Below are 67202 nucleotides of genomic sequence, written 5' to 3'. Positions count from 1 at the left end.
GCAAGAGCTCCGTAGGTAGCCAGCCCTCCGCGCCCCGCCCTGGCATTGCCACTGGGGTGGCTCGCTCCTGACGTGGTTTTTCTCCTCCCCCGCAGGGCCGGCCGCCTGGGGAGAGCCCGGGGCGGGGGGCCCCTTCGCAGGCCCCCCCCGTTCCAGCCCGGACACAAGAGGACCCCGTCGGAGGCCGAGCGCTGGCTGGAGGAGGTGGCCCAGACGGCCAAGGCGCAGCAGGTGGCCGTGCCCACGGCCCTGCCTGCCACGCTGCCCCCCTACCCCGTGAGCTACGACGCCGCGCCCGCCCCCGTGGGCATGTTCCTGCCGCCCCACATGCAGCCAGCCTACGTGCCCGTGGGGGCCTACCCGCCGGCCGGGCCCTTCGCGGCCCCCAGCGTCCCTGTGGTGGGCATCACCCCCTCCCAGATGGTGGCCAACGTCTTCTGCTCCGCCGCCCAGCTGCCGCCCTCGAACTTGGGGGGCAAGGCCAGCCCCTTCCCCCCTGCTCTGCTGGGCCCCACGCTGCCCCCTCCCCCCCAGGCCCGACACAAGTCCGGCAGCGCTGCCCCCTGGCCCCCGGAGTCGGGCCAGCCGGGGGCCATGGCCCCCCCGCTCGCCACCGCCCGCCCCGGGCCCAAGCCGGACCCCTTTGAGGCTCAGTGGGCGGCGCTGGGGGCCAAGCCCCCCGGGGGGGCCGACCCGGTGAACCCCTTCGCCGGAGACCTGCAGAAAACCTTTGAGATCGAGCTCTGAGCTGGGGGGGAGTGACCGGGGGTCCCTGAGCCCCCCACTATGGAACGGACTGTGGGGCCAGGTAGAGGTGGGGGATGTACGGAGACCCCCCAACCCCAGCGGGACGTGGGTCACCACCTCCTTGTCAAACAGGGGACAGGCTGGGGAGGGGCCCCCAGGGCTGCTGCCCCCCCCAGCATCAGCTTTGGGGGCTTTGCCTGGGGGCCGATGGGGGGCTGAGCATGGGTCCCGGTCACTGGAGGTGGGGCTGGGGAATGTGGGGGTGAGGAACCTCCCCCGGTGATGAAATGGTTGACGGGTCCCTGGCTGGCTGCAAACGGGGAGGGACCCTGGGCTGGACGTGTGGGGGGGCTGGATGGGGGCACCCCCCAGATCCAGGGGTGATCAGGGCTAACCCCCCCCAGTCTAATGGTCAGGCCTGCGTGCCTGGGGGAGGGTTGGGGGCAGGTTCTGGGGGGCTGAGCAGAGAGAAAATGGGGGGGCTGGACCTGGATTGCTCCCCTGCAGGGAGCTGCTGGGGCGGGGGGGGGGGACTGGTTCTGGCCTTTTCACCCTATAGCGGGGGGGGGGGTGTCACGGGGCACTGGCGCCACCTGCTGGGGGGTGCTGTGCCCCCCCGGGTCCCACAGCGTGGCCCAGATGGGGAGTCTGGGGGGAGGGGCGATGCTAACCCATGGGAAAAAACACCCCGACCTGGAGCTTTTCCTGCCCAGCCCTCTGGCTGGGCCTGGCCTGGAGGGGTCTCAGGGGCCCTTGGCCAAGCGGGGTGGGGTGGGGGGTGAGGTTGTCCCTGGCTCTAATTTATTGTCTCTGATTTTTGGTTTGGGGACGGGGATGGCCGGGAAGGGTCCCGGTGAAGAGGGGAGAGGACGGACGGACGGGCTCGCCTTGCCTCAGTTTCCCCCCCTTCCCCGTCTGATCCTGGCACAAATCAAAGCTTGTCTCCCCCCCCCCCCCCACTGGGCTGATGTAGGGGGGATGCTGTGGGAACTGGGGGGGGGCCTGGAGTGGGGGGACCAGACACCCCTCCCCTGGGCTGTGTGGGGCCAGGGGCAGGGCCTGACCCCCCCCTGGGGGGGGGCACCTGAGGCCTCTGATCTGCCCCACGGGGCCTGAGCAGCGCGGCCTGGATTCGCCCCCCACGTGGGCACCACCCGGAGGCCCCAGGGGGGGCAGGGGCTGCGTGTGGGCCTCCGGGGGCGATGCCACAGGGCCCGGCTCAGTGGATGCCACCCGGTGGGTGCAGGGCAGGAGGGGGGTGCCCGGGGGCAGGGGGGCTGTGCCACGTTGTAGGTGCACAGAGCCCTGGGGCAGGTGCTGGGGGGCGGGGAGGGGCTGGTCCGTGCCCTGCGCCGACCAGCAGGAGGCGACGCTGGCCCCGGTGGGGGAGGGGGGAGATTTTCTATCTTTATTTCCAAAAAAATTTTGTATCTAAAATACGCCCCCCCCCCCCGCCCCTTCCCCCGGTTTGTATGCTACAAATAACTGCCAATAAAGCATCCTCGCCTACCGGCTGTGCCCTGTGCCGGGGGGGGCCTGCAGCGGATCGGGGTCGTGTCAGGTGTCACAGCCCCGGGGGGGCGATGGGGGGCTAGGGGGCGCTGCGGCTGGAATTGCCCTGGGTCCAGCTGCAGGATCCCCCCCCCCCAGCCTGGCCCAATTCCAAGGCTGCTCCCCTCCAAGATCCCCCTCCCAGGGGCGGGGGGGCTCCGTCACTTCTTGTCCTAAACTGCGGTAGTGGGGCATTGCCTGGGGATTGTTAAACACCCCCACGCCCCACCCCAGAGGTGGCTGCATCTCAGTGCAAGGCACAGGGGCCCCCTATAACCAGCCCCACCCCAATCCACAGCCTGCGGATACCCCACGAGACCACAGGCAGGGGCAAGCCCTCACTGGCTGCTCCTTTGGGGGGGGCACTGGGGGGAGATGGGGCAGCTCATGAGGAGCACTGCCCCCCCAGCACCTCACATTTACCTGTGGGGGGGGGCTGGACACGGGGCCTGTCCCCTCGAGCGGGCGCCGGCTCCCCTCCGGCCCCAGGGTGGGGACTGGCTGGCTCAGGGGCCCGGGGCCATTGGGTGTGATGGTACTGCTGGGTCTCAGCCCGCAGTGATGAGCCCTATAGATCTCCCCACGGTGCCCTCACCTGGCCGGGCCCTGCAGCCCCACATGGGGCCAGCCCTGCTCGGGCCTGGCAGGCGCCCTCCGGCACCGCCGCTCGCAGCCAAAACGCCTGGGGAAGACGAGGTGGGGACCTGGGCCAAGAGTCCCTCACACCCCGCCCCCTCGCCCCTCTGCATCCCCCAGGTCCCCCTCACCTGGGACCCCCCAGCCACCCCCCTCCTCCCACCCCCTGCCCCCTCGCCCCTCTGCATCCCCCAGGTCCCCCTCACCTGGGACCCCCCAGCCACCCCCCTCCTCCCACCCCCTGCCCCCTCGCCCCTCTGCATCCCCCAGGTCCCCCTCACCTGGGACCCCCCAGCCAGCACCCCTCCTCCCACCGCCTCGCCCCTCTGCATCCCCCAGGTCCCCCTCTCCTGGGACCCCCCCAGCCACCCCCCTCCTCCCACTCCCTGCCCCCTCGCCCCTCTGCATCCCCCAGGTCCCCCTCACCTGGGACCCCCCAGCCACCCCCCTCCTCCCACTCCCTGCCCCCTCTGCATCCCCCAGGTCCCCCTCACCTGGGACCCCCCAGCCAGCACCCCTCCTCCAACCCCCTCGCCCCTCTGCATCCCCCAGGTCCCCCTCTCCTGGGACCCCCCCAGCCACCCCCCTCCTCCCACTCCCTGCCCCCTCTGCATCCCCCAGGTCCCCCTCACCTGGGACCCCCCAGCCAGCACCCCTCCTCCCACCCCCTCACCCCTCTGCATCCCCCAGGTCCCCCTCTCCTGGGACCCCCCAGCCAGCACCCCTCCTCCCACCCCCTCGCCCCTCTGCATCCCCCAGGTCCCCCTCTCCTGGGACCCCCCCAGCCACCCCCCTCCTCCCACTCCCTGCCCCCTCTGCATCCCCCAGGTCCCCCTCTCCTGGGACCCCCCAGCCACCCCCCTCCTCGCACCCCCTCGCCCCTCTGCATCCCCCAGGTCCCCCTCTCCTGGGGCCCCCCAGCCACCCCCCTCCTCCCACTCCCTTCCCCCTCGCCCCTCTGCATCCCCCCAGGTCCCCCTCTCCTGGGACCCCCCAGCCAGCACCCCTCCTCCCACTCCCACCCCCTCGCCCCTCTGCATCCCCCAGGTCCCCCTCTCCTGGGGCCCCCCAGCCACCCCCCTCCTCCCACTCCCTGCCCCCTCGCCCCTCTGCATCCCCCAGGTCCCCCTCTCCTGGGACCCCCCAGCCATCCCCCTCCTCCCACTCCCTGCCCCCTCTGCATCCCCCAGGTCCCCCTCTCCTGGGACCCCCCAGCCAGCACCCCTCCTCCCACCCGCTCGCCCCTCTGCATCCCCCAGGTCCCCCTCTCCTGGGACCCCCCAGCCACCCCTCGTCCTCCCACTCTCTGCCCCCTCTGCATCCCCCAGGTCCCCCTCTCCTGGGACCCCCAGCCAGCACCCCTCCTCCCACCCCCTCACCCCTCTGCATCCCCCAGGTCCCCCTCTCCTGGGACCCCCCCACTCTCTGCCCCCTCACCCCAGGTCAGATGTGCCGAATCTCCGGCTGCCCCACGGAGCCCTGGGGGTCCCGGCTCCTGAACCAGCGTCTGATGCCCGGGGGCAGCAGTGGGGCTGGGGTGCCACGGGGCAGTACCACTGGCCTGGCTGCAGGACCCACGGGGCAGTGCCCACGCAGTGCTGCGGGGGTGGGAGCTGGGCCGTGGGTCCCACGGGGCTCTGGGCGCCCCCACGGGGTTCCCCTACGTGGCATGTGGCAGGGGCTGGACGTACCACGGAGGTGCCACCCCCGGGCAGCCTCGGCGCAGCACACGGCCCCTGTGGGCTCAGGAACTCGGGGCTGGGTTGCCCCCCCCCCCCGGCACGGCCCCCCGAGGCGCTGGGGGGGTGGGACTGTTGCTATAGTAACTGCCCCCCAGCGAGTGCTTTGGGACCCCACGCGGGGGCCTGCCCAGAAGTGTCGGTGGAAGCCACGGCCCAGAGGTTGTGGGCACCTCGCGGGTGGCTTTGGGGAGCTCTGCAGGGCGGGGGGTCCCCCAACACCCTGCACCCCCGAGCCAGCCCCTGCCCTGCGCTCCCTAGGGGGCACGGCCCTGTGCCCCATTCCCACCCCCCTGACCCAGCCACCCCTGCCCTGCCCCCCCAGCAGTCCCTAGGGGGCACGGCCCTGTGCCCCATTCCCTGCCCCCCTGGCCCAGACACCCCCTGCCCTGCCCCCCTGGACTCCCTAGGGGGCATGGCCCTGTGCCCCATTCCCTGCCCCCCTGACCTAGCCAGCCCCTGCCCTGCCCTGCCCCCCTGCACTCCCTAGGGGGCATGGCCCTGTGCCCCATTCCTGCCCCCCTGACCAAGACAGCCCCTGCCCTGCCCCCCTGCACTCCCTAGGGGGCACGGCCCTGTGCCCCATTCCCACCCCCCTGACCTAGCCAGCCCCTGCTCTGCCCCCCTGCACTCCCTAGGGGACACGGCCCTGTGCCCCATTCCCTGCCCCCCTGTCCCAGACACCCCCTGCCCTGCCCCCCTGCACTCCCTAGGGGGCACGGCCCTGTGCCCCATTCCCTGCCCCCTGACCCAGCCAGCCCCTGCCCTGCCCCCCCCAGCAGTCCCTAGGGGGCACGGCCCTGTGCCCGATTCCTGCCCCCCTGACCTAGCCAGCCCCTGCGCTGCCCCCCTGAACTCCCTAGGGGGCATGGCCCTGTGCCCTATTCCCGCCCCCCTTACCTAGCCAGCCCCTGCCCTGCCCTCCTGCACTGTGTCCCATTCCCACCCCCCTGACCTAGCCAGCCCCTGACCTGCCCCCCTGCACTCCCTAGGGGGCATGGCCCTGTGCCCCATTCCTGCCCCCCTGACCAAGACAGCCCCTGCCCTGCCCCCCTGCACTCCCTAGGGGGCACGGCCCTGTGCCCCATTCCCACCCCCTGACCTAGCCAGCCCCTGCTCTGCCCCCCTGCACTCCCTAGGGGACACGGCCCTGTGCCCCATTCCCTGCCCCCCTGGCCCAGACACCCCCTGCCCTGCCCCCCTGCACTCCCTAGGGGGCACGGCCCTGTGCCCCATTCCCTGCCCCCTGACCCAGCCAGCCCCTGCCCTGCCCCCCCCAGCAGTCCCTAGGGGGCACGGCCCTGTGCCCGATTCCTGCCCCCCTGACCTAGCCAGCCCCTGCGCTGCCCCCCTGAACTCCCTAGGGGGCATGGCCCTGTGCCCTATTCCCGCCCCCCTTACCTAGCCAGCCCCTGCCCTGCCCTCCTGCACTGTGTCCCATTCCCACCCCCCTGACCTAGCCAGCCCCTGACCTGCCCCCCTGCACTCCCTAGGGTGCATGGCCCTGTGCCCCATTCCCGCCCCCCTGACCCAGATACCCCTGCTTTGGGGGCCCTGGCACCCCCTAGAGGGGAAAAGTGGGTGGGGGTCAGGGGGTGGAGATGGGGGGCAGAGACAGATGGGGGGAAGGGAAGGGGGCAGGAGGGGGGGCCGGGCTGGGAGAAGGGGGACTCCAGGAAGCTGGGGGCAGGTCCCTGGGGTGCTGGTGGGGGGAGCTGGGGGGGTCGCACCTGCAGCACCTCATTCCCCTCCAGCAACAGGAAACGCCCCACTTGCCCCCCCCCCCCCGCCCCAGCCTGGCCCCGACCTGGACACGACTCCACTTCCACCACTGTCTCCACAATACACCCCCCTCCCCGCAGCCCTGGGCTCCCCAGACTGCCGGTGCCCCTCACTCCCGACCCGCAGCCCCCTGCTAGCCCGGCCCTGCCCCCCCCAGCCCTGCCGGTGCCCCTCACTCCCGACCCGCAGCCCCTGCTAGCCCAGCCCTGCCCCCCCCAGCTCTGCCGGTGCCCCTCACTCCCGACCCACAGCCCCTGCTAGCCCAGCCCTGCCCCCCCCAGCCCTGCCAATGCCCCTCACTCCCGACCTGTAGCCCCTGCCAGCCCAGCCCTGCCGGTGCCCGTCACTCCCGACCCGCAGCCCCTGCTACCCTGGCCCTGAAATCCAGAGGGTCACTGGGTGATAAAAGGAGCCCAACTGGTGTCAAATCCGTCCCCCGCGGGGGTACAGTCCTGGCAGCTACGGAGCAACCCCCCCCCCCAACCAGTGCCAGGGAGTCTTGGCTCTGCCCCCAGAAAGCTCAGCACCCCCCCCCCCCGGCTCATCCAGTTCCAGCTCCTCCCCCTGCCAGACACGGGGAGCGCGTGGGGCAATTCCTGCCGGCTGGGCTGAGGCCGGACTGAACTCATTGCACAGAAGCCAGCGGTTGGGTGCGACCGGCGCCCCCTGGGGGCACGGTCTGTCCCTGCCGTCCAAGGGATTTTTCTCAGCGTACGAGCAAGTTTCGACTCTTGGGGAGACTGCTGCTGGCTGGGATCCCTGGGGGCTTCCTGGACTGGACTGGGCTACAGAGAGGAAACAAACATGTTAACACCCTGCGCTCGCCCAGCCTCCGCCTCGCTGACTCCCCTCCCGCCAGGATCCACCCGCTCCTGCTCAGTAGGGGGTGACATTGGTGTCAGCAGTGGGATATGGGCAGTGCCCCATGAGGGCTCCATCACCCAGCCCCTCCTCCCACTGCAGGGTCATGGGCCAGCTCGCCGGTGGGTGCAAACCAGTGCACGGCCCCCCCCCTCGCTGATTTCCCATCAGCCCCCGGAGCTGCGCCGGCTGCAGCGGGGGAGGGGAGACAGATAGATATATATATATTTGCCTTATCTCGAATAAGGAAATGGATCACTTGTGGTTGCTAAGGTAACCAGCAGCCGGAGATGCTCACCGGCTCTTAAAGGAGACGTGCTTCTTGGGGGGAGGGGGGGCAAGGCAGCTGTTTAACAGCCATGTGCAGCCCCGCCATGTATCACAGGGGTGGCGCTGGGAGGGGAGGCCCTGGACTGGGACCCAGGAGATCAACGTTCAATTCCCACCTGTGCCACTGACTCCCCAAGTGACCGCGGCCAAGTCCGCGCATCTGTCCCTGCTTCAGCTTCCCCACGGGCAAAATGGTGATAAAAATCCCACCTGGGAGCCCTTGGGGGCAGGGTGTGTCTCCCTTTGGGTCTGGGCCCCAATCTTGGCTGGGGTCTGGGCAGCGCCTGGCCTGACGGGGCCCCAATCTCGGTTGGGGTCTGGGCAGCGCCCGGCGCGACGGGGCCCTGATCTCGGCCGGGGTCTGGGCAGCGCCCGGCCTGACGGGGCCCCGATCTTGGTTGGGGTCTGGGCAGCACCCAGCGCGACGGGGCCCTGATCTCGGCTGGGGTCTGGGCAGCGCCCGGTGCGACGGGGCCCTGATCTCGGCTGGGGTCTGGGCAGCGCCTGGCGCGACGGGGCCCTGATCTTGGTTGGGGTCTGGGCAGCGCCCGGCGCGACGGGACCCCAATCTCGGCTGGGGTCTGGGCAGCACCCAGCGCGACGGGGCCCTGGTCTCGGCCGGGGTCTGGGCAGCGCCCGGCCCGACGGGGCCCTGATCTCGGTTGGGGTTTGGGCAGCGCCCGGCGCGACGGGGCCCTGATCTCGGTTGGGGTTTGGGCAGCGCCCGGCGCGACGGGGCCCTGATCTCGGTTGGGGTCTGGGCAGCGCCCGGCGCGACGGGGCCCTGGTCTCGGTTGGGGTCTGGGCAGCGCCTGGCGCGACGGGGCCCTGATCTCGGCTGGGGTCTGGGCAGCGCCCGGCGCGACGGGGCCCTGGTCTCGGCTGGGGTCTGGGCAGCGCCCGGCGCGACGGGGCCCCTAACCCCGGCTGGGCACTGCTGTAATCCCAATGGGGCGCCAGCGAGTCTGGTGCCCTGGCAGAGGCAGGGCTCCCGTTTGCTGGCTGGGCTCCTGTGTCACGCCGGGCGTGGGGGTCTGGCAGCTCGTCTCCGAATGCCCCTGAAGGGCAGCGGGGGGCTTGAGGAAGGCCAGGGCCATGCGGGTGGAGCTGGGGGCGCTCGGGTGGGCTGCCTGCAGACCCTGCCCTCCCCTGGCAGCTGAGCCGCGCCCGCCTGGGGAAAGCAGCTGCAGCAAAGGAGAATTTCCAACTCCTGGGATGCCCCAAGCGAACCCCCCAGCAGGGCCATGGCTGGCAGGAGAAACCCCCACGCACCAGCCTGGGCCCCACCGGGCCGGGACGTTGCTCCAGTCACAACAGCTGGCGCTGGTATAGCACCTGTCAGCTAGAGGCCGGGGCAAGGGACTGGGCGCCAGGACTCCTGGGTTCTCTCCCCGGCTCTGGGACGGGGGTGGGGACTGGTGGTTAGAGATGGGGGGGCTGGGAGCCAGGACTCCTGGGTTTTCTCCCCGGTGCTGCGAGGGGAGTGGGGGCTGGTGGTTAGAGCAGGGGGGGCTGGGAGCCAGGACACCTGGGTTCTGTTTCAAGCTGTGTCTTTGGGCACATGGAAAGGGCCAGCAGGTGACCCCAGCGTGCTGGGCATGTGCCGGTGCTGGGATCCTGTTCAGCTGTGACCGGGGCGTTCCAGCCCTGGCAGAGCCTGCAGCAGGGGAGGTCTTGGGACAAGTCCCTTTCATCCAGCAAGGGAAGGGGGTTTGGTGTCGGGGGGCTGGACATTGGCTGGGACCCAGGTGACGGGGCCCTGATCTCGGCCGGGGTCCGGGCGGCGCCCGGCGCGATGGGGCCCTGATCTCGGTTGGGGTCCGGGCGGCGCCCGGCCCGAAGGGGCCCTGATCTCGGTTGGGGTCCGGGCGGCACCTGGCGCGACAGGGCCCTGATCTTGGTTGGGGTCTGGGCGGCGCCCGGCGCGACGGGGCCCTGATCTTGGCCGGGGTCCGGGCGGCGCCCGGCGCGACGGGGCCCTGATCTCGGTTGGGGTCCGGGCGGCGCCCGGCCCGAAGGGGCCCTGATCTCGGTTGGGGTCCGGGCGGCGCCCGGCCCGAAGGGGCCCTGATCTCAGTTGGGGTCCGGGCGGCACCTGGCGCGACAGGGCCCTGATCTTGGTTGGGGTCTGGGCGGCGCCCGGCGCGACGGGGTCCTGATCCGTGTCTGTGCTTTGGGCTGGAGCATCAGTCTAGATGCTGCCTGTCTGGCATGTGACCCCCCTGAGCTCACCCCCCCAATCTGCCATGACCCCCCACCTGTGCTCCCTGCCCTGTCACGAGTCACCCCCAGCCGGTGCTCTGGGGACCCCCCCCCCCCTCAGTGAAGCCCCCGGGGGGTGTAATTGCCTCCTCCCGGGGCGGGGGGGCGCACGGGCCCTGCCTGCCTCACCTGGGGGTGAGGGGCTGCAGGCTGGACTACATTTCCCAGGATGCACCTGGAGTTTTGGGAGGGCCCCTGATTGGCTGCCCCTGCCCCACATCAGCCCCGGAGAATGAATGAAATTGTACCGAGCTCCGCCGAACCGAGCGGGGAGCCGGGCTGCGGGGATGGCCGCGGCGGTGCACAACCCGCTCAAGTCGTGAGTACCGGGCCGGGCCGGGCCGGGCCGAGCCGAGCCGGGCCAGGCCAGGGGGAGCGGAGCGGGGGGCGCCTCTATTGTGCAGCTGATGCCCCCCAATAACCCCACCCCCAGCCCAGCCCCTCCTGCTGCCCCCCCCCCGTTTGGATCCCGTCCCGGGGGGCGCGCGGAGCCTCGGGGCTCGCTTGCGCCGGGGGGGCGCCGGGGGGGCTGGGTTAGTTCTGGGGGCTGCAAATTCCATTGTGCGGCGGGGGGCGGGGGTGTCACCGCTGGAGCCGGATTCAGGCCGGTGGGCAGGGGGCGGGGCCGAGCCCCCGGCCCAGACAGCGGGGGCGGCTCTCGCGGTGCGAGGGAGACAAAGTTCCTTTGGGGTCAGAGGCCTGGGCCAGAGCCAGTCCCACTCCCCGCCCCCCCGGCGTGCCCCACTCATCCATCCCCACATCCTTCTGTGTGTCCGTCTCCAGCCAGTCCCCGCCCCCTCCGGCTCCCTGGGTCCTTCGCCAGCCCCCCCCCCCCCACATTTCCATCCCTCCCGCCCTGCACAACCCCCCCCCCCCGCGTCTGTCCATCCCCAGACACACCTATCACCGCCGCCTCTGTCCTTCCGCCCGCTCAGGAGAGGGGCAGTGGGTTTGGCCCGGGCCTGGCTGACCTGGCTGATTGGCAATGCGGGGGGGGGGGGGGGGGTCACTGCTGCTCTCACGGGAGGAGGCATTTGGGGGGCTGAGGGGGGCAGTCCCAGTCCCTCCCCGCTTGGCCTGAGATGGCTCTGTCCTAAGCACCCCAGTGACGTGTTTAAGGGCACTCGGCTCCTGGGTCGGGGGAAACTGAGGCACAGTGAGGTAGGGACTTGCTAAAGGTCTGTAGCAGAGGTGGGGCTAGAACCCAGGAGTCCGGACTGCCCGTCCCCCCATCCTCTAACATTAAACCCCCATCCCAGGGCCAGGGTAAAACTGGTTAGCCAGGACTCCTGGGTGGTGGTGGAGGTGGTCTAGTGGTTAGAGCAGGGGGCTGGGGGCCAGGACTCCTGGGTTCTATCCCCAGCTGGGGGCGGGGTTCCTAGTGGTTAGAGCAGGGGGCTGGGGGCCAGGACTCCTGGGTTCAATCCCCAGCTGGGGGTGGGGTTCCTAGTGGTTAGAGCAGGGGGCTGGGGGCCAGGACTCCTGGGTTCAATCCCCAGCTGGGGGCGGGGTTCCTAGTGGTTAGAGCAGGGGGCTGGGGGCCAGGACTCCTGGGTTCAATCCCCAGCTGGGGGCGGGGTTCCTAGTGGTTAGAGCAGGGGGCTGGGGGCCAGGACTCCTGGGTTCAATCCCCAGCTGGGGGCGGGGTTCCTAGTGGTTAGAGCAGGGGGCTGGGGGCCAGGACTCCTGGGTTCTATCCCCAGCTGGGGGCGGGGTTCCTAGTGGTTAGAGCAGGGGGCTGGGGGCCAGGACTCCTGGGTTCAATCCCCAGCTGGGGGCGGGGTTCCTAGTGGTTAGAGCAGGGGGCTGGGGGCCAGGACTCCTGGGTTCTATCCCCAGCTGGGGGCGGGGTTCCTAGTGGTTAGAGCAGGGGGCTGGGGGCCAGGACTCCTGGGTTCTATCCCCAGCTGGGGGCGGGGTTCCTAGTGGTTAGAGCAGGGGGCTGGGGGCCAGGACTCCTGGGTTCTATCCCCAGCTGGGGGCGGGGTTCCTAGTGGTTAGAGCAGGGGGCTGGGGGCCAGGACTCCTGGGTTCTATCCCCAGCTGGGGGCGGGGTTCCTAGTGGTTAGAGCAGGGGGCTGGGGGCCAGGACTCCTGGGTTCCAGCCCCTGATGTAACCTCGCCCCGCGGGGGGGAGCCGGGAGCCGAAGGGTTAACCCCTCGCGAGCGAGCGAATGGCAGCTGCTCAGGTGCCTAATCACGCAGACAGCAGGGGCCTCATTAGCATCTCATTATCCCCGCGCAGCCGCCTCCATCTTCCCCAGCCCCGCCCCCCCGGGCTCCTGGGGGGGGCGGGGGGTCCCCGGGCCCAGGCAGCTGGACCTGGGGCATCTGCACCAGGCAGGGAGGTGCCCGCCCCGGCTCCGGCTTCCCAGCGGCCCCAGGCTCAAAGGAGACGGGAGATTATCCTGCGTTGGGGGTCCCCTGTCCCAGGCGCCGCCCAGACCCCGGCCGAGATCAGGGCCCCGTCACGCCGGGCGCCGCTCAGACCCCGGCCGAGATCAGGGCCCCGTCGCGCCGGGCGCCGCCCAGACCCCGGCCGAGATCAGGGCCCCGTCGCGCCGGGCGCCGCTCAGACCCCGGCCGAGATCAGGGCCCCGTCGCGCCGGGCGCCGCTCAGACCCCGGCCGAGATCAGGGCCCCGTCGCGCCGGGCGCCGCTCAGACCCCGGCCGAGATCAGGGCCCCGTCGCGCCGGGCGCCGCTCAGACCCCGGCCGAGATCAGGGCCCCGTCGCGCCGGGCGCCGCCCAGACCCCGGCCGAGATCAGGGCCCCGTCACGCCGGGCGCCGCCCAGACCCCGGCCGAGATCAGGGCCCCGTCGCGCCGGGCGCCGCCCAGACCCCGGCCGAGATCAGGGCCCCGTCGCGCCGGGCGCCGCCCAGACCCCGGCCGAGATCAGGGCCCCGTCGCGCCGGGCGCCGCCCAGACCCCGGCCGAGATCAGGGCCCCGTCGCGCCGGGCGCCGCCCAGACCCCGGCCGAGATCAGGGCCCCGTCCCCCGTCGCGCCGGGCGCCGCCCAGACCCCGGCCGAGATCAGGGCCCCGTCCCCCGTTGCGCCGGGCGCCGCCCAGACCCCGGCCGAGATCAGGGCCCCGTCGCGCCAGGCGCCGCCCAGACCCCGGCCGAGATCAGGGCCCCGTCGCGCCGGGCGCCGCCCAGACCCCGGCCGAGATCAGGGCCCCGTCGCGCCGGGCGCCGCTCAGACCCCGGCCGAGATCAGGGCCCCGTCGCGCCTGGCGCCGCTCAGACCCCAACCGAGATCAGGGCCCCGTCGCGCCGGGCGCCGCCCAGACCCCGGCCGAGATCAGGGCCCCGTCGGGCCGGGCGCCGCCCAGACCCCGGCCGAGATCAGGGCCCCGTCGCGCCGGGCGCCGCTCAGACCCCGGCCGAGATCAGGGCCCCGTCGCGCCGGGCGCCGCTCAGACCCCGATCGAGATCAGGGCCCCGTCGGGCCGGGCGCCGCCCAGACCCCGGCCGAGATCAGGGCCCCGTCGCGCCGGGCGCCGCCCAGACCCCGGCCGAGATCAGGGTCCCGTCGCGCCGGGCGCCGCTCAGACCCCGACCGAGATCAGGGCCCCGTCGCGCCGGGCGCCGCTCAGACCCCGGCCGAGATCAGGGCCCCGTCGCGCCGGGCGCTGGCCTGACAGTGAGACGGTCCCTGTGCCCAGAGCTCGCAGCTTGAACAGAAAAGGGCAGGATCATTATCTCCATGTTACAGATGGAAAACGGAGGCCCAAGACAAAGTGCCCAACGTCACACAGGGAGCAGACTCCTGGGTTCTCTTCCCGGCTCTGTGAGGGGAGTGGGGTCTAGTGGTTAGAGCAGGGGGGGATGGGAGCCAGGACTCCTGGGTTCTCTCCCCAGCTCTAGAAGGGGAGTGGGCTCTAGTGGTTAGAGAGGGGGGAGGGGGGCTGGGAGCCAAGACTGCTGTCCCCCCGACCTCATGCCATCCAGTGAAGGAGGCTTCTTCCCCCCCCCCCCCTCACTGCTGGAGACTCCAGATGCTACAAGGAGGTGGGGAGGTCAGAGGTGGGGCCTGTCCTGGACCTGGGGGACCCTGCCCCCTCCTCTGAGCTGGGGGGTGGTCAGTGGGGAAAGCGTCTTGCCTGGATCAGCCTGGCCCCCCAGTGTAACCTGGGACCCCCACCCCTCTGGCACCATCCCCCCAGCAGACCCCCGCCCTGATCCTGGGGGGCTGCAGTTGCAGGGTGGGTGCAGGGAGGGGGCTCCACTCACAACCCCCATCTCCCCTGATACCCTCCAACCTCCTGGCACTGAGTGGGGACTTGGACGGGATGCAAAGGGGGGCAGAGGGGGGCTGTGCCTCCGGTTCCGCCCCCTTCCCTTTGGCACCTTCACTGAGCCCCCCAGGCCCCTCCCTCACTGACTGACACCCCCTTCCCCAGGCCCAGCCAATCCGGCCCCTCGGGAGGCGGGCCTGCCAGCTGTCAAACGCGAGGCATGCTGGGAGCTGTAGTCCCTGCCCCCTTCCAGCTGTGACCCCCCGTGCGACCCCCCTGCGCCCCCCTCCCCGGCCCAGCGCCGCCTCGCGCAGCCCGGGACGGGCCCCGGGGCAGGGCCGCAGCCAGGGGGGCGCGGGGGGTGGGGGTGGGGGGGCTGCATCTCCCAGCGTGCACCGGGGCGCGGGGGGGGGGCGCGATGGGCTCCCCCCGGCTGGGGAATGAATGAAACCGGCCGGAGTCCGGGGCCAGCGCGGGATGGGATCGGCGCTGCAGGAGCCGCTGCGGGGGTGAGTCCGAGCCGGGCCCGGGGACCCCCCCGCAGCCGGACCCCCGGCCTGGCCCCCCCGGCAGCCTGGCTCCCCCTCCCCCCCGCGCCCCCCCGCAGCCGGATCCGGGACCCCCCCCGACCTGCCCCCCCCGCCGCCGGACCCCCCCCCGCAGCCGGACCCCTGGCCTGCCCCCCCCCGCAGCCTGGCTCCCCCTCCCCCCCACAGCTGCACACGGGACCCCCGGCACGACCCCCCTCAGTCGGACCCCCCGGCCTGGCCACCCGCCCCCCTCAAACTCCTCCCCAGCCTGTCCCGCCGGGCCCCCCCAGCCTGGTCACCCCAGCAATCACTACCCGACCTGGAGCGTCTGTGCCCGGGGTTTGGACCCTTCGCCTGCCGCCGTCCTGGGCTCTGTCCGGGGGCATCGCCGGAGACCGGGCGACGGTTCGGGCTGCGACGGGGGGTGAGGGGGAGATGGGCAGGACACGGATCCTCCTGTGTAGGTGGATGGACAGACAGAGGGTCGGACGGACGGGCAGCGCCCGGGTCCGGCTCGGTGGCGCCGATGGGCAGCGCCCGGGTCGGGCTGGTGGCGTCGATGGGCAGCGCCCGGGTCGGGCTGGTGGCGTCGATGGGCCGCGTGTGGATGGGCAGTGCCCACGTCTGGCTGGTGGCACCGATGGGCCGCGTGTGGATGGGCAGCGCCCGGGTCGGGCTGGTGGCGTCGATGGGCCTCGTGCGGATGGCCAGCGCCCGGGTCGGGCTGGTGGCGTCGATGGGCCGCGTGTGGATGGGCAGCGCCCGGGTCGGGCTGGTGGCGCCGATGGGCCGCGTGTGGATGGGCAGCGCCCGGGTCGGGCTGGTGGCGCCAACGGGCCGCGTGCCGCTGGGCAGCGCCCGGGTCTGGCTGGTGGCACCGATGGGCCGCGTGTGGATGGGCAGCGCCCGGGTCGGGCTGGTGGCGTCGATGGGCCTCGTGCGGATGGCCAGCGCCCGGGTCGGGCTGGTGGCGTCGATGGGCCGCGTGTGGATGGGCAGCGCCCGGGTCCGGCTCGGTGGCGCCGATGGGCCGCGTGTGGATGGGCAGCGCCCGGGTCCGGCTCGGTGGCGCCGATGGGCCGCGTGTGGATGGGCAGCGCCCGGGTCCGGCTCGGTGGCGCCGATGGGCCGCGTGTGGATGGGCAGCGCCCGGGTCCGGCTCGGTGGCGCCGATGGGCAGCGCCCGGGTCTGGCTGGTGGCACCGATGGGCCGCGTGTGGATGGGCAGCGCCCGGGTCTGGCTGGTGGCACCGATGGGCCTCGTGCGGATGGCCAGCGCCCGGGTCGGGCTGGTGGCGTCGATGGGCCGCGTGTGGATGGGCAGCGCCCGGGTCGGGCTGGTGGCGCCGATGGGCCGCGTGTGGATGGGCAGCGCCCGGGTCGGGCTGGTGGCGCCAATGGGCCGCGTGCCGCTGGGCAGCGCCCGGGTCTGGCTGGTGGCACCGATGGGCCGCGTGTGGATGGGCAGCGCCCGGGTCGGGCTGGTGGCGTCGATGGGCCTCGTGCGGATGGCCAGCGCCCGGGTCGGGCTGGTGGCGTCGATGGGCCGCGTGTGGATGGGCAGCGCCCGGGTCCGGCTCGGTGGCGCCGATGGGCCGCGTGTGGATGGGCAGCGCCCGGGTCCGGCTCGGTGGCGCCGATGGGCCGCGTGTGGATGGGCAGCGCCCGGGTCCGGCTCGGTGGCGCCGATGGGCCGCGTGTGGATGGGCAGCGCCCGGGTCCGGCTCGGTGGCGCCGATGGGCAGCGCCCGGGTCTGGCTGGTGGCACCGATGGGCCGCGTGTGGATGGGCAGCGCCCGGGTCTGGCTGGTGGCACCGATGGGCCTCGTGTGGATGGCCAGCGCCCGGGTCGGGCTCGGTGGCGCCGATGGGCAGCGCCCGGGTCGGGCTGGTGGCGCCGATGGGCCGCGTGTGGATGGGCAGCGCCCGGGTCGGGCTGGTGGCGCCAATGGGCCGCGTGTGGATGGGCAGCGCCCGGGTCGGTCTGGTGGCGTCGATGGGCCTCGTGCGGATGGGAGATGGGGGGGCTGGAACAGGGGAGGGGCTGGGAGGGGGATTATTTAGGGATTCTTCGAGCATGTGAGCAGCAAGATTAAGTACCACCCAGTAACCCCCCGCAACGCCCCCCCAGCCCAGCCGGTGCCCCTCACTCCCGACCCGCAGCCCCTGCTCGGCACTGGTGTCTGGTGCTGCCCCGAGCTGGCGGAGGGGAAAGGCTGGTGGTGGGGTGACCTGTGCTCGGGGTCCCTCGGTTCTGACCCACCGGGTCCTTCCCTCCCCATTAGCCATAGCAGGGGTGGTGGGGGGCTGAGTGTGGGTGACCCTCGTCCCGGTTTCTGTGCCCCCCACCCTGCCTGGGACTCGCTGCCCTGGACGTCTGGGTCCACGCGGGGGGGGGTGGGGGTGGGAATCTGGTCTTGTTAGGGGCTTGTGCGGCCCTGTGGCGCGGGGGAGATGCTGGGATTTGGGGGGTGCAGACGCTCAGGGGTGGGGGGCAGCATCGGGGAGTTGGGGGAGGCTCTGGCGGTCGGGAGGGGGGTTGGGCCGGCCCCAGCCCCCCTGAACCCCCCAACCACCCCATCTCGCCAGCCTGGGGGAGGAGTTCTACCGCGAGGCCATCGAGCACTGTCGCAGCTACAATGCGCGGCTCTGCGCCGAGCGCAGCATGCGCCTGCCCTTCCTCGACTCGCAGACCGGCGTGGCCCAGAGCAACTGCTACATCTGGATGGAAAAGACCCACCGGGGGCCAGGTGAGCTCTGCCGGTGCCCCCCACTCCCGACCCGCAACCCCTGCTAGCCCAGCCCTGCCCCACCCCGCCCAGCCGGTGCCCCCCACTCCCGACCCGCAGCCCCCTGCTAGCCCAGCCCTGCCGGTGCCCCTCACTCCCGACCCACAACCCCTGCTAGCCCAGCCCTCCCCCACCCCGCCCAGCCGGTGCCCCCCACTCCCGACCCGCAGCCCCCTGCTAGCCCAGCCCTGCCGGTGCCCCTCACTCCCGACCCGCAACCCCTGCTAGCCCTGCCCTGCCCCACCCCGCCCAGCCGGTGCCCCCCACTCCCGACCCGCAACCCCTGCTAGCCCAGCCCTGCCCCACCCCGCCCAGCCGGTGCCCCCCACTCCCGACCCGCAGCCCCCTGCTAGCCCAGCCCTGCCGGTGCCCCTCACTCCCGACCCGCAACCCCTGCTAGCCCAGCCCTGCCCCACCCCGCCCAGCCGGTGCCCCCCACTCCCGACCCGCAACCCCTGCTAGCCCAGCCCTGCCCCACCCCGCCCAGCCGGTGCCCCCCACTCCCGACCCGCAGCCCCCTGCTAGCCCAGCCCTGCCGGTGCCCCTCACTCCCGAGCCGCAACCCCTGCTAGCCTGGCCCTGCCCCACCCCGCCCAGCTGGTGCCCCCCACTCCCGACCCGCAGTCCCTGCCAGCCCCGCCCTGCCAGCCCCGCCCTGCCCCACCCCGCCCAGCTGGTGCCCCCCACTCCCGACCCGCAGTCCCTGCCAGCCCCGCCCTGCCCTCCCCCCAGCTCTGCCGGTGCCCCTCACTCCCGACCCACAGCTCCCCCTTCTTGGCCAGCAGCCCCTGCAGCCGAGCCGTGGGGCTGTGAACACTGGGGGTTGGGGGGGGAATCTTGGGGCTCATGTCACATACCCCTCCCCCCTCCTAGGCCTGGCCCCGGGGCAGATCTACACGTACCCGGCCCGCTGCTGGCGCAAGAAACGGCGACTGAACATCCTGGAGGATCCACGTCTGAGGCCTTGTGAGTTCAAGATTGGTAAGGAACTGGGGGGGGGGGGGGGTACAGGGGTTGGGGGAGGGGCAGCGGGAGGAGGGGGAATAGGGGGGCCATGAGGGACCGGGGGGGGGGGAAGAGTTTCATCCTGGTGCTCTCAGCCCCTCCCTGTTGTGGCCCCCAGATTACCCCCTCCCCCAGCAGGGGCTGGGGTTGGGGGCTCAGTTGGATTCCATGGTAACGCTGAGGGAGATCGGAGCCGGGGTGGGGGGGTGCTATCGGGGTCTCTCCCAAGGTGGCGGAGCGCCGGGGAGCCTGTATTTGGGGGCCTGGCCCAGCCGCTCTAACGTGCCGCCCCCCCAGACTGCGAGGCCCCCCTGAAGAAGGAGGGGGGGCTCCCAGAGGGGCCAGTGCTGGAGGCTCTTCTCTGCGCCGAGACCGGGGACAAGAAAACGGAGCTGAAGGAGGAGGAGCTGGTGCTGGACTGTCAGGTGAGGACCCCCCCAGCCCCCCAAACCCTCCCAGGGGCGAGCCCCCCTCAGGTTTGGTCCCTGCCCCCATCCCATCCCTGGGGGCCTCCCTGGTGGGGCAGTGCCGTGGGGGGGGGGGAGCCAAGGCTCTGATTCCCCCCCCCCCGGCTCTGACACCCTCCCCCCCCATGTGTGGCAGAAGCAGCAGGCGGGTGAGTTCCCCCACGACCTGGAGGGCGACGACCTGGAGGACGACATCCCCCGACGCAAGAACAAGGCCAAGGGCAAGGTGGGGCAGGGGGTCTATGGGGGAGGGGGAGCTGGGGGGCAGGGGGTCTATGGGGGAGCTGCAGAGAAGGGGGCAGGGGTGGGGGGTGTATGGGAGAGGAGGAGATGGTGGGAGCCCAGGCCCCCCCGGGGCGCCCCCACCCCATTGGCTCTGTGCTGGCCCTGGGGCGGGAGCCGGGGAGCCTGTCCGGCTGCATCTCACCCCATTCCCGGCCCCCCAGGCCTACGGGATCGGGGGCATGCGGAAGAGGCAAGACGCCACCTCACTGGAGGACCGTGACAAGCCTTACGTCTGCGACAGTGAGTGTGTGGGGATGGGACCCAGGCGTCCGGGACGGCAATGCAGGGCACTCACCACTAGGGGGCCCCACAGCCCCCAGCTCTGGGGGGCGGATAGGACCCAGGCGTCCGGGACAGCAATGCAGGGCGCTGGGCACTAGGGGCCCCCACAGCTGTGTGGGGGGAGGGAGGGGGCGGATGGGACCCAGGCGTCCGGGACAGCAATGCAGGGCGCTGGGCACTAGTGGGCCCCACAGCTGTGTGGGGGAGGGAAGGGGCGGATGGGACCCAGGCGTCCGGGACGCAAGGCAGGGCGCTGGGCTCTAGGGGGCCCCACAGCTGTGTGGGGGGGAGGGAGGGGGCGGATGGGACCCAGGTGTCCGGGATGCAAGGCAGGGTGCTGGGCACTAGGGGGCCCCACAGCTGTGTGGGGGGGAGGGAGGGGGCGGATGGGACCCAGGCGTCCGGGACGGAAGGCAGGGCGCACACCCTCAGCTCCCAGCCCAGGGGATTGGCCGTGGGGGGGCTGGTTCTGGGGGCTCTGACCCTGCCCCCCCCACCCCCAGTCTGCGGGAAGCGCTACAAGAACCGCCCAGGGCTCAGCTATCACTACACCCACACCCACCTGGCGGAGGAGGAGGGCGAGGAGAACGCGGAGCGACACCCCCTGCCCCTGCACCGCAAGAACAACCACAAGCGTGAGCCCCGGGGGCCCCACGGCCGGGTCACTGTCGGGGGGTTGGGGGAGAGGCCTGCGGGGCCCCACGGCCGGGTCACTGTCGGGGGGGGGGGCTGGTTTCTAATAATTCAGTGGGGGGTAGTTTGGGGGTGACCAGCCCCCTGGGGGGCAGCGGGATGGGGAACCAGCCTGGCCCCAGTCTACCCCGTGCTCCATGCCCAGCCCCCCCTCGGTGGTCCCTGGGGGCTCATAAGACAGTGCCCCTCCCCCCAGGGCCCACGCTCTTGTCAGCGGTGCCTGGGTGGGGGTGGGGGGCTCCCCCCAATCATCGGCTGTTGGCGGGGGGTGGTCCCGGCCTGCCCCCGGGAGTGGGGCTGGGTTTAACCTGCCCCCAGGAGCTGGGTTTAACCTGCCCCCGGGAGCTGGGTGGGAGGCGGGGGTGGGCTGGGTTTAACCTCCTTCTCTGTCTGGTTTGTGCTGTTCCTGTCAGAGTTTTACAAAGAACTGAACTGGGTCCCCGAGAACCAGCGCAGACACACAGGTAACACCCCCAAACCCCTGGGGGGGGGCAGAGCCCATGCCCCTCCCCCCAGTGAGGGGCCTTGAACATGACCTGGAGAGGATGAAAGTGACTGGGGCATCGGGGCCAGTCAGGGGAGAACGCCCCTGGCCCCCAGTGCCCCCCACCAAGCCCCCGGCACGCAGTGCCCCCCACCTCCTGCTGAACCCTCCGCCCTGCTCCCTGCAGCCCAGCGCCCCCTGGGGCTGTGGGGCGGGTGGGGGGGGCTGTGATCTCAGACACGAGGGAGCCAAATCCCATTTGCTGGGGGCGGTTTGGAGAACTCAGATTGGGGGCCTGGCCAGAGCGGCTCTCCCGGCCCCCCGCCCCGACGCCCCCCTGGAGCTGCCCATGTCGTGCGCGGCTGGGACCCTTCCGGGGCTGGCCCTGGGGCCAAGGCTGGGCTGGCTCTTCCCAGCCAGAGAGGGGAGCAAAACGCACAAAGCCGGATCCCCGCAGCGGCTGGGGGCGGTGTCAGGCTGCCAGGGCACTGTGCTGAGGAAGCTCGCAGCAGTGGGAGGCTTGTTGCTTAACCCGGGGCTTCCCCGTTGGAACCAGGCCGTGTCGGGCACCCCAGGGCCGGGGGGGGGGGGCTGCTGCACCCCCTTCATCTCCACCTCCCCTTGCTGTTTTCCAGCTAAGAAAGCTCCGGACGGCTCCGTCATTCCCAACGGCTACTGTGATTTCTGCCTGGGCGGGGCCAAGAAAACCGGCTGCCCCGAGGACCTCATCTCCTGCGCCGACTGCGGGCGCTCGGGTAACGCCACCGGGGCCGGGGGGGACAGAGCCGGGGCGTCCGGTCGCGCTGTCCCTGCAGGAGGGGCTGGGCCCTGCTCTGGGACGCCCCTGGCTGGTGCCCTGAGTTTGCTGGGTCTCAGCCTGGCCTGGCCCCACCCCGGCGAGGGGGGGGGGGGGAGAATCGCTCGCTCTGGGCCATCACCCCCCCCCGACTCTCCCCGCTCTGTTGCGCCCTGCAGGTCACCCCTCGTGTCTACAGTTCACAGTGAACATGACAGCAGCCGTGCGCACCTACCGCTGGCAGTGCATCGAGTGCAAATCCTGCAGCCTCTGTGGTACCTCGGAGAACGACGTGAGCCTCCCAGCCCCCACTCCCTGCACCCGCCAGCCCTGACCGCCCCTGTCCCCCCACTCCCTGCCCCCCTTTCAGCCCCGCATCCCCCCTCCCACTGCTCCCATCCATCCCCCTCTTCAGCTCCTCTGCCCCGCCCCCCCACAGGCTGGTGTCGCTGCTCCCCACTGACCTGCCTTTCCTGCCCCCCCGGCAGGACCAGCTGCTGTTCTGTGACGACTGCGACCGGGGCTACCACATGTACTGCCTGAGCCCCCCCATGGCAGAGCCCCCCGAAGGTGAGCTGGGCTGCGGGCGGGGGTGGGGCCGGTGGGGGAGGCTGGGGGGCCAGGCTGACGCTCTCTCCCCCCCCCAGGGAGCTGGAGCTGCTACCTGTGCTTGCGGCAGCTGAAGGACAAGGCCTCGGCTTACATCACGCTCACCTAGAGCCGCCTGCTGGGGGGGGCACCGTGACCAGAGCGAGTGGGAGACCCCCCCGACTCCAGCACCCCCGGGGGGCCTCCTGTGCACCCCCCTCAGCCAAAATCCTCCTCAAAGCCATAACCGCAGGTGGGGGGTGGGGCCAGTGCTAGGCCTGGGTGCTCCCGGGGGGGGGGGCTGCTCCCCAGAGACCCCCCCCGACTGGCTGGGGGGGGGGGTCTAGGGGAAGGGGCATTTGCATGATGTGAAAATAGAAATTTCTTTTTCTTCTCCCAGGGCTGGGGGGGGGGGGGGGAGAAGAGCACTGTCCCCCCCCCAGCTGTTCCAGCACAGGCCCTTAGTGCTGGGGGGGATTAGCACGTCCACTGCTGCTCCCCCATTCCCGCCCCCAGTGCTGTGTCTCATGGGGCCAGCCCCCCCCCCACTGGGGGGTATTTATTTTAGTGCAAGAGGAACCGCGGGGGGGCAGTGCCCCTCACAGAAGCTGTTTGATGTGGGTGTTTATTTTCTGTTGTTCCTGGTTCAAAAAAGGGGGGAGGGGAAGTGTAAAACCCCCAAAGCTGCCGGGGGCAGGAGCAGCGGGCAGCCCGTGGGCACTTCCAGCCGCCAGCACTGCCCCCCCCCGGCTGCCCCCCTCCCCTTGTGTTCATGGTGTCGTTCTGGTGCTGCCGTCTGCAATGTGCTTGGATTGTTCTGTGCATTAAAACATGGTCAGTGGCCCAGCCTCAGCGTCTTTTCTCCCAGAGCCGGCACGAGAACCCAGGCGTCCTGGCTGCAGGGACGGGGGTGGGGGATGCACACAGGGAGTTTGGGGTGAGGCACTTCCTGTGTGGCCAGCCCCAGGCATCATAGCAACCTGTGAGTCAGCTGCCGGATTGGCCCCCCCGGCCCTGGGGGGAGTGTGCGGGGGGGGGGGGGGGTGTCCGGTGGCAATGTGCGGGGGGGGGGGGGGGGGGTGCTGGTGGCAGCCTGCAGCTGTGACCTACTTTTTACCCTGATTATACCCCGAGCTGCCGGATTAATCTCTGCACTCCGGGGGCGAGGGGGAAGCACAAACCCCCCCCACCCCAAAGGGAACCAAGCAATCCCTTGGCTGGGCCTGCCCCCACACAGGGCGCTGGTGGGGGTCGAGCGGCTAGAGCCAGGCTGTGGGTCGGTCCCAGAGGGGAGTGTGATGAGCCCCCCCAGGTTACATGTGTTAGGGGAGCAGGCCCCTGCTGAGGTCACGGTGTGTGTGTGGGGATTTAAAGGGGATTTTCACCCCTCCCCGTCGCTCTGCAGCAGGGCCGAATTCAGGGCCCCCTTTGCTCCGGTCATTTCACCCCTGGGGGGGGGGGTCTAAGGCCCCCCCGCGGAGGGCAGGTCCCTGCTGCTAAGGGCGCCCAGCCCATGGCTACGCCCCAGATGATTCCAGCTCTGCAGGCGAGGGGCTGGCTAGAGCCTGGGGGGCGGGGGGGACAGGGCTGAGGGCTTGGTGCCAGCCCAGGGCTCACCCCCCCCCTCTGCCCCAGGTGGCTGGAGCCTGGCGGCTGCTGCTGTTAGACCATGGTGGGGAGGTCAGATCCAACCCAGGCTCTCGGGGGGCGAGTGGCCCCGGGCCCTGCAAGGAGCTCCCGCCCTACACCCCCTAGCGATGTTCCTGCCGGCTGCAAGCCAGAGCCCCCTTCGTCGGGAAGGTTGAGCTCCTTGTAAGCCTCCGACCTGCTGGGGGGAGAATCAAGCAGGGGCCGAAGGGGGAACAAAGGCATTTAAAAGGCGGCTTTTTCTATCAGCAAATTGTGAGGTTTTAATCTGCAAGGACCTTATCCAACACCGCAGACAATTTACACACACCCCCCCCCGGTGCAAGGCCAGGCCCGGGACCGTGAGCCCGACGGCTCAGACATGGGATGGGGGGAAGGGGGGCGCAGGCCTGCGTGACCCACAGGGAGGGGGAACGACCCTGTGAGATCTGACACCACCTCCTGCCGCGTAGTGCCCGGGGCCGGGGGCCACTTTGCTTTCCTGCCCAAACGAGGAGGGTTTGCTGGATCCTGCAGATGGGACCCAGGGCCCAGGCACTTGGTGAGGGGCTCTGCTCTGCCCAGCTTCGCCCGCTGCCCCCCAGCCAGCAGGGGGCAATCAGGAGGCTGCAACGTCAAGCTGATTCGAAGCGCCGCGCAGCCGGGGACCTGGCCCGGGCTCAGCCCGCGGAGCTGGGACGCGCCGTGCCCACTGGCTGAGGCACAAGAGGTTTCATGCACCGATATGAAATTAGCACCTTCCTGCTCCATGCGCCTGGCTGCCTGGTGACCGCTCAGGCGTGAAGGAAGTAATGCAGCGAAGTACCGTATCCATGCGAGCCGCCGGGAAAGCCTCCCGGAGCCCTGTGGTTAGCGCTGGGCTTGGCTCCCAGGGCCGAGCTGTAAAAGGCAGGGGAAGCGGCTGCCGGTTGGATTCTGGAGGCAGCTAGAAAAGGGAATTCAAAGGTCGCCCTGTGTCACCCCATGTGCTGATCCAGCAGTTTAGCAAACCAAACCCCAGAGGCGGAGCTCCCACAGCCCTGCCCGGGGTGAAAGACGGACCCCGGTCCTACGTCTCTCCCAGCCCCCGGCAAAGCAGCGCTCCCCAGCGGGGGTCTCAGTGCATCCCCCGCCGTAAGAGCAGGTTCATTCCCTCCTGCTGCTGCACGCGACTCCCCGCTTTGACCTCTCGGCTGGTGCGAGCGCTGCCCCTGGCGGCCTGGCGCCAGGCACAGAAATCTCAGAGAAAAGCCTTACAAACAAACCGTCTCATTTATACAAATATAGTGTTTTATAAAGAACATTTCCAGTGCAATCAATTTGCACTTCCTGAGCCGCTCTCAGCATTGCATTCGCTAGAAAATAATTTAGCTTTGAGGAAGTGCTCTCCAGAGTCGGGGGGCAAGTTTTAAATTCTCTCCGGTACGGGTACAGTCCCATTATAATTATTTTACACCAGAAAAACCACCGCAAGTTCTGAACAGAGCCATGGTCGGTGACAGCGGCCGAGCCTGCCCAGCTCCGTATTGCGCTCCTGGGAACTGGCCGTAAGATGCAGGCTGTGTGTCGTGGTGCAGAAGTCATTTCACAGGGATCGTTCCTGGATTCGTCTAGGTTCGCGCCCAGGAGCTGGGAGATGCAGGGTAAGGAGGCGCTGTCCTGGCCCGGGTGTCCAGCAGCGCCCTTTGCATGAGGTTTAACGGGATGCCACGGCTCGCACTGGCACCCCAAGAACATCCTGGTGGCAGGGCAGAGAACAGACACGGATCCCTGCCACCGTGGGGAGGGATACGGAGCCGTAAATCCCCGTGTTTAGCCCCATATTGCCGGGGACGTGGTGCAGGCGTGGAAGGGCCGGCGACGCACCTTCCAAGGACAGGCCCCTCCCGGCACATCAGCAACTTCCCCAGCGCCCTGCGAGTTGCTCCAGCCAACTGCACGTCCCAGGTCTCTGCGGCTGCCCCCACCCGGCCAGCAGCCTGGGGGCACAGCGCTGGGCGAGCGTGGCACCTGGCACCCGAGCGCTCACAGCTCCTTATCCACGGGGCTGGAGAAGATCTTGGCACAGCGCTGGGTGAGCGTGGCACCTGGCACCCGAGCGCTCACAGCTCCTTACCCACGGGGCTGGAGAAGATCTCGGCACAGCGCTGGGTGAGCGTGGCACCTGGCGCACGAGCGCTCACAGCTCCTTATCCACGGGGCTGGAGAAGATCTCGGCACAGCGCTGGGTGAGCGTGGCACCTGGCGCACGAGCGCTCACAGCTCCTTACCCACGGGGCTGGAGATCTCGGCACAGCGCTGGGCGAGCGTGGCACCTGGCGCACGAGCGCTCACAGCTCCTTATCCACGGGGCTGGAGAAGATCTCGGCGAACTTGCGCAGCTGCTCGTTGGCCGTCTGCGATTCCTCCTGCAGCCGCTGGTTGTTCTGGCGCAGATTGGCCACCTCCGCCTGCAGCACCACCTTGTCCTGCTTCTCCTGAGCGAGAGAGGGGGGGTGTTTGGAGAGCTCCCGGCTGCAGCCAGCCCCATCCCCAGCCGGGCCACCAGCCTTCTCACAGCTCCACAGCAAACGGGAGCAAGGAGTGAACCCAGGAGTCCTGGCTCCCAGCCCACCTGGCTCAAACCCACTAGGCACCCCAGCCCCCGGGCACAGACACTCCTGCCCGATGGCGCTTTCTGAGAGGCTGCCCAGTGGCAGAGAGAAGGGGGTGCCCGGTGGGGCCAACAGGAGGGGAAGGGGGCAGCCCCGATGTGAGCCCCTTACTTTCTGCAGGTCGTTGTGTAGCTGCTTCAGCATGGCCTCCAGCTGAGACACCTTTCCCGTCAGGTCCACGGGCAGCTCCTCGCTGGGGGGGGAAAACATGGGTCAGTGCGTCTCGCCGGCCTGCCGGGGGACCCAGCGCGGGCCAGGGGAGCTGGCAGGGCTGCGGAGACCTGATGCAGCCCCTGGGGAGCGCAGGCCAGGGCAGCATCGGGGCAGGGGAACAGTCTCCCTGGCCAGGCTGTGGGTGTAAAATGGGGAAGGATGAAATGCTAGCGCTGCCCTACAGACACACACAGCTGTGATGGGGGCTCCCCCCATGCAGGCCGGCTGAGGCTGCAGCGTCTGCTCTCCGCTCACTGGCAGACGGCTCCCACGGCGCCAGCTCCATGGATAGCCATGCCAGGAGACACGCTGAAAGGTTGGCTGGGTTACTGCCACCAGGAAGAGGCGCTGGCTTGCCTGAGCCCTCGCCCGCAGCTCAGGCCTGCTGCTAGACACAACTGCCCGCCAGCCTCTGCCCGGCCCCCCCATTACAGAGAGGGGCAGGAGCCAGGCTCCCGCGGGCTCCCCGCTTACCTCATGGTGGGCGTGGTGCGGGGCGTGGGCTGTCTCTCCAGGCTGGGCGCCGGGGGGGCGTCGGGGCTCAGCGCGGAGTCGTTGAGGGAGAAGAGGGAGACGGCTCTCTGCACTGCAAGGCAAAGGAATGGCTGTGCTTTGCCGCGCCCATGCCGCCTGGAGGGACCCGCGCCGCCCGGGCCCTGCCCGCCTCAGCCCTCGCACGAAGCTGTTTGCGGAGCTGTGGCAGCCCCTGAGTCACTGCTGCATGCTGGAGAGAAGCTCCTCCCAGAGCCCCGTTACCAGGCAGCGCCCCCGGCCTGACTCACGCCTGGCCCGCGCAGCCCTCCGTGGGCGTCAGGGGCTGCCAGCCCAGCATCTCAGCCCCAGAGGAGTCGCACACTGACTGCCCCTGTCCTGCAGCACAGCCGGCCGGGGGGTCCGTGGGCAGAGACCGGGCCAGCGGGACTCCTGCTGCGGGGCCGGGGCCGTTTCCCAGGCAGGGTGACGTGCCATGGCCAAAAGGCCACGGGAAAGTCTGAACCACGTCAAATGCAGGTAGGGGGAAACGCCCACGGCACAAGCCCCCCCCCCCCCCCCCCCCCCCCCCGGCTAGGGGCGCCAGTCTCCACAGGGCCCCTTGCAGGACACCCCCGCCGAGCCCATGGCCCCACCCGCTGCCATGGCCCCTCCTCACACACCTGCAGCCCCTTCCAGAGTTAACCCTCGCTCTGCTGCTGCCCCGCGGCTCACTCTGGCTACACGCCTTTCTCTTCCAAGCGGAAATCCGGGGGTTGAACGGGCACGGTTAGGAACGGGGGGGGCGGTATTTGTGTGGGGCTGAAGTAGGCCCCCACCCCCACAGATCGGTACATGTCAATGCGGGAAGGGGGGGGATGGGAAGAGACAGGGCGGTGAGAATCCGCGGGGGCTCAGATCTCCCTGCGAAGGCCTGGCCATGCCTGCGCTCCCAGCGCTGGCCTCCCGTGGCACTCAGCTCCTCTCCGCAGGCTAGCAGCCTTGCCCAAACCGGGGCTGTTTATTTTGCCATGTTGGCTGGGAGGCTGGCGAGGCCGCGGCTCCCTGGGGATGCGAGCGGCAGTGGAAGTCACAGGCGAGGTGACGGGCCGGACCCAGCGTTGTCTGGAGTCGGCAGCCGGGTACGGTGAGGAGCAGAGGTGTGGCTCGCCCCACAGCACGAGGGGACCCGGGGGCTTTTCAGGCTACTTTGGAGACTGCCGTCTGCACAGCCCGCGAGAGCTGGTGCAGGGGGGCACCTCACCAGCAAAGCCCCCTCGCCCCCAAGACGCTGGACGTGGGGAGGGGCAGCAGTGTGAGCTGATGGATACGCTGGGCCCTGCACACAGCGCTGGCCCTGCTCCCCACCTACCGCTCAGCGCTAGACCCACCCTCCCCCCCTGCTCCCCCACGACCAGGCCCCATTGCTTCCTGGTGCCCAGCTCTGTGCTCTAACCACTAACGGCGCTGCCCCACGCACTCCCCACGGCAGCAGGGCCTCGGGGCTGGCGCAGCGCCAGGGGAACAGCCTCCTACCTGGGGAGGGGTCTCGGTCACAGCAGGGTGCTGGGCGCCTGTATTTCTCCCTGAGCCGCACGACAAGGCCTCCCGTGCGTCTCCTGGGGTGGGGCTCCCAGCCACGTGAGCGTGACGCACAGACCAGGAGATTCGACAGGTCCGGACCCATTGTGGCTCGAGGGCGTTGGGCGGAGCCGGCCCAGAGGAGGAGAGCAGACGGAGCCTTTCGCCAGGCACTGCCAGCCTGGGTGAGGCCTGGCTCCCAGGGCAGCCGTAGCGCTGCTGGGGTTACGCTGGCTGGGAAGGGGGACGGGTTCTACTGGATCCCAGTGGAACGGGCAGTAGCAAAGCCATCGGCCCCTTGCTCACCCCACCTGTGGCAGGGCAGGTCTAGGGGCAGAAACGAGGGAATCCGAGCAGCGAGCGGGGGCCCTGCTCACAGGGACCGTTGTGACCAGCTGCTCCAAGCTCCTGCAGCACCGCGCCCAGGGAACCCACCCAGCGCAGACCGTTCTCCTCCTCGCACGCCCAGTGCCACCCTACAGACACCCCATGGCCGAGAGCCCATCGCCCGCCCGGGCAGCTGCGAAGCGACCCGACTGGGACACCCCTTGGAATCCGCTCCCGCTCTGGGGGCTTGAGCCAAGCCCCCCAAATCACAGGGCGGCTCTGAACCTGGGGGCCCACCCCAAGTGCTGAGCTGCCAGGGGACAACGTGAGGGACTCTGCCCGGTCCCGCTGGCCTGGGGCTCCCTGGCTCCGAGTCGGAACTAGGAGGGGTGGCAGAGATGGAGCGGAGGGACGGAGGAGACTCGCGGACGGTGCACAAATGACTCACGTTAGCCACGTGGCTTTGAAACCCCCGATTCATACCCACTTCCCGTCACTGTCCCAGCAACCCCCATGGCACGTCCCGCCCTGCTGCCCCCAGCCCCGGGGCGTTGGAACAGTGTGTACCGTGGGGGGCTGGGAGCCATGGAACCCAACTGTAAACCCTGGATATGATGGAAACCACTTCAGCCCCCCTGCACCCCTAGTTCCAGCACCTCCCCCCCCGGCTCCGTTCTCAGAGCTCTACGGCCAATGAGGCCACGGTCAGTATCAATCACCGTCGCCTCCTGCAAAGGGAGGTCGTGCCTCAGTTTCCCTCTCGCTGCCATTAACTGGGCAATACTTTCCCCATGCCGCAGCTGTCTGGGCGCGGCTCGGCGAACTGGCAGCCAGCAGCACACCCACGCTGGCAGGCCACGGCTCGGCTCGGCTTCCTGGCCGCGGGGAGCCAGTGTTCTGCAGATGCCGGGGCTCCTACCTTCATAGGCCTTCGCAGCGTTGACCAGGCTGGACCATTCCAGGCCAGCTGCCGTGTCGGGCAGGGGCATCAGCCCCGGGTCGAGGCGTCTGGGGGGCTTGTCCCGCGCGTCGCTCAGTGACAGCTCCGAGGCACAGATGGTGGCTTTGGGGAGAGCAGAGGGGTCAGAGGACGCTCGGAGCGCCGGGAAGCAGGCCCAGCACCCCCCGGAGCAGCACGCTGCCCTGCTGCCAGCTCCCGCCCACTGCCCTGTGGTTATGCCGGGGCCAAGTGTAGCCTGGGGGTGAGCACCCCAGCTTGTGGGTCAACCAATCATCCCCATTAGCACGTTGGGGCTGGTCTGCAGAATCCACATGCTCCAGTCCTTTGATCCAGCCCCACCCCGGCTCCTGGAACCGACGCTGGGGCCCCGCACACGCCCGCAGACCCCACCCCGCATGGGGCCCTTCTCCAGCACCTAACTGGAGCCCGGGGCGATCTGCCAGCGGGGCCCTGCCTCACGGCCACTGGCAAGAATCGGGCCAGTGCTGGGAGGAGGGACCGACGTGCAATGACACATCCAGGCAGAGGCATGTGGGAGAGAGGGAAGGAAGGGGCCGGTCCCGTGACGGTTCAAGGAGACCCGCCTGGGGCTGGATGGAGACACCCTGGCTCTTCCCAGAGGGGGAGCTGCGCCCGCCCGCGGGGAGAACCAGCTCTCGTCAGCTAACAAGCACACGTGCAGCGCATGACATCTCTCTGCCAGGCAGGCCCCTGTGTGCGCTCCTGACGGACCGGGACCACAGCAGCACCAACGTCACACACTACCCTGCCTCTCTCTCACATTCGTCACCTAGGGACCCCCAACCACGGTACATCACCCCCCCTTTCACAGCGAGGGGAAGTGACGCAGCCGGAGTCACACAGCAGGCCAGTGACAAGAGCTGGGGACAGAACCCAGGAGTCCTGGCTCCCAGCCCCCTCCTGCTCTAACCCACCAGCCCCCACTCCCCTCCCAGAGCCAGAACCCAGGAGTCCTGGCTGCCAGCCCCCCGCTCTTACCGAGACCCGTGCCATACTCACATTTCTTCTCGGGGAGGCCGCCGCTGCCCGGCTGCGGGTGCTGCCGCCGGGTGGGCAGCGTGCTGGACGGATAGGTGCTGGTGAAGAGGACGTCGCTGGCTAGGGACTGTTCGAAGCAGGTGGCGTTGGCGTAGCTGGCGTCTCTCCTCCCGCTGCACAGGCTCTCGTCTGATAACGTCCGCTGGAGAGTCTTCTGCGGAGACTGTCGCAGAAACAGTTACTTCCCACGATAACCCGGGGTCACTACTGGGGGTGTCACATCAGCACCGAGCAGCCTCATCGGAGACTGGGGCTGGGGACAGCACAGTGAGCGACTGTTCCTGCCCCAAAGAGCATACAGTACAGTGTGGGAGGGGAAACTGAGGCACAGAGAGGGGAAGGGATTCGCCCAAGGTCACACACAAGATAAGTGACAGAGCTGGGGATGGAACCCAGGAGTCCTGGCTCCCCAGCCCCCACTCCCTGCCCAGAGCTGGGAACAGAACCCAGGAGTCCGGCCCACTGGAGCCTCAACACTGCTGTTAGATAGATGGGCAGGGAGCAGAGTTCCCCTTGTTAGTGGGGCCCACCCTGTCGGCCTGCACCCACCATGGCTCTCTCTGGCTCCGGGCCCAAGCCGTCCATAATGATGAGCTTCTTCAGGTCGTCCTCAATGGTGGACTTGTAGTTCTTGCGGGGGGAGCGCAGGTCCCGGAGTGACGCCCGCAGCCTGGGCTGCCCAAAGACGTTCTTGGTGTTCATGTCGATTTGCCTAGAGCAGCGTGGGAGGGGACGTGCTCAGAGACCGGCTCCAGGAGCAGCCCCCGTTAGCCAAGAGCACGGTAGGCCCGATGGTCAATGCCCGTAGGCAAGAGGGGTGTCTGCCTCCCAAAGCCCCTGGGTGTTTACAGCCCTTCTGTCGGACAGGCGAGCCCCCACCCCCTGCTCCTTTCAATCCTACGGAAAACTCTGTCCGCCCCAGTGCTCCGGCTGGATTCGGGCGTCACTCGTCAGCTCTCTGGGGCAGGAACAGTGACTCCATTTGTAAAGCATCGAGCCAACGCAGGAGCGATGGAAACCATCATTTTCCTCACAAACTTCTGCCCGGTGAGAGTTATTTGTAGGACAGCTGTGCCCACTGACCCTGACTGAGATCGGGGCCCCGTCGCGCCGGGCGCTGACCGAGATCAGGGCCCCGTCGTGCTGGGCGCCACCCAGACCCCGACCGAGATCAGGGCCCCGTTGGGCCGGGCGATGCCCAGACCCCGGCCAAGATCGGGGCCCCGTGCACAGGACCAGTGAGACAGTCCAAAGAGCACACGGTCTGGACAAACACAGAGCTAGGCAGGGAAACTGAGGAACAGAGCTGTGACTTGCTAAAGGTACAGCAGGTGAGATGTGGGGTTACAACCCAGGAGTCCTCCCCACTGGGCATGTCTGATTAGGAGATTCACGGGTGGTGCGATTCGACAGCCCGAGCTGGGGCCCGGCAGAGATGGGCAGGAAAAGCTCTGCCCAGGAAGTGACTGGCCCAATCCTGGCTTTTCTGGAGTGGTTCTCATGCCCTGGCCGGCACGGGAGCAGCAATGGATCCAGTGGGGCAGGCGAGACCAGGGGCTGCGCCGTTTATTAGCCTTTGTAGGAGGCAGGGGAACGACAGAGCTTGCGAGTGAGAAGGTGTGACGAACTGGGACTGTTCTTACTGTGATCTTTGAATGCTGACAGGGGAGTGTGGCTAGGATAGTCTGCATTGGGGGATGGGAGACTGACCAAGGGAGAATACCTGAGCATGTAACATGAGAACCCAGGAAGGAGTGAGAGGCCAGGTGACACCTTGGCCCGGGAAACTGAACAAAGGCTGTGGGAGGGGTCGCTGAAGGCAGAGTCTCAGAAGCTGGCTGGTGAGGTGGCTGGGAGGCAGAGAGGGCTCTGACCTCCCAAGGGGGGCTGGGGTGCCCGAGGACCCCAAGATGGACCTAACTGAGGGGTATCCTGTTGTCTGTGCCTGCAAGACCTGTCTCGGACTGTATTCCCGTCGTCTAAATAAACCTTCTGCTTTACTGGCTGGCTGAGAGTCATGGTGAATCGCAGGAAGCCGGGGGTGCAGGGCCCTGAGTTCCCCCATACTCCGTGACAACTGGTGGCAGAGGTGGGATCTACTGCACCCCGTGGACGGCGCTTCCTGCAGTAAGTGACTGGGGAGCAGTAAAACGAAGGGGGATTGACGGGGACCAGGCGTGCTGAAGAGTTAGAGAGAGACGGTTATCACCCCGGGAGTGTGTGACCAGCGAGAAGGACTCCTGCAGTAACAGGGTCCCCCGGGGGATCGCAGAGAGTGGTCCCAGGGGCGGAGGAGTCTGCAGCTCGACCCTGGCAGAGAGGTGGTGACCTCGAGAAGGGCTGGCATACTAGGGGTCCCCCTGGAAACTGTGGGGAGCAGTGAGCACACAGGCCTGTGAGTGGCCAGTAGGAAGATGTATGCCAAGCGGCTTAAGAGCGACCTGGTGGAGCTGTGCAAGCAGAGGGGGCTGCGCAGGGGGAGGCTCACCAAAGAACAGCTCATTGCCCAGCTGGAGAAGGGAGATCGCTCGAATGAACTGATCCCTGTCTCTGAGGGAAGCAGCCTGGCAGATGCAGCGCAGGCCCCAGTGTCTGTCCCAGCTGGGAGTGGTCAGCCGGCTGCTGAGGGCTTCCCGAGACCCCTCCTTCCTACGCCTAGGGGAAGGGTGGGGAGGAGCCCAGTAAATACCGAGGGCGCAGGGACCCCCCCGGCCAGCAGGGGATCCTCCCGGCAACGCTCGCCGGCCAGCAGGGGATCCTCCCGGCCACGCGCAGCATCCGTGGAGCGGAATGGGCTGGAATGGGAGAAAGAGCTAAAACGGAGAGAGCTGGAGGATCGTGAACAACAGAGACAGCATGAAGAGAGACAGCGTCAGCATGAACTGGAACTGGCGAGACAGAAGGGAAGGCCCTAAACCCCAGGGACGGGGCGCCACGGCTTTGGTCTCCTTTTCATCCACCAGCCTTGCTAGGTGAAAGGCCGGGAGGCTCCCGGCGGCCTCCTGGTGAGCTGGACTGCGGCAATGGCAGGCCCACAGCGCGCCTGGCCACGCAGCAAAGAGCCGTGGCCCTCTCTGCTGGGAGCGCCACGCTGGGCAGGAGTGGTCTGAGACAGGCACATGGCCGCCATCCTCTCTGACCTCTGACTTTAACCCCTGTTGTGCTGGAGGGGTTTGCGTGCATCCTTGTGGGCACAGCTACCCATGCCGAGATGCCAGAGCCTTTCTCCGTGCCCTGTGAGAGGTGGCCCAGAGCAGGGGCCCTCCTGCCTTCCTGCGTGGGGGGGGGGGGGATTCAGACCCCTCGTTCCAGCTCCTCCCACCCTGCACTCAGTGCCCTCGGGGGGCCGCCCATGTGCTGGTGGCAGCTGCAGACCTGCCCTGGTGCCCACGGGGGGCCGCCCATGCCCACCTCCTCAGGTGCCAAGCAAGAGCTGCCCGGGCTGGGGGCCGGGAGCGGAATGGGGGGGGCCCCCCCACCGGTAGGAGTGAGCGCGGCTCCCGCCTGCAGACGGGCTCGGCTCAGAACTCGCGGCCCGACGTGCACCGAGGCAGCGGACGAGAAGCTACTGAAGGCTATCACTCAAGTACCACTGACTTGGCCAATCCCCATGGCAGAGATCCCGCACGCCTGGCGCTCTGCTCAGCCCCAACCCACCAGCCGGCGGCTCAATGAGAAGCGCTTACTTCTTTGGGTCTGTGAAGGCCACAGGTCTCGTGGGGGTCTCCTCGGCTCTCTTCCACCCCAACGCCGGCTTGTTCCTGCTGGTCTGTTTGGAAAAGAAGGATTTGGGGACAGAGGCAGACAGCTGGAAGGAGCTGGACTGGGACATGTGTGGGGGCCTGGGATTCTCAGCCACGGGTGTTTTGTAACCCTGAGCAGGGCGGCCTTGTCGCAAACTGAAATTACTACAAAGTAAAAACAAACAAACAAAAAACGAAAGCAAATCAATTCCAGGTCAGGCGGAAATCCGATTTCACCCCCAGCACCAGTGCCCCCTGGCTGGGAACAAGCCACTCTGGGGTGACCCCCTTTCCTCCCCCCTTTTAAAACACCACAACCGGTACAAAACCCGGGAGGTTTCTGGGTTGGGATTAAAAATCTGCTGCTCCGCGTCAGCGCTGGGTTTGGGCCAGAGATTAGCACGTGGCCCAGTCTCTGGGCTTCGGCGGGTCTGAGCATTTAAAGGGACACTGGCACTTTACAAACCAGCCCTGTCTGAGAACGTCTGACCTGCTGGTTTTACAACGGGGCAAGATATGCAGCTGTGAGCAGGGACTTGAGACCCTGTAAAGGGCCGGGATTCGGCTGGGGCGGAAAGCCCGACCTGTGAAAACAGGGACCCCGGACAGGCACCCCCAAATCACTCCTCACTGGCGGAATCGTGACCCCCAGAAGTTCGTGTGTAAAGTCTATTTGGCTCGGAGTTTCCAGTTTGTGACTCTGGGAAGGTAACGGTGCTTTGAAGAGAATCACTTTCCCGGCTGCCCCTCTAGTTGGGGAGAGGAAATCAAGCAAACACAGGGGCTGTAAAACCCCAGAACCCGGCGGGGGAGTCGGGGCTGGGGCAGGAGCTGTAGCTGCATTTCACTGTTTCAGTGGAACAGATCCGGTGTCCCTTAAACATGGCTGAGATGGCAAACCTGGAGGGGGGGAGACGAGCACTAGCGGACAAGCAGGGTGTTGCCAACTCATGAGATTTGGGGCGTTTTTCCTTTAGAGCCCAGCTGCTGGAGTCATGTGATTAGGGGGTTCTGTGCCTTGGTGGTTACAGAGAAAGGCCTGAAAGTGACACCCCAGGAGCTCCCCAACCAACAGCGAATACCGAGCCCAGCGGGGAGCAGTTTGGAAATCCCATGATTCGGGGGGCGGGGCTCTTGAGTTCTGAACCCTTGGGACTGGCAATACAGCAAGAAGCTAGAACAGTGTCACCAACCAAAGCCACGCCTCCCCAGGGAATACGGGACAGGGCTTTTAGCCGGTGCCCCAGAGGGGTGCTAGGAACCTGCCCTCTCTCCGTGGGTCACTAACAGGCATTTCACATCCTGCAGGGGAACGTGCCTCCCTGCCTCTCCCACGAGACGATTCGTCCAGGCCAGAACATTCAGGTGCCAGGAGTGCAAATCGGCTCGGCCTGCTGGCTTTGATGGAGTTAGGGCCGATTTACCCCAGCTGGGGATCGTATTTCTCCAGCACAGGCCTAATGGCCGCAGGAGGGCTCTGCAGCGCTGGCTGTTACCTGGAGGACACTAGGGCCAGGAGCCTGCGTTGAGCTTTGCCCTCCAGCCCCACAGCAGGGGGGAGCCAGATGTAACCCCTCCCCCAAGCTGGGCCACAGAGAGGGCTGCAGACTCTGACCACACCCATCAGATCTGAGCTACATTTACACCGGGCCTCAGCCCTTCCCCCACCTACCTCTCGGGTTCCTGGGTATTTTGCTGCATGCTCAGACCTCCCCGGCCAGCGTCTCTCACCCAGCCTGGCACAGCACATGACCAGCTCCAAGCACCGGCGGAGGGAGGAAGTGGCTGGCCAGGGAACTGGCTCTTCCCCAGTTTTCGCCTCTGTCAGCCTCCCAGCAAGAGCTCAAGCAGACCCCTGGAGCCTTCCCATCACTGGTGGTGGGGGGGTTCCCCTGCTTCCCTCCCATCCCCACCCCAGCGCTCCGGGCTGAGCAGGCCGGGTTACCTTGGCTGCTTGAAGAGCTCACTGCCATGGTTGGGGGCTGCGGCAGGCCCGGCCGCGCTGGCCCCTGTGGCGTACATCTTGGGCCGGTAGCCTCGGCTGTGGCTGCCCGCACTGACGGCAGGCGAAGGCTCCCTCCTCTTGCTCCCAGGCCTGGCCCCACTCTCGTGCAGGCTGGCGTAGTGGGCAGAGCCCGGCAGGGCTTTGGGCAGCTGGTCTCTCTGCGGCCCCAGGCGGGAGGGCTTGGCGCAGAGCGTGGTGTCAATGCCGCTGTCGCTGGAGCCCCCCTTGGAGACGGGGTCTGGCTCACCCTCGGCAGGCTCGGGCGTGTCAAACCAGCGCTCATCACTGTGGCTGCTGGAGGCGTTGCTGGACAGCGTGTTGCTGCTGGAGTGGCTGGAATACTGAGCCTCACCCTGCAAAGACAGCCCCTCCGCGGGTCACCGGAGAACGGCCCCTCGGACTCCCGCTGCACGCCCACCACTGGGGGGCTGAGCCCCGCCCAGCCTTCTCCAGCCGGGGAGCCCCCCGGGAGAGCCGTGGGGCTCCAGGTAACTCGGCAGGGCTGGGGTCCTTTCAGATTGCTGGGTCTGGGGAAGGCGGGTGCAGCCCAGCGGGTCGGCTGGGGCCACGCCGGAGTTCACTGGCACACAGACTAGCAGCGGTGTACTCGCTGGGGAGATCACGGGGACGGCGCGCTGTCACCGGGGCATTCGAAAGCATCACCCGCAGCAGGACGGCTGTGCCCGGCGGGTTAGACAACAGCCGTGCCCAGACTACGCTGCAGCCCGCTGCGGAGACGGTGCAGCGGAGGCCGGCCTGCTTTGGGGATGTGACGGAGCAGAGCTCTCATGCAGCGCTGCCAAGCCAGGACAGCCGCCGAGCGGCTCCATTGCTCAGCCGCGGGGCTTGCAGCGCCTCTCCTGCTGAGAGATGGGTCTAACTGGAGCAGTGACTGGCTCTGCCCCGGCACCGAACGCTCCCGGAGACGCGCTCAGGTGGGTATTGCTCTCAGGACATAGCACGGCCCTCCCTAAAGCACACAGTGCTGGGAGCCATGCTGAGCACACAACCTGGGGCAGCGCTTACTGCCTGGCCACCACCCCCAGAACAACAGCTCCCCTTCAACTGGGGGCAGAGGCTGACACGCGGGCTCAGCTTCCCTGGGGTATCTGCCCCAGCACACAGGCCCCCGCGCGGTCGCCTCCCCTAGCGCTAGGCCTCTGCACGAGACAAACCCTACGAACTGAGCCGCCTGCTTCTCACCAGGGGAGAGCCAGGACGGCCCCGCGGCTCACTAGGGCTGGGGCGGAGGGGCTTGCACGCTGTAACAGCGCCCATACGGCGCGCAGCCTGGGGCCGGGTTCGGGGAGAAGCTCCACTCACTTTGGAAGGCCGGTTGGGAGAATCCTTTCCGGCCAGCTCCTGCCTGCTGGGCCGCTTGCTCATGCTGCTCCCCGTCGCAGTAGGGAGCCTGGACTGCACCGGCACGTGCCACAGGGGCTCTGCAACAATCCACCAGCACGCCACATCAGGAACGACTCGCACAGCAGGCCCCGTGGATCCCAACAGCCCGCCCCGCCCCGCGGTGAAAGGCAGCCTCCTCGGAGCGCAGTGCCACTGCACGTCAGCACAGGGCAGCTTTAGGGAGCTGGTAATTAGCCATGGCTAGAACCTCGGCTCCTGCAATCGGAGCCACTAGGGGACAGGGCACTGCTCCTCCCTTGCCCAGGCCAGCCCCCATTAACGCAGCGCTGGGCTCTCCCAGAAGGAAGAGCACCTCCCGCTCAACACCGACGCTACTTCCCAGCCGCACCCTAAGCCAGCCCGCTGGAGGGACCCTCCCAAGGCGCGAGCACGCCAGGGCCGCGGCAGAGCCTGCTGGCGGGCGCTCCGAGCTGGTGCGCTCACAGCTGTGCTGCCCTAGCCAGATGGTGGCTGGTCACAGGGATTTGGCGTTGTTCATAATCCCGCCGAAGGAAATCGCCCGTTGCTGACACAGACCAGCCGTGCGCGGCTGCTCCCCGGTGTCTGCGCTAAGGGTTTGTCGCCGTCTCCCCTTCCCGCTGAGAGGGGCTATGGCCCCGTTCCTGCAACCCCCCGGCCTCACTCACATTAACCTGCTCCTTGCCTCACCACCTGAGGGCGGGGAAGAGCGGGGACACAGAGAGGGGAACATTTTCCTAAGTCAAGAGTACGGCAGGCCTAAGTCGCATTTCCAAAACATGCAGGGAGGAGCCTAAGTCCCCTAGGCGCTTGGAAAATGTGCCCCGGAGAGATTGAGGCGTACCGTGACTCAGGGCTGAGTGGCCAGTCTGAGACCCCTCAAAGGGGCCCACTGCTCACAAGGCAGTGCTTGGCACCTCCACCTGGTCCCCAAACCACCTGGGCATGCCCAGGGCCAGCCCAGCGCCTCCCCAAGAGAAGCAAGCCATGAGCAAAGGATTCAGCGAGGGGTAAACCATCCGCCACAAAACAGCCCCATCCAAGGGGGAACCAATCCAGTCCTAACTCCCTGTTAGTGACGGGCACATGGAGAACTCGAACAGCTCCAGTCCCTCGGGGGCAGCGTTCCTGCCAGCCAGCACAGCTGCTGAGTCCGGCTGCATCCAGTAGGTTCTGGGTGTCTGACTCTGGGGAGGAGCGGGGTGGGCCAGGCAGACAGGACGCCTAGTCTCTACTCCTATCTCGGCCCATGACCTGCCTTGGGGGCTGCCTCTATGGGCTCTGTTCTCCTCCTGCTGTGTGAGGCAGGGACTGTTCATGGGCTCTGGGCAGTGCCCGGCACAACAGAGGCCCTGACCTCTGGTGATAACTGGGCCCACACATTCCTGGGGAGCTCACCATAAGGAGCATGTGAAAGTTCACAAGAGGTCCCAATACCTGGAACTTTTGGCCTGCTGGGGAATGAACACTGGAATAACAAATGTTATGAACAAGGGCAAGAAAACCCGACAGAGACTGAGCCAGTGCAAACCACCACCAGCACGAGTGACTCATGGCCTGGGTTAACAGCACCATCACCTGCTAAAAACAGACCATGTGGAGCTGGAAATTACTGCACCAAAATCGGGGCGTGGGATATTAGGCCTAATTGTCGGCCGGAATAACGAGGGATGAACTATGCCCCCGGATTTTCCCCTTTTGGGGATTCTTAAAAAGAGACCGAGAGTCTCGGCAGCTCCGGTCTCAGCCCCCGAGGCTGAGGGAGCAGATTTCCGTCATGAGAGGGCGGCCAGCAGGCCTCACTCCCGTTTAAGGAGCTTGGTGTTTTATCTCAGCCCATGGTGGGGACAGCTACTTGCCACCACCGCAGAGCCAGAGCAGAGCCTGTTCCCTGCCCGTCCCTGTTGTGTTATGCTCTCCCCCACCATTTCTTTCCTCCTGTCCTGTCTCTCACTCTCAGCTTCTAATCAAAGCCTGAAGCCACCTGGACGGCCTCAGCACAGCCAGATGAGATGGCGGACGACGTCCCTGAGTGGAATGCGAACTGGGGTCCAAGCACCAGCTGCCCCAGATGACCTACCAGCCAAAGCATCCATTCATAACTGACCAGCCGTCCAGTGTCCCAGAGACAACACCCAAAGCCGCCTTTCCCCCCCTTTGCTACCCGGCCCTCCTCCACCTCAGGTCTGTCTGTTACCAACAGGAGCGGCAAATACTCTTCACATACCATCAGCGCGGAGTCAAATCACCCCTCTCCTCTGCACCAATGCATCGTTGTTAATGAAAAGAGGAGACTGCGATAGTCTGCCTCCAAAATGAGAGAGGCTTAAATAGGTTTCAATGAGGTTTGTCTGGTATAATAACTCGAGTTCAGTTTCACTATAAATGCTCGTTTGTGTTTGAGCAATAAACTTTCAGCTTTAGAACGAATGCCAGACACCCGAGGAACCCTCCCCCCCTGATCCTTTTCAGCACTGTTCTAACGTCAGACAGCGAGAGAGTTTATCGCACCTGTATCTCCTCTGACCCTTGAGGTGAATACACCAGGTCAGTAACCTGGCTGGCCAAGCACTGAGGCTCCTCTAGGGAAGATCACACAGGCTGGGAATTTTAACATCCCTTCTCTAATAGCTTTGAGTTTCTGCCATGGTGAGGCAGCCGCTCCCACTCGTGTTAATGGCAGCTCTGGGAGCAGGTGCCAGGGGACAGGATCTGCCTGGGCTGTTGTATCAACGCCCCATCTGTGGGGCTCTCCCCGCAGAGCAGACCCGTCAGCGCCCTCTGGAAACAGGATCTATAAAGAAATAGTCTCCCACTTGGCTGGCGAAACAAAAGTGAACTAGCCATCACCAACCCACTGGGGGGCTGGGGCCAGATCAGCACAGAGAAAAGGTTGGAGAAATCCAGCGTCTGCTTTTCAGCATGTTTCTATTCATTGATTTCTGCCCCTCTCGAAAACAGCCAATTGAGTGTGGAGAGGAGAAAGGCATGGAACCCTTCTACAGAGCTGATGGCAGACCTGATCCGCGGGACTCCCCGCTGCAGGCTATTACCGAGGCCAGGAGCTCAGTCAAGATTTGTCAGAACGGCAGAGTGGACACAGCACCGGCCTGAGGGTCCGGAAACCTGGGTTCTATTCCCAGTTCTGCCACTGACTTGCCACGTGACCGTGGGCAATTACGTGCCTCAGTTTCCCCTCCCCCCTGTGACAAAGTGGGAGGTTTTCTTGTTTTCTGTGGAGTTTCAATGGTTTGCATGCGGAGGGGGTGGGACTCAGTTTCCCTGGGTATTACTGGTTTAACGAGGTGAGGGGAGAGGGAGTGTGTTTTGCAGAGGACCGGAGAGAGGACTTGGGGACCCAGCCGATGGCCGGGAGGATGGAGACCCCAGCGACCGGTGACCTGGCAACCTGGTGACCCGGAGGCCCAGCTGAGGAGACGCAGCTGGTTCTGGCCAGTGGGCGGACAATGGCCTGCAGAGTGAGGACCCAGTGACCTAACCAGCCGGTTCCAGCCAGAGGACAGAAGCAGGAGAGGAGGCCCCAGTTTACGACCCTGTTTCCCTGGAGAGAAGACAATGGACAGAGGCGGGGCCTGGGGCCAGTGATCTCAGATGCCCAGCTGGGAGCAGGGGGGCTCGAGGCTGGAGAGGGGGAGCAGGCAGAGCCTACCTGGATGCAGGGAGACTGGGATGTGCTGGGCTGAGGGAGGCCAGGCCTGAGGCCCTGAGAGTTTCCTGTGCTGGGTTCAACCCTCAATAAACTCTCCTGTTTTATGCTGGCTGAGAGTCGCTCCGGTCTAGAGAACAGGGTTGCATCAACCCCTTCGGGGGTGGAGGCCCGGGGGGTCCAGAGCGAGTGGACTCCCTGAGGGGGCCCACGACAGAGACAGACGTGCTAAGGCTCCGAGAGGTGCGGCTCCAGGAGGTGGAGGGGCCTGACCCTGGGAGAGAGTGGACCCCCGAGAAGGGCTGTCTCACTAACAGGGGCACCCCCCACGGACCGCACGGGGCCAAGAGTGGGCACGCTCTGTGAGTCCGTGACACCCCCATCTGCCCCAACCCTAGCGACCCCTCCCCTCACCACACCCAGGCTGAGGAAGTGGAGAGACCCCTCAGTGGCAGGGCTGCCGGCGTGCACCAGGCCGAGCAGGGACACCCAGCGGCACAGGAGGCAGAGCCACTTCCCCGGCCCCGCACCACGCAGCAGCCGGGCAGGGCTCAACACGCCAGTCTGGGGTGCACAGAGCACAGAGGCGGCTGGGGAGTTTAGCTGCCAAATCAAGAGAAGAGACAGCGGCTCTGGAGCCTGCATCAGGCCCCAGGCTCCATTCCGGCTTGCAGAGGCTTCACTCCTTGAAAGCAGGAAAACCTCTCAGGGAATCATTACGGAGCCTACGTGCCCAAGTCGTTCTGCTGTGTTCAAATGCTTCCAACCCGAAGGGGAGTGCACGGGGCCCCCGCGCCGGTGTGAGGGAGCCTTACCCGGCTTGTGCCTCTCCATGGTGCTCTCCTGACTGGGGAGCCCCCCGGACGAGGAATCGCCGCTCGAGGTCACTTCGGGGCTGTAATGCTGTTCCAACGGCAGCACAGGCCGCTGAGAGGTTGCGTATCTGCGAACGGAACGGGAGGTGAGACAGCTGAAGCCGGCAAACTCAGGCTGTTAAAATAATCCTGTGTTCTCATTAGCAGGTTTTTTCAAACCCAGGATTCAGGCGGGGGGGGGGGGGGGGGGGAAGAAGGGGGAGGGAAAAGAGCTGTGATGATGAGTAAGAGGCAGAATGTGCAATGAAAACCCTTGGACGTCTTGCCGCTGAACGCAGGCACCAGGCAGACAGCCCAGGAGGACGCAGTGCGGAGCCTGGAGCTGCAGGCTAGGGGATCCGAACTCACCAGACATGGCCTGGGGGCAGCGTGCAGGAAGAAGCCAGGCAACGCACAGCCGAAGACCACAGCCCGCCCGTGTGATTGCTGGGGATTCGGAGAGAGCAATTGGACAAGGGACCCCCCAGTGCTCTCCGAGGAGCAGGGTGCAGCTGGGCCTTTCCCCACCACATGCCCACGCCCCTGGAGTCACGTGCTGCGGCGGCTTCCGCACCGGAGCCGGTTCATTAGCTGTCTGCTCAGTCGGGGCTCGAAGGTTAGAGAGTGGCTGTTCCCACTGGGAGCTCTGGGGCGGGACTGGGTCTCCCAATGTGTCCGCGCAGCACCCGGCCCAGCGGGGTCCCCCCTGCTCTCGGGCAAGGGGTGTCCATGTGTGACAAAGTGGGGGATTTTCTTGGGGTTTTTTTGTATTTTCCAGTGGGTTGCATGCGGAGGGGGTGGGACTCAGTGTCCCTGGTGTTACTGGTTTAACGAGGGAGGGGAGAGGGAGTTTGTTGTTACAGAGGACCGGAGAAGGAACTTGGGACCCCAGCCGATGGCCTGGAGGATGGATACCCCAGCGACTGGTGACCCGAGCAGCCGGTTCTGGCCAGTGGGCTGAGGAGAGAGGACCCCGGTGACCTGACCAGCCGGTTCCAGTGGAGGGCTGAGAGGAGAGGAGGCCCAGGCGACCCTGTTTCCCTGGAGAGAAGGTGTGACAAAGTGGGACTGTTCTTAATGTTTCCTCTGAATACTGTGTGGGTGCCTCAGTTTCCCCTATGCATTTCTTAAGTCTCTAGGTGGTGGGGAAAGGCCAGTGTGCATAAATCACTGACACTCTGTCTCCCTGGCAACAAATGGCCAGGGCCCCTTCCCCCCCTGCAAGGAAATAGCTAAAGGTGAACAAAGAGATCAGGTGTCCTCCTGGCCCAGGAAAGAGACAAAGCCGAGAGAAGGAGGAGGTTTCAGAGTTGGCGCTACCTGGGGACTAGGAGTGGGGGCAGACGTGGGTGTCTGGCTCTCTGAACCCCATAATGGACCCGGCCGAGGGGTCCCATTCGCTGCTGTACTTACAAGCTCTGTTTTAGACTGTGTTTCTGTCATCTAATAAACCTCTGTTTTACTGGCTGGCCGAGAGTTACGTCTGACTGCGAAGTGGGGGGTGCAGAACCCTTTGGCTTCCCCAGGACCTTGCCTGGGCGGACTCGCTGTGGGAAGCGCATGGAGGGGCATATGCTGAATGCTCCCAGGAGAGACCCAGGAGGTGAAGCCGTGTGAGCTTCTTGCCCTGAAGACAGTCTGCTCCGAGGGAGAGGAGGCTCCCCAGAGTCCTGCCTGGCTTTGTGGGGAGCAGTTCCAGAGCATCGCCCGGGGACTCCGTGACAGAAGGCAATGGACAGAGGCGGGGCTTGGGGCCTGGGATCTCAGATGCCCAGCTGGGAAGCAGGCGCCCTAACTTGGGACCTTTCGGAGCTCATGTAGCGCAGACTGTGACTGACAATGGTTTGAATGGGCCGTGTCTCCCTGGGAGCTGGCCAACGCACAGGTCCTGCGGATCCTCCGGGAAATCGTTACTGATTAGCCAGAAGAGCCGACACCAGCCCCAGCCAGCAGGGTTTTCTAGCCCTGCTGCAACAGCCCCCTCGGCCCCTGGCAGCTGGCTACCAAGACGGTGGGTTGGGTTCCCTGGCTGGCCTGCTGGCCGGGCAGTGCCCCCCGAGGGGCAGAGAACGAGATGCCAAGCAGCCAGTGGCACCTCCCAACGTCACATGAGCGTCCTGTCTGGGCAGACACGAGCCCAACGGGGCCAGCCGATGCCAGGAGGCTGGAGATCACGGCACCCCCCCACCGCATGGTGAGAGGTGATCATGTGTCTCTTGAGGTGTGTCTGGAGCCCGGGCTCCAGGAGCCTGCGGGGTGGGAGCGTCTGAGCTGAGCCCCGCAGCCCCATTCGGGGCCCAGAACTAAACGGGGGAAATGGATGGTGCGGTGGAAGGAAGCCCCATGCCACTGGTGGGGGGCAGCAGGCCTAGTGCAGCCCCTATGGACCCCCCCACGGCATCACCACAAACCCTGCATCGCCAGTGACTCCTGCGCAGGAGGGGGCGCAGCACCAGCAGCCAAGCATGGGTTCACGCCCGCTTAGCACGTGCTCTGACAGGCACCAGTGACTGCACCAGGCTCCTCCACACTCATGGGGAACAATCTCCCCCTGGCCTCCAGCTGGGCTCAGCACGGGCAGGTCCTAGCTCCAGACAGCTCAGGGCTAACCCTGGTGCAGAACACGCCTGTTCCAGGAGACCCCGCGGCAGCCGGCTACAGGCCACCCTACACTGCAGGAATTCGCAGCACAGCCAGAAGGGGTGCGCTGGTGCAAGGGGGCCCGGCACTCGGGGGGCGAGGGTGTGACGTTATTGACATGAACTGGGACCGTATAGATCATTGGTGCAACCAAGGTCCTGTAATGGCACCAAATCTCGTATAAAGGGAGCCAAATAAGGTGTCTAAGACAAGGTTCTGGCTTGCTGGTTACGATTATGCTGTCTGTATCATTCTTGTAGTTGAAGTTATGAATATTGGCTCTATACTGTCTGTATTTCACACTTGTGCTCTGCTTCTGGGTGACATCCCAGACAAGTTGGTGTCAGCTCGGCCTAGCCTGCTTGATGGCCCGTTAAGGCCCATCAGCTACAACTGACCCACTGAGAGAAGCAGATACACCTTGTGACTCAGCAAGGTATGCAGGGACCAGGGACGGCTTTAAGCCGATTCAGCCAATTCCCCGGAATGGGGCCCCGCGCCTAAGAGGGCCCCGCAACGTCCGGGGCTGCCGGCGGAGCGGAAAAAAAAAAAAAGCTGTGTCCTGCTTCTCCCCCCTCCCTCCAGCGCTTGCGCCGCCATAGAATCATAGAATATCAGGGTTGGAAGGGACCTCAAGAGGTCATCTAGTCCAACCCCCTGCTCAAAGCAGGACCAATTCCCAACTAAATCATCCCAGCCAGGGCTTTGTCAAGCCGGGCCTTAAAAACCTCCAAGGAAGGAGACTCCACCACCTCCCTAGGTAACGCATTCCAGTGCTTCACCACCCTCCTAGTGAAATAGTGTTTCCTAATATCCAACCTGGACCTCCCCCACTGCAACTTGAGACCATTGCTCCTTGTTCTGTCATCTGCCACCACTGAGAACAGCCGAGCTCCATCCTCTTTGGAACCTCCCTTCAGGTAGTTGAAGGCTGCTATCAAATCCCCCCTCATTCTTCTCTTCTGGAGACTAAACAATCCCAGTTCCCTCAGCCTCTCCTCATAAGTCATGTGCTCCAGACCCCTAATCATTTTTGTTGCCCTCCGCTGGACTCTTTCCAATTTTTCCACATCCTTCTTGTAGTGTGGGGCCCAAAATTGGACACAGTATTCCAGATGAGGCCTCACCAATGTCGAATAAAGGGGAACGATCACGTTCCTCGATCTGCTGGCAATGCCCCTACTTATACAGCCCAAAATGCCGTTAGCCTTCTTGGCAACAAGAGCACACTGTTGACTCATATCCAGCTTCTCGTCCACTGTGACCCCTAGGTCCTTTTCTGCAGAACTGCTACCTAGCCATTCGGTCCCTAGTCTGTAGCAGTGCATGGGATTCTTCCGTCCTAAGTGCAGGACTCTGCACTTATCCTTGTTGAACCTCATCAGGTTTTTTTTGGCCCAATCCTCTAATTTGTCTAGGTCCCTCTGTATCCGATCCCTACCCTCTAGTGTATCTACCACGCCTCCTAGTTTAGTGTCATCTGCAAACTTGCTGAGAGTGCAGTCCACACCATCCTCCAGATCATTAATAAAGATATTAAACAAAACCGGCCCCAGGACCGACCCTTGGGGCACTCCGCTTGAAACCGGCTGCCAACTAGACATGGAGCCATTGATCACTACCCGTTGAGCCCGACGATCTAGCCAGCTTTCTATCCACCTTACAGTCCATTCATCCAGCCCATATTTCTTTAACTTGGCGGCAAGAATACTGTGGGAGACTGTATCAAAAGCTTTGCTAAAGTCAAGGAATAACACATCCACTGCTTTCCCCTCATCCACAGAGCCAGTTATCTCATCATAGAAGGCAATTAGGTTAGTCAGGCACGACTTCCCTTTGGTGAATCCATGCTGACTGTTCCTGATCACTTTCCTCTCCTCTAAGTGTTTCATAATTGATTCCTTGAGGACCTGTTCCATGATTTTTCCAGGGACTGAGGCGAGGCTGACTGGCCTGTAGTTCCCCGGATCCTCCTTCTTCCCTTTTTTAAAGATGGGCACTACATTAGCCTTTTTCCAGTCATCCGGGACCTCCCCCGATCGCCATGAGTTTTCAAAAATAATGGCTAATGGCTCTGCAATCTCATCCGCCAACTCCTTTAGCACCCTCGGATGCAGCGCATCCGGCCCCATGGACTTGTGCACATCCAGTTTTTCTAAATAGTCCCGAACCACTTCTTTCTCCACATAGGGCTGGTCACCTTCTCCCCATATTGTGCTGCCCAGTGCAGCAGTCTGGGAGCTGACCTTGTTTGTGAAGACAGAGGCAAAAAAATCATTGAGTACATTAGCTTTTTCCACATCCTCGGTCACTAGGTTGCCTCCCACATTCAGTAAGGGGCCCACACTTTCCTTGACTTTCTTCTTGTTGCTAACATACCTGAAGAAACCTTTCTTGTTACTCTTAACATCTCTTGCTAGCTGCAACTCCAAGTGTGATTTGGCCTTCCTGATTTCATTCCTGCATGCCTGAGCAATAGTTTTATACTCCTCCCTGGTCATTTGTCCAATCTTCCACTTCTTGTAAGCTTCTTTTTTGCGTTTAAGTTCAGCAAGGATTTCACTGTTTAGCCAAGCTGGTCGCCTGCCATATTTACTATTCTTTCTACACATCGGGATGTTTTTTTCCTGCAACCGCAATAAGGATTCTTTAAAATACAGCCAGCTCTCCTGGACCCCTTTGCCCTTCATGTTATTCTCCCAGGGGATCCTGCCCATCTGTTCCCTGAGGGAGTCAAAGTCTGCTTTTCTGAAGTCCAGGGTCCGTATTCTACTGCTCTCCTTTCTTCCTTGTGTCATACAGCTGATCAGCGCAAGCCTGGGAGGGAGGGGTGAGGAGGAGGAATGCGGCGTGCTTGGGGGAAGAGGCGGGGCCAGGACAGGGATTTGGGGAGGGATCCAATAGGGCAGTGAGGGGGCGGGGATTTGGGGAGGGATCCAATGGGGCAGGGAGGGGGCGGAGTCGGGGCGGGGGGGGGGGGGCATGAGACAATTCGCATCCCAGCATGGGGCCCCGCACCTGCCCTGGCAGGGACCTGCCCATGGACAGAACTCTGAGGTTTTTCTGTGGTGCCACGTGCTGGATCGGTGTCTTTGGGACAAAGAAAGAGAGGCCACATGGCAAGAGACTATAAAAGGCTGCTGCAGCTCCTCCATCCTGTCTTCAGTCCTGCTTCTCTGGAGGGACTTTGCTACAAACGGAAACTCTGAACAAAGGACTGAGGACCCATCCCAGCTGTGGGATGTTCCAGAGACTTGATTTGAACCTGCAGTTTATTCTATTGCTGCTGCAAGCCTGAACCAAGAACTTTGCCATTACTGTATGTGATTGATTCCATTTAACCAATTCTAACTCTCGTCTCTACCTTTTTCCTTTTATGAATAAACCTTTCGATTTTAGATTCTAACGGATTGGCGACAGCGTGATTTGTGGATAAGATCTGATTGGTATATTGACCTGGGTCTGGGGCTTGGTCCTTTGGGATCGAGGGAACCTTTTTTCTTTTACTGGGGGATTGGTTTTCATAACCATTCTTCCCCATAACGATGGCACTGGTGGTGATACGGGGAAGCTGGAGTGTCTGAGGGAATTGCTTGTGTGACTTGTGGGTAGCCAGTGGGGTGAGACCGAAGTCCTCTCTGGCTGGCTGGTTTGGTTTGCCTGGGTGTGCCAAGGACCCCCAGCCTGGGGCTGACTGCCCTGCTCGGAGCAATCTGTCCTGAATTGGCGCTCTCCGTTGGGTCCCACCAAAGCCAGCATCGATACAGGGGGCTCTGCTCCAGATGAGGGAAGCAGCTCACGCAAGGCCCTTGCAAGCCCCTAGCGCTGCTGGTGACCCCCAGTGCCTCCCCGGACATCCCTCGGGGCAGGCTGGCTCAGGGATAACCGCTCCACGAATTCTCTTCCCAGAGACACTGCTCCCTCCGAGCCACCACACGCTCTCTCCTGAGGGTACCAGCTCCGGCACTTCTCAGCACACTCGTTCCTTCTGAGGCCGTGCAGGCAGCCTACAGCCTGTGCCACCTGGCTGGAGAGGGGAGGGGGAACCTACGCCGCACGCTCGCTCTGTTCGCTACCTCGGCCGAGGTTCGCCAGAGGAGGGGAACGCTGTTCAGCTACCGCTGAGGGGGCCTCATGTTCAGAGTTGCTGCAGCTGGATCGAGGGGTCCCCAGGGCCCCTGACAGCCGACCCCGGGGCGTTTCCCCGGCTGGATCGAGGGGTCCCCAGGGCCCCTGACAGCCGACCCCGGGGCGTTTCCCCGGCTGGATCGAGGGGTCCCCAGCACCGCTACCCCAAGCGAATGCTACCAGTGAGGTGGCTGGTGAGTGGAGCCCTGCATGTCCTGTGGCCGTGCTGTGTGCGGGTGAGAGCAGCTAGCCCGACCCCATTATAAACACACCCTGCTCTTAGCCAGATCCAGGGGCACGTGGCTCTGGCTTCAGAGCTCAGGTAACGGCTGCCAGGGCTCGCCAGGCGGGCAGAGGGACAGGGACAGCCCAGAAAGGAAGGGTAACTCCTGTAACAGGCCAGAGCACAGCAGCCACCTCTGGGGCAGCTGCTCCCATCTTCCTGAATGCTTCATATTCTACAGCAAGGGGATTGGCACCCGGCCGCGGCTCCTGTCCCGGCCGCGGCACTACAGAGCGCCCAACGGGCTCCTGCTCACCCAGCACCCACAGGACTCTCTGGACTTTCAACGGGGAGGCAGAGTAAAAGCTGCAGTACCTGGCCATGAGAATGACGTGTCGCCAGCCCTCTCACGCCTCCCCTCCTGCTGAAACAGAGTTACCACTTCCCGGCTTCCTTGGCCTGAGTACTCTGTTCCGGCCAGGGCTCAGAGGGGAGGATGGAGGTGTTCATTGCTGGCAATGGAAGATCCCCTCTGTGCAATACGGGACATAGTGAAAAGGGGCACTCCCCCCGACATCGCTCCAGGCTTGCCGGCGGTTGGACGGGCTATCAGACTCGTGCAGCGGGGTGGAGAGGTTAGCACCTTCCCCTGTTCCTTAGCCTACCTTTCTGGGGATGGCTTGTAGCGGGTGTAAGCCGTTCCTCCTGAGCCTGGAGTCGAGAAGCTGCCCGACGGCTGCCGATATGGCTGGACTCTCTCCGCCCCCGCTGGGGAGGAGGCGGCGGCGGTGTGCGGCGTCTCAGGGAAGCTAACCGGCCTGGGTCAAAGAGACGCACACAGAGAAAGAAAGTGCTTGGTCTGCCCTAAAGATTCCAACCTCCCCCAGAAACCCAGCCCAGCGCAGTGAGAGAGCAGAACCATCAGCCCAGAAAGGGCAGAGACTCGGGCAAGGCAAATACTGACCAACGCGACGGGCCGCGGAGCCGGAGAACATGGACAGTGCAGAGCCCGGTCACTGGGGTGCGTGTGTGTACGTGTGTGCGCACGTTCATTCTTCGGTGAATGGCAGGTGACACTTCCTCACACAGGAGAGTCCCTGGCAAGTGGCACCGGATGCTACCGCTGGGCTGTCCCGGCTCAGCCCCTCACTGCGCTGCTAGCCACCCCGACTAACCACATCCACAGTTCCTGCTTCCCGTTCTCAGCTGGAGAGAACGAGACACTAATGCAAAGGGGTCCTCAGAGGACCCGACGTGCATCAAAGCCGGCTGGCGCGATGCCGCTGGGGAGCCACTGGTCCATTTCAGTTCTCAGGAGTCCGCACTGAACAGACCCCCCCCCCCCCCCACCGGAAGGGAGCTGGAATGCAAAAGGCAAATGGCTGATCGCCACGAGCAGCCTGAAACCCCGCTGGCTCGGCTCAGGGCGTGGCTAACGCAGGCTGGGGACTGCGCACCGGAGGTGTCCCTCGGGAGCGAGATCGAAGGCTGCTGGTTCAATCTGCCCCCAACAGCTGGAATCCTAGCGTTCAGGACGGGCCGAAAGGAGCCCGCCGCACCCTGCGGTAACCACCTTGGAAGAGGCAGATTTCCACCATCTCTTGCAAGTGCCCACGGTAAATTGGGAGTGTCGCCTGCTAGGCCCTGTTTTCCCAGCCTGCTGCACCCACCGCAGGACCCTGGCCCAGGCAGGAGGGTGAACCTGGCAATCACCCAGCTGGGGGGCACCGCAGGGCTCAGATGTACAAATGAGCCATTTCTGAAAGCCTCATGTACTGACCAGTGTCAGCCTTGTGCGCCACGGCTCTCACTCGCTCGGGGCCGCACCGGTCAGTCCCCAGCCACAGGTCACCCCAGCCGCTACACCCCACGGACTGCCCCTCGGCCTCCGCCCCCCGCAGCTCAGCCTTACCTCTTGCCGTGCAGGGGCTGCGGCTCGCGGTACGGGACAACGGAGGTCTGTTTGGGGGGCCTCGTGAGGGGCAGGGGCTCTGCCCACTTGGCTGCCAGCGAGGAGTGGTGGGAGGCAGGCCCGCTCCACTGCCATGCTGAGTTGCTGCGGTACGGCGGGCGATGCCCCGCGGGCACGCTCTCCAGCTCTGCCTTGTGCTCCATGCTGCTCATTTCGAAGGACTCGGCCCATCCCCTGAAAAGCAAACAGCACTCCTTGCTGCCGGCACGCGAGAGTCTCTGCATGAGCGACGGGGCGGGCAGCTAATGCCACCTCTTCCCCTGCCGAGGGGCGAAGGACACTGTGTGCCCCCCCCCGCCCGTGCAGCAGTGGGGGGGCAGAGGCGCTGCTCCTTGGAGGTTGTGCTGCCTTCCCCACACGGGCTCAGCCCGTTTAATCGCACACCATTGTGTCAGCGGCAGCATCTCCCTGCTGCTTGCTAGGACGACGCACAGACAGCTGGAACGGAGGAGGTGACCTACTTAGCCACACATGGGGAAAACCAGGACGTAGGAGCCTAAAGACGGGCGGACAAACCCCTGCCTGCTAGGGTGTTTCTCAGGCCAGGCTCCCTCGTGGCCCTTGGAGGGGAGTGCGCTGCGCCCCTCCCACCCACAGCCCCCTCGCCACGCCGGAAAGGCACCAGATGCACCCAGGCTGGAATCCCACTGAGTCTGATTTACAGCCGTCTCGGTGCTCGTGGCCCTGGCCGTGGGAGAGCCCCCGCTTGGCTCGGTGCTTCATCGTCTTGCTGCCCCAGCCCCCGGCTCTGCTTCGAAAACCCTCCTACACATCCCATTTGGTGCAAAACCGTGTCCAGAGCAATTCCTGCCCCTGCATTAGTTAGGCCGCAGCCGCAGGCTGCCAGAGGCCCGTGCAGGGCCCTCAGCAGCTGGCAACGGCTGGGCCTGGTGGAAAGGGGCCCGGTGCCCCTCATTGCTTCATTTCATTATGGGCAGCGAGGCAGCAGCACCGCCCGGCCTCGCCAGCGCAAACCTCCTCGCTTCGGGGCAAGAGAGTGCTCCAGATTTCTTAGCGTTACTGGGAGCTTTTTGCTGCCGTTAAGAGCCGAGGTTACAAACGTTCCCTGCCAAAGGGAGCGACAGACGAGGTCACCAATGGCCAGGGAGCGAGCACGGATGGCAAATTCCACTGCACTTTAGTTGGGCCCCTCGGCTTGCTGAGCAAAATCCCTCTCAGCACAAGCAGAAACGAGCGCTGCGCCGGCGCTGCGAGGAGGCCCAGGTGCTGACACCCCTGGGAGCACGGCAGGGCCACGCCCGCTCTCCATGTATGCTACGCTGGAGCTCTCTCCTGGGAAGCGCTAAACAGCAGTGCGGACGTGTGGAGCTTTGAGAGCCCGTCCTTAGCCCGTCTGCCTATCCAGCGTAAACAGGCCCTAAGAGACTCGGGGTTCAAATCCCAGTGACTCCGCCCAGCCCAGGCACAGGAAGGGCAGGAGCGCGCTCCATGCTGTACATCTCCCCGCCCCTTAGCTGCAATCCAACAAGCCCCGATGCTCCGAAACAGTTCCTCGGCCCTGCGGCTAACTGGGGCCTGCGGCACAGTAAGGTCATTGCACCGCCCTGGGCTGCGTGTCAGCGCACGAGCCAGCCCCTCGCTCCCCGCTCCTAGCGCAGGAACCAACTTCCCACAAGTCCCCTTTAGCTGTGGCCATTACGGTACCTGCACCCTGCTCTAAGACATCAGCCATCTGGCTTCCGAGCAGAAAGCACGGCTCCCATCCCTGCCACACGCTACCGCTCCAGGAGCCACCCTTGGTGTGCAGAAATCGGTCCACGGGCGGGTTTGGGGCTTGATTTGGGAGGAGAAGCTGCCTACAAGTTTATCACTGTCTGAACTTGCCCTGCAAAGCTACAGAGCAGGCGTGGCTTAGAAGTCAAAGCCCAGAGAAAGCGGCAGGGGCCACATGCAAATCTGTTCATAAATGGGCCCAACTTAACCCTATCAAAGCCAGACAACTCTGAGCAACGCTCCCGCCGTCAGCTCTCATGCGCCCGGGGTTAGCCAGGCTCATGGCCCAGCCCTCTGTCAGCCATTGCCCCAGGGGGCGGAGCCAGATCACTGTGGACCCCCCGCTGTTTGCACTCCCCTCAATATACTTTCCCTTTTAATGAACACTTAACAGCAGTTGAGCTCCCGCCAAGCCGCGGGGGAGCGGCGGGCCGGGGAAACGAATGCCCTGGCACCACAGTGCCTTGCTAAGCGAGGCCCCCGGCACTGCACTTCGGTAGCGCGTTTCTAACACCTCGATCAGCCCTTGGGGCAGAGCACCGGCACGCGGGGGCAGTACCTGCGAGGGACGCCGTCCTCGTGGGGCGGGATGATGACCACTTTCACTGTGACCGAGGTCCGCAACAAGTCGATCATCTGGTCGTGGGACAGCGTCACCACGGCGACTTTACAGATCTCCACCAGCCGGCTGCCCTGCCGGAGCCCCGCCTGCCACGCAAAGCCGTAGTCCTCCACCTCGGCCACCGTCCCGTCGTACTTCACATGGAAGCCGAGCTGGCCCAGCCCGTTTCGCCGCAGGGTCATGTCGACCGTCTCACAGCCCGAGGTCATGACCTGCGGAGGGAGCAGTCACCAAACTGACCCCCACCAGAGCCGTCTGTCTGGCAGGCAGCTTGGGGTGAAGCTAGCCTGTGGCCTCGGCATCTCATTTGGTGCCGGCTTTCCCGGGACACACACACACACTGCTGCCAAGAGCTCGTCTAGGGACCCACCAGCCTCTCTGCTCGGCCTGGCTCTGCTCGGATGCAGCTGAGCGCCGTGGGCGGCCCGACCTCGTGCCCAGTGTGGAGGTCCAGGTTTCACGGACAGGCTCTGCACCCTCAGCCACAATACGGGTGCATTTGTACTGGTGTTTTTCACTGAACGCTGCCCTGTACCTCCCTCCCAGTCGCCACGCTCGACAGAGAGCGGACAGCGAGCGCCCCTGGGAACCAGGCAGCCACTCTGCTGCTGTTCGCGCCGTGGGGATCAGCTGGTGGTGGGCAGCCCCTCTAACATGGCGTGTGCGAACCCACGTCCTGCAGCGCTCGCGGCCAGCTCTGCGCACAGGGCGCTCCCCTCTGCTGGGCTCCTGTGCGTTTCACCGCTGCCTGCCAGCAGCGGGCCTGCTGGCTCCCCCTTGCACCCCAAGATCTTGGAGAGGAAAATCGGGCCCATGGAGATGAAGTCCCAGGCAGATGGCCTGACCCTGGGCTGACTGTGACTGGATCAGCTGCTGCTCACTGCCCAGGAACCGGGGTCTGCATACAGTGGGCGAATGAATACGAACGGCAGCACCACGACGAGACAGGCGCCCGAGACAGTCACTTGGAATCCCGTGTGTGACCCCACCACACCCACTTGCAGCTGGAAACATTCGGCCCACACTACTGAGGAGGCAGTTTGACTAGCAGGCAGTCAGGACTCCTGGGTTCTCTCCCGGCTCTGGGAGGGGAGTGGGGTCTAGTGGTTAGAGCAGGGGGGCTGGGAGCCAGGACTCCTGGGCTTTCTCCCCGGCTCTGGGAGGGGAGTGGGGTCTGGTGGTTAGAGCAGGGGGGCTGGGAGCCAGGACTCCTGGGTTCTGTCCCCGGCTCTGGGAGGGGAGTGGGGTCTAGTGGTTAGAGCAGGGGGCCTGGGAGCCAGGACTCCTGGGCTTTCTCCCCGGCTCTGGGAGGGGAGTGGGGTCTGGTGGTCAGAGCAGGGGGGCTGGGAGCCAGGACTCCTGGGCTTTCTCCCCGGCTCTGGGAGGGGAGTGGGGTCTAGTGGTCAGAGCAGGGGGGCTGGGAGCCAGGACTCCTGGGTTGTGTCCCCGGCTCTGGGAGGGGAGTGGGGTCTAGTGGTCAGAGCAGGGGGGCTGGGAGCCAGGACTCCTGGGTTCTGTCCCCGGCTCTGGGAGGGGAGTGGGGTCTAGTGGTTAGAGCAGGGGGCCTGGGAGCCAGGACTCCTGGGCTTTCTCCCCGGCTCTGGGAGGGGAGTGGGGTCTGGTGGTCAGAGCAGGGGGGCTGGGAGCCAGGACTCCTGGGCTTTCTCCCCGGCTCTGGGAGGAGAGTGGGGTCTGGTGGTTAGAGCGAGGGGCTGGGAGCCAGGACTCCTGGGCTCTCTCCCCGGCTCTGGGAGGGGAGTGGGGTCTAGTGGTTAGAGCAGGGGGGCTAGGAGCCAGGACCCCTGGGCTCTCTCCCCGGCTCTGGGAGGGGAGTGGGGTCTAGTGGTTAGAGCAGGGGGGCTGGGAGCCAGGACTCCTGGGCTTTCTCCCCGGCTCTGGGAGGGGAGTGGGGTCTGGTGGTTAGAGCGAGGGGCTGGGAGCCAGGACTCCTGGGCTCTCTCCCCGGCTCTGGGAGGGGAGTGGGGTCTAGTGGTTAGAGCAGGGGGGCTAGGAGCCAGGACCCCTGGGCTCTCTCCCCGGCTCTGGGAGGGGAGTGGGGTCTGGTGGTCAGAGCAGGGGGGCTGGGAGCCAGGACTCCTGGGTTGTGTCCCCGGCTCTGGGAGGGGAGTGGGGTCTAGTGGTCAGAGCAGGGGGGCTGGGAGCCAGGACTCCTGGGTTCTGTCCCCGGCTCTGGGAGGGGAGTGGTGTCTAGTGGTTAGAGCAGGGGGCCTGGGAGCCAGGACTCCTGGGCTTTCTCCCCGGCTCTGGGAGGGGAGTGGGGTCTGGTGGTCAGAGCAGGGGGGCTGGGAGCCAGGACTCCTGGGCTTTCTCCCCGGCTCTGGGAGGGGAGTGGGGTCTAGTGGTCAGAGCAGGGGGGCTGGGAGCCAGGACTCCTGGGTTGTGTCCCCGGCTCTGGGAGGGGAGTGGGGTCTAGTGGTCAGAGCAGGGGGGCTGGGAGCCAGGACTCCTGGGTTCTGTCCCCGGCTCTGGGAGGGGAGTGGGGTCTAGTGGTTAGAGCAGGGGGCCTGGGAGCCAGGACTCCTGGGCTTTCTCCCCGGCTCTGGGAGGGGAGTGGGGTCTGGTGGTCAGAGCAGGGGGGCTGGGAGCCAGGACTCCTGGGCTTTCTCCCCGGCTCTGGGAGGAGAGTGGGGTCTGGTGGTTAGAGCGAGGGGCTGGGAGCCAGGACTCCTGGGCTCTCTCCCCGGCTCTGGGAGGGGAGTGGGGTCTAGTGGTTAGAGCAGGGGGGCTAGGAGCCAGGACCCCTGGGCTCTCTCCCCGGCTCTGGGAGGGGAGTGGGGTCTAGTGGTTAGAGCAGGGGGGCTGGGAGCCAGGACTCCTGGGCTTTCTCCCCGGCTCTGGGAGGGGAGTGGGGTCTGGTGGTTAGAGCGAGGGGCTGGGAGCCAGGACTCCTGGGCTCTCTCCCCGGCTCTGGGAGGGGAGTGGGGTCTAGTGGTTAGAGCAGGGGGGCTAGGAGCCAGGACCCCTGGGCTCTCTCCCCGGCTCTGGGAGGGGAGTGGGGTCTGGTGGTCAGAGCAGGGGGGCTGGGAGCCAGGACTCCTGGGTTGTGTCCCCGGCTCTGGGAGGGGAGTGGGGTCTAGTGGTCAGAGCAGGGGGGCTGGGAGCCAGGACTCCTGGGTTCTGTCCCCGGCTCTGGGAGGGGAGTGGTGTCTAGTGGTTAGAGCAGGGGGCCTGGGAGCCAGGACTCCTGGGCTTTCTCCCCGGCTCTGGGAGGGGAGTGGGGTCTGGTGGTCAGAGCAGGGGGGCTGGGAGCCAGGACTCCTGGGCTTTCTCCCCGGCTCTGGGAGGGGAGTGGGGTCTGGTGGTTAGAGCGAGGGGCTGGGAGCCAGGACTCCTGGGCTCTCTCCCCGGCTCTGGGAGGGGAGTGGGGTCTGGTGGTCAGAGCAGGGGGGCTGGGAGCCAGGACTCCTGGGCTTTCTCCCCGGCTCTGGGAGGGGAGTGGGGTCTGGTGGTTAGAGCGAGGGGCTGGGAGCCAGGACTCCTGGGCTCTCTCCCCGGCTCTGGGAGGGGAGTGGGGTCTAGTGGTTAGAGCAGGGGGGCTAGGAGCCAGGACCCCTGGGCTCTCTCCCCGGCTCTGGGAGGGGAGTGGGGTCTAGTGGTTAGAGCGGGGGCTGGGAGCCAGGACTCCTGGGTTCTATCCCCAGCTGTGCCACTGATATGGTGTGTGTCCCCTTGGACAGTCTCTACCTCCCCTCTCACCCCCTTCGTCGGTCTCATCTATTAGGCGTGGAGGCTCTCTGCGCAGCTCCCAGCACAACCGGGCCCCCGGGCATGACACTAAGACACCAGCCAGCTTAGCTCCTACCTTGAGTCGCTGCACGATCTCCTTGATGTCCTCGGGGCTGCTGTCCGCGGCCTGGATGGAGACGTGGTCCCCTCTGCCGTAGAAGATCCGGAGGGTGCCGGGGTCGGGAGTCCAGCCGATCACATCCCCACAGAAGCAGTTGAACACCACCTCCTTGGTGCCGAGGTCCAGCAGGACGATGAACTCGTTGGAGATGGCCAAGATGCACTCGATCTCCACCCCCTGGGCAAAGTCCTGGGCCGAGACGCGCCAGGCGATGGCCCCGCTGCTGTACTGCTCCGCCCCCACCCGTGCCTTCATCTTCTCCTTCTTCTTAGAAGTCAGGGAGATCAAGTTGAATTTCCCCGTGGAGTCGATGGGCGTGTTAGTGACGCAGTTCTCCGCCAGGTCCTTCAGGTACTCCTGCCTGGTGCGCGTCGCCATGGTGTGGAACTTGTCGGACTTGTGCGCGGCGTTCTCGGCATTGATCACCTTGGCCAGTAAGAAGTCTCTAAAGATGTCAGACTTGCGGAAGGTGACGCCGCTGGGGATGGGGGGGCCGAAGGGTGGAGCATCTTTGGATCTGGTCACAGCCACGCTTAGGGAACGAAGGGGAGGAGAAAAACCGCTTAGAAGAGCGGTCTCCTGCTAGCGCAGCCGCTTCAGGACACATCATATGTGTCTTCCCGGATCGAGCTAGGTGTGAAAACCAGCTAGGGATTTCTGTGTGCCCGAAGGAAGACGCCTTTTGGGGGGCGGGTGCTCGGCACAGGCTGAAACACAGGCCCCTGAAAGGCACCAGCCCCCGTGGCCCCAATCTACTTGGAGCGATTCCCGGCACCTGGCAGCTGCTCTCTGGATGCTAGGAGTTGTCACAGCTGCAACTCCTTTCCCAGAACGGGAGGAGAAACATTAACTCAGGCCACTGACACCTCCCCCACCCAGTGACTGCCTGTAGAATTCATCCCACAGCCAACCGGCTCAACCTAACCTGAGACCTTGGGTCAGCGCCTCGCCAGCGCAAACAGGCATCCTTCCACCCCGGCACCTGCGGCCAGTTGAGCGGAGGAGCCGACAGCACTGTCCGGGGCGCAGACGGTGACACAGAACCCAAGCTGGCAGGTGAATTAGCAGCAGGCGAGGCTTACCTATAGCAAACGTTATCAGTGCAAGGGCTGTGGACTCGGACAATAATAAAGACATGCTGGAAGTGGGAGCGGATATTCTGGGGGGTGAAAGGCAACGCTCCAGGCTCCTGGAAGATGATTGTGACTATGTCGTTTCCTATGTGCCGCTTCCTTAGTAGCTACCGAGGTAAGAACAAACACGTGTTAGTGCCCGGGTGCCGAGTACAGACAGCGGTAACAAGCAAACGTGGGCGAGGCAGATGACAAAGGCTCCGGGGGACCTCGCCATCCGGTCAGACGGCGAGAGGAGAAGCGGGCAGGAAAAGCAGGCCTGACCCAGCACAGAGACGTAGCCACAAGATTTGAAATGGTCAAGCGAATTCCATTTGGAGAGCCTGGGCCGCTGGCAGCTGCATGGAGAGTGGGATCGCCCATCACCTCCCACATTGCTGCTTTCTCCCCGCCAGAGCACGGGGAAGGACTCTGCCGGGCCAGCGCCACAATCACCGCTCACTTTGTGGGGAGCCCGGCAGACTGCTCTCAAGCCGAGCTCTCTGTGCCCACAGCACGGCTCCCTTGCAGACGGGGAAGGGTATCGAGACTCACAGGCCAGTTCCTGACAGCCAGGGCAGTCGGGCGTCTAGCTCCGATTACAAACCCAGATTGTCAGGATCCCAGCTGCTATTCACCCCCAGCCCAGCACAGAGGAGGGATGGGCCAGTGGGCAGGAGACCCAGATTCTCTTCCCAGCTCTGCCACAGACTCCCCACGTGACCTTGGCCAAGTCATTCAGTCAGGCTGTGCGTCAGCTCCCGGCAGCGCGTCCAGGAGGGACGACAGCACTGCCCCCACTCCCGGGGCGTGTGAGGATGAATCCACTGAAGAGCGTGCAACAGAGCATGGATGCTTCTCCTTCCTTACGCATCTGCAGGATCCTGCCCCAGACCACCCTTTTCAAACTTCCCGGGCGGTGGAGGACGTTAACACATTTGCCCGGGAAGTGAGGGGAATGCTGACACTGGTTATCGGAACAGCCCGGTGCGTGGCACAACTCGACTCAGCATGCCGGAGACCCGCAGGCTCTGCCAGCCGAAGGGCCGTTTACCTGCTGCCGGTTGTTGAGTGTGTAGGGGAGCATAGTGGAGACGTGGAACATGATCTCGTAGTCCTGATACGTGGTGTACAGAGAGTGGGTGCCGGTGGAGTCAGCTGCGAAGCAGAGCAAGAGAAGAGACTCCGTGAGGGGAGAGCCAGCCAACGCGCTCTGCGTGCTGAACCCACGCGCAGAGCTCCGCCCGCGCCCTGCAGCCACGGGTGCTGCTGCCCCCACCGCACGCACCAGGACTTACTCTTCGTGTCCAGCTGGGCAGCGTACTTGCTGAAGGCTTTCAGACAGACCTTCTCCCCGACGAGGGAGAGGAACTCTTCGAAGGCTGGCCCCGCCTCCTCGTTATTGTACATCTCCTCCTCGGAGCTCTGCCCTGCTTTGCAGTACAGGATCCCCACCTTGTGCTTCCTGCAGAGCTGTGGGGTGGGAAGGGGTGTGAGACACTGCCTGCTCATTCACCAGTCTCCCACGCCTGGCCCAGCTCAGCCCAGCCCACAGGATGGAGTGCTCAAGAGGGCCTAGGTGACTTAGGAGCACGAGTCCCATCAAAAAGGGGACGGAGCCCCACTGCCTAGCTCTGCTCCGAGACCAGCTCTCTACCTTTGCAGACTGGCTGCGAATGGCTGCACTCTGTGCCCCTCTTCTACCCGAGCTCAATGCCAATCCCCGAGCCAGCCTCACCCCCGTTCCAGAGGGCCCGAAGCACAGCTCAGCGCTGCCCGTCTGCCGCACACGACTCACCCCCTGCTCGTCGAGTTTCAGGAGCTGCTCCGTGACTTTCGGCGTGTTCATGGCAAGCCGCAGACAGTGGATGTTCAGCTCGGAGACCACGTACTCCAGCACATCCTTCAGGGGGAGGCCACGCACCGTCCCCTGCTTGGTGGTGGTGGGAGTCGCATCCTCCAGGATGGCGCCTCGCAGGGTCACGAGCTGCACCAAACACATGGAAGTGGGGAGAGGAGAAGATGCGTTAGAATCCTGTTCTCTGGGAACCGGCGTGTCTCCGTGCAGACCTCCTGGCACAGGACGCCAGCCACCAGCTCGCCACAGAAATCCTGCGTACAGAACTAAGAATGAGATGGCTTTGCATCGGGAGGCCTAGCGCACGCTGTGCTTGCGATCTGGCACGCCAGCGAGGGTCTTAGCCAACCTGCAGGGATGAGCTCCTCTTAGGAAAACACACTGTGCTTTCTAGCCTCAGGCACCACTGCAATGTTACGGTCTCCAAACATACAAGCCAATGTAAAAAGAAAGCCAAGTGTCAGCATATAGCACACTTATGATTTGTATAGAGGTAGTACCTAGAGCCCCCAACTGTGCCAGGCCCCCCCCGACCCCGACCGGGGCCCCGTCGGGCCGGGCCGGGGCCCCCCCCAGACCCCGACCCAGGCCGGGGCCCCGTCGGGCCGGGCCGGCCCCCCCCCAGACCCCGACCCAGGCCGGGGCCCCGTCGGGCCAGGCGCTGCCCAGACCCCGACAGAGACAGTCCCTGACTCAGAGGCTCCCAGTCTGAATAGACAAAACAGGCACAAAGAGGGAGAAAGGAAGGCTCCTCGCCCCCACCTCGCAGACTGGGGGAAACAGGCCCACAGAGATGCAGTCGTGCCCAAGGTCAGACAGGGTCTCTCTCCTGGGTTCCAGCCGAACCCCTTCACCGTGGAGCCCCCCTTCTTTTACAAGTACAAATAGAACAGTGCAACCCCTCTTCGGGATCTCCCGCAGCACTCTGCCTGCCTGTCGGAAAGGTGGCGAATCTCTGGAACCGACTGCAGGTGTACCTGGCTCTTCTTTCGAGCCACACGCCTGGCCTGGGAACGAGTCACCTACTGCGGGGCCTTCAGCACCTGCTATTGCAGAGGCCAGACCAGGAGAGCACCAGGAACGGGAGCCCCCAGCCGCGCCGGGCGCTGCACAGGGCTGTGGCAGGAGCGGCCGGTCGCGGGGATATCTGAACGCTGACATCGTTCGGGCTGCGGCTGAGTGAGCAGGCTGCTTGTAGAGCCGATGGCAAGCCACGGCGCCCTCTGCTGGGGGCCAATCAGATTTCAAGGGCTGCTCGAAAAGTCCCAGGGTTAGAGGACTCGAGTCAGCTGACCTGTGTTAGGGAACCTGCGTCTACACTTGAACCCTGGGTTTTCCAACCGGTGCTCGAACCAGGGCTCTGGCACGCACACTGCAGTAACCACGTCCCAGAGTCTGGGTCCCCACTCTAGCCCTAGGACCGCAGTGCTCGGGGGGAAACCTCCCTGCCCGGTATCAGGAGGCAGCTCCCTGACCCACCTGCAGCAAAGCACTTACTCAGTTTCTAGTAGTGCTCTGCTGAGTCCAGGCCTGGTCCTCTAGCAGTTCAAGCCCTGCTGCCTGCCCCACACCTGCAGGGAGGGACCCGGAGCCACACTCCACATACCAGAACCCTGCTTGTGCCCCACGGGACGAGGCTGGGGGGCCCTCGGACACAGGACCCACAGACCTGGTTTTAAGAGGCTGTTTCAAAAGTCCCCCTAGATCCGGAATACAGACCCGCACGCACTCTCTGGAGGAGAACGCAGCCGTGGCCGCCCCGGACAAGATGACGTACCTCGCTGGTCCGGAAGATAATCCTGTACTGATACTGGGGCCCGTAGTCTTTATGATCCTCCAACTTCTCTCTCCTGATGCTCACAGCCACTGGTCCCAGCTTCTCATCCACTCCAAAGTAGTTGGAATGCTCTGAAAAAGCAAGAGATGCCTTGCCAGAGAAGAGGGCAGGCACTGCTCTCTCCCGAGCCGGACACCGGGGCTGTTCGAGCGAACGGCATCCCGGAGACGCGTCACTGACGTGCCATCAGCAGAGAGCAATGGCCCCGTCAGAGCGGAGCTCGCTGTTACGGAGCCCTGACACTACGCAATAGCGTATGGCAGCTAGTTTTAGAGCACTCGGGGCTATAAACCTTAGTACGTGCCACGAGGGACATCCTAGTTCTGGTGCAATGCTCAGCACCGGCAAACTCGGTAGGACCAAACTCTGCCCTGCCCACGAGCTACCTTAGGAGATATACAGACGCCCATCCGCCCCTGCAGGGTTATTGTTATAAAAGCCCCAAACCACCAGCCCCCCACTAAAATAAATTCCATAAGCCCAGCCCCACATTAGACCCCTTGGGAACAACCCTACAATAATAAGCCAGGCTGTGGGCACAGAGTCACAATGACAAACATGGTAACATTTCAGCCCCAAGGTGATCAGACAGAGCTGTTCACCCCTCGCCTGTGCCAACACAAGGCAGAACACGGATGGCTGATACAGAAAGTGACTCTCTCTACACAATTAGCATGTGGAACTCATTGCCACAGGTATCACTGAGACCAAAAACATAGCAGGGCTCCGGCTTGGGTATCTACATAGTTCCAAAGAATGCCCAGAGCAAGGCGTTAGCAGCCCAGGCCTGGGGGAGGGCACAGCTCAGTGGTTTGAGCATTGGCCTGCTAAATCCAGGGTTGTGAGTTCAATCCTTGAGGGGGCCATTTAGGGATCTGGGGATTGGTCCTGCTTTGAGCAGGGGGTTGGACTAGATACCTCCTGAGGTCCCGTCCAACCCTGATATTCTGTGATTAACTAGTGAGGGTTCGGAAGACCCCTTCTCAGGGGGGCAGGCAATCCCATCACTACGGGGTCTCTAGCACTTCCTGCAGGCGCTGGCCTGTGTTGGGAGCCAGGAGGCTGGGCTGGCCAGAGCCAGTCTGGTAACGCAGACGTTGCCTGACCTTGGGGAGCCGAACGGGATGAGCGGCAGGACGCCCCAGCTTTGCGGGGCTGCAGGGGACTGCCCGAGGCGCTGCGGGGGCGTTACCTTTGCCGTGAAAATAGAGCTGGTAGTAGCGGGCCCCCAGGTCGACGTGCTCCACGTTGTAGCGTGTTAGCCGGCTGGGGCTCCTCTGCAACTCCCTGGGGACCTCCAGCACGGAGATGCTGGCGTTGGTGCAGTAGGCATTGAGGGTGGGCTCCAGGAAGCCTCCCTCGCCCGCGGCCCCGCTGGGGGAGCCGGCCGACGCCCTGGAGAAGCTGACGTTGCGCTCGCACATGCCGCCCACCTCGTTGCGGAAGTGGGGGCAGCTGAGCAGCAGGTCGTTGCTGTTGTTGTCCCCGAGGTCGTGCTCCAGGTTCTCCTTGTAGTTGAGGTCTTCGGTGCTGGCGAAGGCCGGGTCCAGGCCCCCCAGCCCGTACGCCCGGGAGAGGGCAGCCGAGACGGCAGAGGCGGCAGAGGCGCCCGTCGTGGTATTCCTCCGCTGCGCCACCACCGCCCGGTTGGCTGCCACCTGGTTGAGGTTGAAGAGCAGGCTCTGCACGTCGTAGTGGGCAAAGCTCTTCTGGCAGACCCAGGCCTTGCCACCGTCCTCCTGCTCCACCAAGGCCCTCCCGGGCTCCCCATCGCTCCGGCTGCTCCGCAGCTTCTTGAAGATGGAGTCTCCCCCTGCCTCCCCCCTGGGGCCCTTCTTGCGGGGCTTCTCCTTCGGCTGAGTGGGGGAGTCCTCAGGGGGGAGCCCCAGGCCGTTCCTCACATCCGCCTTGGCGCTGCCAGCCACGTGCAGACTGGAGGCTGTGCTGGCGTCGGCCCGCAGGGGGTCGCTCGGCTTCTCGGGCGCCAGGCAGCGCTGGGCCGGCTTCTCGGCGCGGAGCTCGCGGAGCATGTCGAACAAGCTCTGCTCCGAGATGCCCTGCACGTCTATGGAGGAGGTGCTGCCGTACTCGCGGAAGAGGGGCAGGCCGCTCCCCAGCTTGGCCCCACGGGGCTCCAGGGTCTCTTCCAAGTCACACTCACTGAGGGTGATCTCGCTGTTACTCCTGTTGCGCAGCGGGACGAAGGCCCTGCCAGGCGATCGAGGCCAACCCTCCTGGAACTCCACGTCCTTGGATCTCCTCCTGGAGAGCCGGTGCAAGCCCCTGAGCCCCGAGGAGCCCAGGCTGGTGGGAGGCGGCTGCTGCCCATTCTGAAAGCCCTTGGGTGAAAGAAAAGTCCTGCTGATGCCCGTCGATGCTTCCATGTCCCTTGAGGGGCTTGGAGCGGCCGGATCCTTCAGTGCGTCTCTCTTGGGGGGCCAGTCGGCGATCCTGGCGCGCACGCCCATCTTCGGCATGGCAGGCGTGGTGGTGGTGGGCCGTGGCCCGGGCAGACCGTCCCCAGCTGGCTGCGAGGTGCTGCCATTCTGCGCCCAGAACCCTGGCGAGAAGTAATCGCCCCGCGTGCCAGCCAGACCTTCGCCCCCCTTCAGCGCCGGTCCGCCAACATCCACGCTTGCATGCGGAATGGGTCGATAGAATGTCATAGTCCAAGGTCAGCACTAAACCCTACTTCCAGGGGGAAAGTTCCACTCATCTCTGGTGCGCCGTGGGCCCCTCAGCCATTGCTGGGTGCAGCGGGGGCAGAGCGGAAAGGCCAGGGCTTGCCAGAGCCAGCGTTAGGACTTTCTGCCTGCTCGTCCCATGCTGCCATCCTCGCTCCTCGGGAGCCTGCAGCCTTTTACCTGGAGGCCACAGATTGGACGTGGTCTGAGGGGAAAGTCACTGCTCAGCCCTCGCTCCCAGCTGGTGCTGCTCCAGGGACGATAGCTCCAGCCGCAGGCCAGGTGGGTGCAGTACCATTTTCCAGGCCTCCTAAACCAGGGAGAATAAAGGGAAACATTAGCAAGATGCTGGAGAAAGATTGAGTTTGTAAGTTCTTTGCAATGCTACTCTCAGCAGCAGGCCTGCAGCTTTACAAAGAGCCCCCTCACCCAGACAGCGGCTGACTCCACCCCATTTCACAAGGGAGATGTGAGGCGTCTGCAGCAGAAGTGGGGATTGAACCCAGAGCCAGTGGGTTTTCCAGGCTCTGGGGCAGTCTGCCTTGCTCGCTGCTCGGCAGCCTCACACCCAGGTCTTTCGATTCGGAATCAAACCCAATTAACCCCCACCCCTGCCAATTTCCCACAAACGGGAACCCTGCATTCTGACCCGCTGGAGCTTTAATCACAAGTCCAGCCCCCTTCGGTGTGACTACCACAGGGAGTGACGCTGTGCGGATTAGGGGACAGGACTGGCGGCTGCTAGACCAGGCAGTAGTCGCAGGCACTGGTTTCTTAGGCTGCATGTAAAATCTTTGCAGGTTCGGTTCCTAGTTTTGTCCTGATCAGAAGTTTGTGTATTTAAAGCAAAGTGCCAAGTGTAACTCGTGTGAGACGCAGAGGTGGTGACTGTACTGAGGGTGCAAAGAACGAGTGCCACTGAAATGCACAACTGTGTGTCACATGCTCTGTACTGATAACAGCTAACTGGAGATTCCCCTTGAGGTCCAGGAAGGTTAATTTGCCCACGTGACTGACTGATAACAGTTCAGTCCCACACTCCGGCTCCACCTGTCACACTTCACCCAAAGACCCTTCCTCAGGTAAAAGCAGGTCAGACCTTTCCCCAGGGGTAGAACGGCTAGACTGGGTAGTGCTGCAAGTATCAGCTAAGCCATAAGAAACTGAGCGACAGCTGCAGCACGAAATGGATTTAAACCCACCAAAGCAAGGAAAGCCCCGAATTCAGACCATCCGCCCAGGCACCAAAATGGAAAGGAGGCCCCTGTTGGCCCTGCCAACCCGAGCCAAGCAAAGAGACCGCCGAGCAGACTAAACACGAGAGGACCTTCCCTCTTCTCCCAGGACTGTTTCGTTTCCCTAAGAGCCTTTGGGGAGGGACCTTGTCAGGCTCTCTGAAAGGCCAAGTACACTAGCCACTGGATCCCCCTTGGCCACATGCTGGCTGATTCCCTGAGAGAACTCGAACGCATCGGCAAGGCGGGACTTCCCTTGACTCTTCCCCGACCTGTCGGGTTCATCTGTGCGTCTGAGAATTCTGTTCGGACTTTTCACCGCTGTTAGCCGTACAGTGAAATTAATCATTTGACCCATTTTTATATGGCAACAACATTTAAGATGAATAATAAATGCATCTAATACAGCAGCTGGAAGAGCTCCCAAGTCTGTGGAAGGTGGGCAAAGGATCTCGCTGGCTAGAGAACAACTGAGGATTGTAGATGTGAATCATCAGTGGCCCTGTCTCCCCCCCCCCGCCTCAAATGTTTTCTGAAATACCAATTGGATCTTCCGTCTACAGCTGCAGCGTGCGGCCCACTGGATCGCATGGTGAGCCTTCGGCTACCTCGCACCGTGCAGACCTCCAGCCGAAGGGCTGCTCCAGGGATGGCATGACACTTCCACTCGGAGC

General features: G+C 65.2%; 3 protein-coding genes across 6 annotated transcripts in view; 2 read left to right on the top strand and 1 right to left on the bottom strand.

Annotated features, from left to right (window-relative positions):
• NUMBL (NUMB like endocytic adaptor protein) overlaps positions 1-747 on the top strand; it is a 6792-nt gene extending 6045 nt beyond the window's left edge. The window contains 2 exon segments of the mRNA XM_065420716.1: positions 96-133; positions 136-747. Of these exon segments, the coding sequence (XP_065276788.1) occupies positions 96-133; positions 136-747 (650 nt within the window).
• Positions 748-10144: 9397 nt separating this feature from the next.
• On the top strand, positions 10145-22201 carry DPF1 (double PHD fingers 1). Of its 4 annotated transcripts, none has more exons than XM_065420740.1 (12): positions 10145-10227; positions 17272-17432; positions 18345-18452; positions 18774-18901; positions 19080-19169; positions 19390-19468; positions 20014-20145; positions 20617-20667; positions 21323-21442; positions 21663-21775; positions 21972-22053; positions 22131-22201. In XM_065420740.1, exons 1-12 carry the CDS (start codon positions 10145-10147, stop codon positions 22199-22201), a joined length of 1218 nt encoding a protein of 405 aa, XP_065276812.1. The 4 variants fall into 4 exon arrangements, with proteins under 4 accessions (XP_065276812.1, XP_065276814.1, XP_065276813.1 ...); XM_065420742.1 differs by having other exon boundaries at positions 10196-10224; XM_065420741.1 differs by having other exon boundaries at positions 10196-10224; positions 21663-21798; positions 21968-22053.
• A 3826-nt stretch (positions 22202-26027) lies between these two features.
• On the bottom strand, positions 26028-65275 carry SIPA1L3 (signal induced proliferation associated 1 like 3). Its single transcript, XM_065420712.1, has 20 exons — positions 63802-65275; positions 62550-62680; positions 60713-60901; positions 60213-60387; positions 59969-60072; positions 58885-59042; positions 57758-58334; positions 53872-54146; positions 51519-51752; positions 50272-50424; positions 42577-42704; positions 38035-38153; positions 36652-37064; positions 34650-34871; positions 31513-31675; positions 30925-31126; positions 29863-30006; positions 27039-27150; positions 26463-26544; positions 26028-26174 (listed from the first exon to the last, which is right to left on the bottom strand). Exons 1-20 carry the CDS (start codon positions 65273-65275, stop codon positions 26028-26030), a joined length of 5202 nt encoding a protein of 1733 aa, XP_065276784.1.
• Positions 65276-67202: the final 1927 nt, after the last annotated feature.

The sequence above is a fragment of the Emys orbicularis genome, chromosome 21, assembly GCF_028017835.1.
Source record: "Emys orbicularis isolate rEmyOrb1 chromosome 21, rEmyOrb1.hap1, whole genome shotgun sequence".
Classification (NCBI taxonomy): Eukaryota; Metazoa; Chordata; order Testudines; family Emydidae; genus Emys; species Emys orbicularis.
This window is presented reverse-complemented; position numbering and strand designations above follow the sequence as displayed.

Excerpts from the sequence above, each read along its gene's own strand:
- DPF1 (XM_065420740.1), top strand. The coding sequence starts at position 10,145 with ATGAAATTGTACCGAGCTCCGCCGAACCGAGCGGGGAGCCGGGCTGCG. Across the intron at positions 10,228-17,271 it reads GTGCACAACCCGCTCAAGTC|CCTGGGGGAGGAGTTCTACC; the intron begins GTGAGTACCGGG and ends CCATCTCGCCAG. Across the intron at positions 20,146-20,616 it reads CCGCAAGAACAACCACAAGC|AGTTTTACAAAGAACTGAAC; the intron begins GTGAGCCCCGGG and ends TGTTCCTGTCAG.
- SIPA1L3 (XM_065420712.1), bottom strand. The coding sequence starts at position 65,275 with ATGACATTCTATCGACCCATTCCGCATGCAAGCGTGGATGTTGGCGGA. Across the intron at positions 60,388-60,712 it reads TGAAACTCGACGAGCAGGGG|CTCTGCAGGAAGCACAAGGT; the intron begins GTGAGTCGTGTG and ends CCCACCCCACAG. Across the intron at positions 37,065-38,034 it reads CTCCCAACCGGCCTTCCAAA|GGTGAGGCTCAGTATTCCAG; the intron begins GTGAGTGGAGCT and ends CTGTCTTTGCAG.